Source organism: Chelonoidis abingdonii, chromosome 6 (assembly GCF_003597395.2).
Source record: "Chelonoidis abingdonii isolate Lonesome George chromosome 6, CheloAbing_2.0, whole genome shotgun sequence".
Taxonomy (NCBI): Eukaryota; Metazoa; Chordata; order Testudines; family Testudinidae; genus Chelonoidis; species Chelonoidis abingdonii.
This window is the reverse complement of record NC_133774.1, coordinates 78,859,555-78,931,271: the sequence shown is the minus strand read 5'-3', so window position 1 is coordinate 78,931,271 and position 71,717 is coordinate 78,859,555. Positions and strand designations below refer to the sequence as shown.

The window sequence follows — 71,717 nt, the reverse complement described above, 5'->3', positions numbered from 1 at the left end:
ACGTCTGTTAGTCTATAAGGTGCCACAGGATTCTCTGCTGCTTTTACAGATCCAGACTAACACAGCTACCCCTCTGATACTTAAAATATTCAGTAAAGCTGCCTAGAAAGCTTTTAGCCGCATCCTACACTTTACACTCCATTAGGGTCAGATTCAAAAAGAGATCCATGAAGGACAGGGTAAAAGCTATTAAGACAGATTAAGGGTCCTCCATAGGACAGTTCACAACCAAGGGATAACCCACCACAGTTAGGCAGACACATACCAAACAGCCACTGAAAGGAGGAGGAAGGATACAGAATATGAAATGGGGAAATACATATGGCCACATATTTGGCTTGGAGGCTCAGATCAGAATTAGACAATATGGAGTCTGCACTACTATTTGAGCACTACCTATTGGGAATAATGGGTAAGAAAATTTCTAGGGTAGATGCAACCACAGAGTGCTTTTGGACAGGGATTCTGAGGCTGGCCACACTACCTAGTTCCACTGCATAATATTTCTCCCAACATGCAACTGGGATAATTAGGAATGTGCTATATTTCAAAATATATAGTTCCTTACCACTAAACATTTGAATTCTGATGACATTTAACTAAAAAATGCTGATTTTGCCAATGAAAAAAGTGAGACTTTCCTCTACTGCTCTGTCGGTTAACTTTAGCATTTTAATATCAACCAAAAAAATTTGACAATTGCCATGTGGTGCATTTAATTCCACACAGGAAAGGTGAAGAAAGTTACTCCCGTCCCCCTCCCCATCAGCTGGATGCACTATTCATTAAATGTAGCCCTTTTTTTGGTTTCTGAATTGTCCACAAACAAAACACTATCTCCATGAACACATTCATTGTTCATGTATTGTATGAGCATACATAATGTCAGATGTTACCTAGCCTATAGCTAAACTGTTCTTTGTGAGGACTGCCATGGGTATTTGTTAGTCACTATTTGATATTTGAGCTGTGTTATTTTAGTTTCATGGTATTGTCTCTGCTCCCAGGCTGGATGACTGTCTCTTTTACTCTACCAGGATCCTGACATGGGCAGTAAGGACCAAGCATCAAAGCTGGGTCAAACCAGAGGCTGAGAGCAGCAGAGGAGTTCATAGTCAAGTCCCAGGCCAGGCTTAATACCAAGGATCAGAATCCAAGTCAGGTTTCAGGTCAGGAGGTGAGGTCCAAATCAAGCCAAGGTCAAAACCAGGAGTTCAAGAGGTAGAATGGTTATAGCAACTACAGAAGATCCCTGCAGTGACCTGAACACTTCTTGGAACACTCTTTGGTTTTATGTAGGGCAGAAAGCCAATCAGGCACCATGAGGCTGCTGCCTGACAGATCTCTTGAGGTGAGACTTCCTATGGTCTGTGTCCATAGTGGGTTATGGGAAATGGAAGGTGAGCTACTTACAGCAGCTGCTGGGTAGCACCACAGAAGTGGCTGGTAACAGCTCTGTGGACCTGGGTTTGAAACCTGCTGAGCCTTCCATTCAGGAAGTTGAACCATTTTAGGGAAAGGTAGCAGAAAATAACAGATCAAAGAAATTATAAGACATTTTCTTTTCCTTTACTCTTTTCCACAAGAACATTATATTCTATGTGCATGGATAGCAGATTTTAAAACATCTGTCTACTTCTTAACCAAGGGAGAAAGACAAACCACAAAAAGCAAGATTTTAAAAATGTGTAGCAGATTATTAATTAAAATTTCTTTTGTCACATTCACACAAACTGTTTGCATGTATCCTACTGGGGTGTTGATAAGCACACAGTGCTCTGTGATCATTCTTCCGCTTCTTTTTTATTTATAAATAGGATAAGCTGGAATGGGGCTACCTAGAACTTATGAGGCCTCAGAAACCCATTTTGTGAGCCCTTCCAAAAACTTGAAGTGTGTCACAGAGAAGTGGTTACTTTCCAATGCTATAAAGCAACTCAATAGCAAAATTAAGGATAGAATTCTGGACTCCTGACTCTTAGTTCCTTGTTCTAACAACTTGCATGTACACCTTCTTTTGCCAGTTGCTACTTTCAGCCTACTGAAACATGACTTTTTAACCATACATAATAAGTTACTATAATTAACAAGCCATGCATTTTTAACATAATTTGTAATGATTAATATAATTTAATTTATATATTAAATATAGTATAATTAATACTTACTAGTAACTAAGCTTGGTCTACACTACAGATTTCTGCCAACATAGCTATATTGGTCAAGAGTGTGAGAGATGTGATCCCTGTTGGACAGAGATGTGCCAACAAAAATCCCTAAGGTAGATTCAGTTATACAAGTACAATTGTACTTTATCAGTATAACTTGTTTTGTTTGGAGCAGGGAGTGGAATAAACCATAAAGTACAGCTTTGCTGATATAAGCTGCATCCACACTAGAAGCACTTTTTTGATATAGCGTATCAGTATAACTATACACGCAGAGTGCTGCTAGTGTAGTCAATAAGAAAATCAGCTAAAAATAACCCCTTTTGTTTGGATAGATACCATTTTATAAATCAGCCAACATGTTGAGGAAACTGGTGAGAGACGCCATAATAGCTGAGCCAGCTAGCACTCATCTCTTCCAATATGTGACCCAGAGACTGAGAGTTGTAGTGTCACTCCTGAACCCGAGACTCCAAGATGATGCCACTAGCCACGAGGATGCCTTGTCAGCTGCATTTTCCGCCACAGTAACGTTATTTAATGTACTAATTCTGAAAAATTCCATCTCTGAATATGTCATCAGTGCATCTGTGGCCAAAAGGAGAAGTTTCTCCATGGTCATATTTGATTTTTATATACAACTGCATGTTAACCACATTCGCCCACAATGAAGTTATTTTGGATAGTCGTTGTTCAGTTTGTATCTTAACTTGGTCAGCATCTGCAAGGAAAATAGCAGTTTATAAATGAGCTGCTTCCTAAAATGGATCTCTTTCTTTCTTTCTTTTTCACACAGTTAATTACAAAAAGTCATCTCATTTGAGTAATGGTTAATGTATTATGCAATTATAATCATACAAGTCACTTCTTAACATCTAATTTTCATTAATTTTATGTTAGTTTGTTTTACATTGTATTATCTATAAAAGAAATCCAAGTAGTCTTCAGAATACTGTGTTTAGTATAATAATTTCAAGTTTAATTAACTGGAAAATTCTAATTGAATTGTAAATTCTGTAATCCTACAACAACAAAAATAGTCACGGATTTATTCATGTATAATGAAATTCATCCCTCTGCAGACAGTCAATAAAAACCTCTTTGTACAACCTATGTCCCTTTTAAACCTGACACTGAGGGCTTAAATGGGACTAAAGTCATGCTCAGAACTCATGCTAGCCCTCTACACATAAATAAGAAGTATTTCTGCTCCTTTCACAAGATATGGCTGAGCAAGTCGCTCAAATGTACTGGAAAGACAAAGATCATGGCCTTGATTCTCCACTCTGTCAGAGCTCTGCTCAGATGGCATGGAGGGCGGGGAGGGGGGGTGTCACTGGTTGTGGCTCCTTGATTCACAGGAAAGTGGCAGACACAGGAGGCTGCAGGACCATCTCTGGCAGCTTTCCACCAGGAAAGAGTTTCTCTGTACGAGGAAAATGTCTACTGGCTATCTCTAGCCAGCTCAAGACCACTTTGCACTGCTTTTGCAGAATGAAAGTGGTCTTAGTGGACCAGAGAATCCAGCTGATAGTATTTGCTGGTTGTCTAGCTGGTAAGCAGAGATACTCCTGTCAATCAGAGACTAAGACTAGAAACCATCAAATACAAACTTTGGTTAGGAATAGACTGAGAGAAGGATGCCAGAATTCTAGGGCATTACACAATCTTGCTGGGTATGCTGATATCATTGCTGGGGTTCATCAAAGAGCTATGAAGAATGAGACAACTGTGTCAGATACAGACTGACTTTAGGCATAATGGATCCATGTTAGAAATCCTGGAAAAAGGGCTCTGTTCTGCCTGATATTACCTACCCAGAATCAGACTATAAGAAAGAATGAAATAGTCAGCATTTCAAGAGCTTACAAAATAAATTACTAGTGCCATGCCTAGTAGCACTGCTGTAATTATGGGTCAGTTCCTAATACCATTATAAACCACACATTCCAGGGCTTTACAAGCACTTAAAGACATATTTTAAGCACTTAAAGACATATTTTATTCTTGGTGCATAAAAGGAACAACCAGGGGCAACAACAAAAGAAATGCAGATTATGTCCCTTAGTTCTTAGCGTTGACTGTGGCCTTTCACTACTTTTAAATAAAAACCATACAAACATCAGAATGGCCATACTAGATCAGATCAAAGGTCCATCTAGCCTAGTATCCTGTTTTCCATCAGTGGCCAATGCCAGGTGTCTCAGAGGGAATGAATAGAACAGGTAATCAAGTGATCCATCCTCTGTCGCCCATTCCCAGCTTCTGGCAAACAGAGGCTAGTGACACCATCCCTGCCCATCCTGGCTAATAGCCATTGATGGACCAATCCTCCATGAACCTATCTAGTTCTTTTTTGAAGCCTGTTATAGTCTTGGCTTTCAACATCCTCTGGCAAAGAGTTCACAGGTTGACTATGGACCACAATCTGTTGACCACAGTCTGTATGCACTCACATACCATCATCTTAAGCCATTTCTTGTGATATTTTCGGCAACATTGTGAAAAAATTAAGTGATGTGTTACATTAATGCAGTATCACAACTCTCTACTGACATGGTATCACATCTGGAGGACCTGATAATAAAGTCAGAGGAACTTTCTTGTAAAAGATATGAGTTGTAATGGCTCCACCAGCATACCAGATCCAAAGAAGCTGCAGGCAGGACACTGTGTCAATAGCAGGGTTTTGTTTTCAATGGCTATGTCTCATAATCCTGGATTTTGGAAGTGGTACAATGTCAATAGGAGTTTTTGTTTTATTTTGGATATGATGTTCAAAAAGAAAGAAAAAAACGTATTAAAATAATAGTAAGACTCTGGGCGAAACCTGTAAGTACAAACTTTGACCTTAATTAACCCTGCTATACTTAGATATTTCAGTACATGTACTATATAAAAATCACACACTTCACTGAGATGCCTTAATGCCAAGCACTGTAGTATCTGGACATGGAATTCCTACAATGCATAGGCACAACAGGATGAATTAAAGGAGACTTAAATCTTACTGCCTTGTTATTAATGATTATCACTAACAATATTTATGTATTTATTTATTTGTATTGTGGTAATGCCTACGAGCCCCCGTCATGGACTATGACTCCATTGTGGACAAACACAGAACAAAAAAAGATGGCCCCTGGTCCAAAGAACTTACAATTTAAATATTTAGTAATTTCATTTTTATTTACTAATCTACTGGTAGAACAGACAAATCTGGATCCTCAGCTGCAGTCAAGAATTACACACCACATCTCAGGAGGGGATTGCAGAAGGAGCTTCAGTCCACCTTTACACTCCCCATCTCCAGGCTGGCTGGGTGCCAGGCCAACACTCCATCATTAGTAGTAAGAGCAGCCTGATCCTTTGTACCAGTTGCCAGCATCCCCAAGCTGGAAATATATCAGCCAGGGAATGCCAAGGTCACAGCAGCTCATGCCTCTTAAGCTTGCTGCTGGGGGTGAGGGTGATGTAAAAACTTGTACTCCAGCTCTACACCACCAGAGGATCCGGATACAATGGGATTGCCCTTCTGTGACTGTCTACAACAGCATTAGGGTCATTTTGTACAAGCAGTTTGATGCAAAGTGGCTGCTAGGCAGGGACAAAATCTGGCCTACATATTCTATTGTGTATGTCATAGAGGTAATTTATCTAAATTATTGCCACTGTGGCAAAGCACCTTCTTCTCCTCAGCAGACTCAGTCCTTTTTAGCCTTGGAGACACAGGCTTGGGCAAGGTCAATCCTTACTGGTAGCACAGGGTCCGGCTATTCCTTTCCCCAGTCAGTCCCTTGTGCTTGTTTTCCTTCCTTTCCGGGGAGGGAGTGCAGCCTTCCTTCCTGGAAGGGTTCAGTGTTTTGCTGTACCCAGCCTACTGGCAGCTTTCCTGTCTCTCTCTCCCCTCCCCCTCCCCACTTCCACGCAGGGGAGGGTTTAAAAAGGTCACAAGCAGTTGGAGCCAGCTGAACCTAATTAGTTCCCTAGTAATCCCTTTTCCAGCTGAACCTTATTTCCCCGTGGTTCTCTCTCCTCAGTGGATTGGGAGAGGCCTTTTAACCCCCTGGGACTAATTACTACTTCCCCCCTTTGTAGCTGTTTGTCCTGGGTTTACCACACAACATATTAAATTAAGTTAAAATTATTCTTCCTACCCTACCCAGAAATATGAGATCTACACTGGCAACGCTAAAGCTCAGCGCTTTAACATGGGTTGTGTGGTCAAGGCGCCGCTCTAAAAAACCACCTCCAGGAGGGGTGTAGCCCCCAGCACTGGGAGTGCAGCTCCCAGCCCTTGTGCACTGTTTACACTGGCGCTTTACAGCACTGAAATTTGCTGTGCTCAGGGGAGTGTTTTTTCAAATCCCTGAGCCAGAAAGTTGCAGCGCTGTAAATTGCCAGTGTAGACAAGGATACAGAAGATAATTGCAAAGCATTTTGTCCTTTGGATTATATAAAGAATAGATTTAAAAAATGTATTAAAGGAAATATTTGAAAAGGAATATACACAGGTTGAGAGGGAAGGTACTGTATATCTGGGGTCAGGCTTGGGTTATGGGGGGTCACAGATACCGTTTGCAAGGATGAAAAGATACATACATATCGCATAACTGGCATAGACCCAGATTTGGGTGCAAGGATTTTTTAAAGTGTCAGTGAATAAGTAGGCTCGGGTTCGCCACCCATGGAATGAATAAGGAGTCCAAGTCAGTATCGGTGGAGCGGATAGGTACATGGGTGGGAAGTGTCCCTTGGTCCCACAGGGAAGGAAGTGGGTTATTTCCCTGGTCGACTGTCTCAATTACTCAGTATGGTATCGGCGGTGTCCGGTGATGTGTTCGGTATAAATGTGTCTGGACCACCTGATGGTGTCAGACACCATGAACTGTCTCATGAGCCGGGCGTAGCGTCGACCGACCCCACATGCTCTCAGAACCGGCTCATTGCGGGGGTCCCATGAGCCCAGGTCTCCCACGATCAGGGAGTGAACCTGGACTTCGTAGCCCTGGGCTCTCAAGATCTCAGCCATCGAGGCATACTTCGACTCCTTCCGTGCTCGGGCCTCGTGGAAGGCAGGTGACCGGTTTTCAAAAGACACCGTGACGTCTACCAGAAGGACCTTCTTCTTTTCTGCATCTGTCATGACGATATCGGGTCGCAGTCAGCTGTCTGTCCCAGGGATGGCAGAGTCGACGGTGATCTTCCCCAGGGACAGTGGGATGGCTTTCACTAGTCGGTTCTGGATGGTGTTGTGGCGGTGCCGACAGGCTCCGGAGTGCTGCTTGCATCCACACAGGACATGCGGCAGGATCTTTTTAATACAGTGAGCCTGACTCTGCAGAACACAAAACTGCCATTGGCACTCCAGTGGTAGGTTGGCCTGATTAAGGACAGCAGTCACAGCTCAGATTCCACAGCTGAGTTGCGACAATCATTTAGGTTCTGATCAGGCATGCTTAGCAAAATTGCTTCACACCAGCACACCTTCTTGTCTCCTATTCTGGTCTCATTTTCTGGCTCCCTAAATTTCTTCCAATGGATTCTTTTCCTAACAATTATCTTATCGAAGCTTTGCAAAAATACAGACATCAGTTACAGATCCATAACTATTGTTATTATTTATCCTATATACATTCAGTGTATATAATACAATGGTGCTACAAACAGCTATCGAATTCTGCTCCCCCAAGCTAGTCTCCTTAGAGAAGGACAGAATTTGTGTGTCTACAAGCATAACCCAGTGGGGATGGTGTATTGCAGGTTCCTTCTGTGATGATCCACAAAGAGTATAAGGTGTTACAGACTCACAGAGACAATTAAGCTAAAGGTCCCTGGTTTGTCAACCAAGAGGGTTGTAGTCACTTTGCCTGTGGAATCTCTGGTGCCTTCTACCACAGTCAACATGAAAGCAACACTCCTATCTCCAACAAGGAATCAGAGCTTGAGAAAGCTTACTTTTAATCTAAAATAGCCTGCCATATTAAAACAATCCCTGGATTGGGGTTTACTGTATCGGCTTTATCAAACTATGACTAGTGTTGATAGAGTAAAAATGAACAATAACCATACTTAAGGACAATTGCACTTAGTACAATTTAAACATTTTATTATTTCTTATATTGTTGCACAAGATTGCAGACTTTGCCACTGTCACTGAGAGATTGTAGCAGCAAGCATCAGGTGCCCACTGGAAGTACAGGAAATTTGGTCAGCTTTGATGGCAAACAGTTCTATCCATTTATTAAATGAGGAGGAGGTATTTGTTTAAATGAACCTGGTGTGCGGTTGCACTGGCTTGCATCAAGTTATGGTATGTCACATCTCAGATGTGCCGTCATTTATGTACTGAAAAATGATGAGGTGAATTACAGGTCAGGAGGATACTGTAAATGCTATTCCTGCTGTTCTTTGGAATATTGCATGCATTTATGGGAAAACGTCCAACTTCTTTTTACACAGGTGAATATTTAATATGCCAGATCCTGACTGGTGCCGAGCAAAAACCAAACACCACTCTACTAATTCACTTCTGTTCCATTTTAGCTACGCGTGAGCCTGAACCAAAACCTCAGAACAAAATATCCCAGAATACTAAAAATTCCAATCTGGATTTGAACTTTGTGGCTTAGGTCCATCTCTAATTTTAAACTTGTAATTTCTCTGTCCTCCCACATTGCAAAATAATGCAGAGAGACTGGGAAATTTGCACACCCAGTGAGTCAGATGTTTGATGAGACTAAACACTTGATATGACACTGCACCACCTGCACAGGAAAAGCAGCCTAATGGTTTTATAATTGACCATTGTCCCAAAGGTGACTATGGTCTTCTTTCAATGACAGAACACATACTATAGCCAAATTCTGCTCTCACTTACACAGGTTTAAATCCAGAAGAACTTCATTTAATTGTCTAGTGTAAATGAAACCAGAATTTGGTCTTAAATCTCTTTTTTTCCTGATATATTTTTACTGAATTTCAGATGGACAAGGATCTCCAACTTGTGATAACACATATAAATAATTATTTGGGGGGGGGGGAAGACCCAAACTAAACCCCCCAAGTCTTGACAATTGATTAACATTTAATACAATCTAAATCTTGCATATGATAGATAGATAGATAGATAGATAGATAGATAAAAGAGTGAGAGAAGAAGAAAATGAAAATAGAGAAGAATGGAAAAGCGGAAGAGTGAAATGACAAGCAGATCAAATTGATATATACTGGATCTCAAAATGCTTACCTGCCGGCCCTCATTAGTGGTATGGAAAGGAGCCATCCACTGATCGGTGCTAAGTTATTTCAGTTAGATGCTTAGGTTGGGATCCACAAAGGGACGTTGGGTTTGCAACATTGAGTATCATGGTGCCTAACTTTTAGGCAACTAGAAAAATCACAGGAATGACATTGCAATCCGCAAAGCCAAATCAGGTGCCAAGGTCCTCAACGCAATTAATGGGGAGAGAGAAGTGCTTAAGAATGAGATCAACAAAACCCAGGAGTTGCCTAAGCTAGCCAATGGGAGATGCTGACTAGATGAGTGTATGCTAAACCCAGCCCCTCTCAGAAGATGGGTGCCTAAGTCCAGCTTGCAGAGAGCCACATAGCACAAAGGAGCTAAGGCATCTAAGGTGGTTCTTAGAGGAATGAGTTACACATCTGCCTTGTGCCACGTAATGGCCAAAAGAGAACATGCCCACTTTACAACTTTTAGCCCAATTCCAATTCCCCTCCCCCTCCCCTAGAGGGGAAGAAAGGATTTAAGTAGGGAGTCTTCCCCCTCCGAGGAGAGTTTCTAACCACTGAGCTATGGGATGTTGTGATGCGGGGCTCCTTCAGCCTTTCCTGTTGCAGCTGTTCCACTGTGGCTTAATAGAGTGATTGGAGCCATGGCCCCGACCCAGTGTCTCTCAGCTGCCAGGGTGATGCCCTCAGGACTGTTCCACAGTGGATAAATACTTAAACAGTCACTGGGACAGAGAGGGAGCATAACTCGAAGTTAGGACACCCACCTGGGAGGTGGGAACCCATAGGCCACTCCTCCAGTTCCATCACTCTTTCTTTATTTATCCACAGTGAAACAGCTTCAACAGGAGAGACTGAGGTTGACTGAGAGCTAAGTGGTTACAACACTATCCTTAGAGGTGGCAGACCCCCCTCTTCAAATCCTTTCTTCTCCTCTGGTAGAGAAGCTGGAATTGAACCTGAGTCTCCTGTATCTCAGGCAAGTGCTGTAACTACTTGTCTGACAAGGCTGGAAACAAGTGCCTCCTCCAGCTGGATTTTGAATGAGACTTGAACCTCTGAGCACACCTACCAGACTGAGCCCTGCTTGCAATTTAAGTAGATGAACGCTGGTCTTCCTTCAGTTTGTGAATCGATCTTGAGGTGAAGCAGGAGACAGGCATCTGGATACCTACAGGAAGGCAGCAGTGCACATACTCACAGGCAGAAAGATAGACATTTTGTGAACTTTTACCCTGAAAACTTAGGCACCAAGTGAGTTTAGCACCTACAGGGTTCAGCGGGAGTTTTGTGGATCACAGTGGAGCCAAAACTGGGATGTAGGTGCCTAAACCAAGACTTAGGCTCCTACGTATCTTTGTGGATCTGGATCTTAGATATTACTGTGATGAGTGCAGTCAGGGCTTCCCATTCTTAGAATCAATCAAAGGGTGCAATTTTTTATCATGAGAGCCTAAATCCCTGTTCAAGTGATCACGTAAGAGCACAAATGCCAATTCTATATACTAAAGTATATATTTAGGTCCCAATCTTGCAATGCTTTGCACGGGTAAGACCCTGCATCCACAGAGAACCATAATGGTTTTAGCAGGGCACTTGATGGGTACTTGGGGTCTACCTGCATGCAACTCATTGCAGGATTAGGGCTTTAAGTGTTAAAATGTGGGGTTTTAACTTGCAGTTTGGGTTCTATAGTTTGGAAAATTAAGATTACAGATTCTCCCAGCAGGTTCCCATCCAAACAAGCAACAGAGCTTTGTTTTGTGAGGGAGCAGGGTCCAGTGCTGAGAGGACAGGGTTGGGCATTAGGTGAATTGGGTTGTATTGCTGGCTCTGTTCAAGCAAGTCAAGTAACTTTTCTGGGCCTTAGTTTCCCTAACTTTAGCATAGTGTGAATAAGACTTGCCTGCCAGGGACTATAAGCCTAACAGATGGTCATAAAGCACTTTCAGAGCCTTGAATAGAAGGTACTATAGAAGTATTGTTATTACAGATTTTCAGTTCTCTTAACAGTACTTTCAAGATTCCAGAGGCTCCCCAGCACTCTTGATTCTAATTTCACCCCGGGGGACTCTCCAGTTACTTCAGTATCCAGAAGCCCGGAAGAAACCTTCATGTTCATTAGGCTCACTTTCTCTCTGTATTTCCCTGAGCACAAAAATATATAGAACTTCAACTCACTGCTAAAATTCCCTTCCCTAAATATATCCTGTGTTACATATTTACTCCTTTTCCTTTGGACTCTCCAGCTGAATGGTTAAAAAAAAAAAATCCAACCCCCACCTCAAATATTTCCATCCATATTTTAACAAATGATAATACTAAAAATAATTAGTGATCAGTAGACTAATCATGAGACCTAACCCCAGATTCAAACTTAGCTTTTGAAGAATGGTTGATTAATTAAGAACAGAACAAACGTTTGAAATCTTATCGGGATGAGAATATTTACTTTAGGCAGGTCAAATGTAAAGCTCATTAACAACAGTACTGCAAGACAAAGCTCTGATCAGAGCTAACTCTGCTAGCCTTCAAAAGGCCATTTCATAAAGAAAAACTGTGGGATGTGTTTCCAGCACAGTTGCCAACTTTCATGTGGTAAATAAGCACCCCGAATTTCACAATAAACCAAAAATAAGCGAATCCCATTTCAAAACAAGGCCAAAACAAACCAATCCCTAAGAACCACAACACTCTATGTGACTAGCTCTCCCCAGGGTGCAGTCTGGGACTGTGGTGGGCCCGCTGTGCACCCCTGACTCTCTCCCCTCTTGCCCCTGCTTGCTCATTACCTCTGCTTGCCCCTCCCCCCTCCCCCGCTTGAAGGGAGCTGGTCAAAAAAAAGAAGCTACAAGCTACAACAAGCTACAAGCCAAAAACTAGCCAACAAGCAACTCAGAAGCCAATTAAGCCAAAAACAAGCCCACTTTCAGCGTTGTTTTCACGGGTTTGGCATGTCTGGTTTCCAGACACATTGTGCACTCTGCAAATGAAAGAAACGTTGTTCCAATCCAGGTTAACGAAACAATACATGGTAAATCCCCCAAAATATGCATATTGCAAGAAGGATCCAGTGATGGAAATAATCCCAGGCCCATTGGAATTTGCATTATTTTAGTGAATAAAATCACCTTCAGTGTTCGGACTTTTATTTCCATGTGAGAGGTACAGCCACACATGACTAGAATTATATTTTTCTTAAATCTTAATATAGTTGGACAACATGAGTTCAATGATTTCAAATTACGACAAGTGCCTATATTGCCACCTGCTGGGCTTTGTTGATTCTTCAACAATCAAAACCAACTGCTGCTTTTTCAAATCATGCTGTTTTTTTTTAAAATACCACTTGCACTTGTCAGCATTTGGTTTCAGGTTGGCTAGATCTACATCACTGTCAATTTACCCAGTAGAGTGCTTGCAGTATTTTAAACTTAAATCTCAGATATCATTAAACTCATTTACCTTAAAATGTGCTTTTCATTAAGATTTAAGTGAAATCATTTTTATTCCTCACTTCTGAGGAATATTAGCAGCATACATTGGTAAAAGCTCAAGATGGACACAGCAGAGAGGTCACTGAAAAATGCTGTTTTCCTATTCCCTCGCAATATTCATTACTGTAAGAGATCACATCATGATGAATATTTTGATTTTCTCTGAAGTAACTCAGGCCTTGTCTACGCTGGGATTTCTAGCCACTGGTGCAAAGTCCTAAAATAGATCATGTGCTGCACTGGTGTAAACCATGATTTGTTCCGGTGCAGCTCATCCTGTTTCCAAATGGCTTAATCTGCACTAATGCAAGCCTCAGCTGACACCAGTGCAGTACATCCTTACTAGCCGTTTGCACAAAACACAGCTACATTAGTGTGGATCCTAAAGACAGTGCATTTCAAAGTCTGTTATGTTGTGTGTCTTATTCTTCACAATACTTTAGATTTCATCATTTAGAAGGTTTGGGGAGTAGTAAGAAATGGCTGGATATTTACATGATTTTGACCTTCAAATGTCAAAGGTGTAATAATGGTGAAGTAACTCTTCTAAGGAAATATTTTGTGGAAACAGGAAACAGGTGAAATTAAATTTAAACCAGATTTAGTAAGGCTGGGGAAATTTTTCATTTACCATGCCTTTTGACAAGAAACGGCATTTTTTCAAAAATGAAAATTTGAATGAAAATTTTTTATTTTTTTCAACTTTTTCCAATTTTTAGAGAAAATGAAAAGCAGAGAGGAATTTTGGGGATTTCTGAAACGTACTATCAACAATTTTTTGGGAGGGATTGTTTTTTCCCCTTTCGTCTACCCTCGTTCTATTTTTCTTTTTACCATTTCACAAATGAAGAAGAGAGCAAAAAGAAAAAAGGAAGAGAAAAATGAAGAAAAAACAAACAAAACAACCCCAACCCCTAAAACAACCTCCCCCAAACTAAAATGTTCTCTTTCTTGTGGTGTTTGGATCTGCTCTGTGTGTGTGTGTTTCTTTGTTTGTTTTTGGCTTTGTTTTTTTGAAAAAAAATACAAAGCAGAAAAATTCAAAAACATTGATGAAAATCTTTGAAAAATGTAAAAAAAAATATAAAAAGTGTGAAATATACCTTTGGTTAATGTACTCTATAGTCTGCTTCTGCTTCAATGTCTCTTAAGTATGTGCACTGTAAGGGTTCAGGATTAGGTCAAAAGCTGTAGGAAGTATAATTTCTACATTGTGTCCAGTTTGTTTCTGGGCTATGAGGTATAAATCAAGTTTACATTGAAATCATCTAACATTGTATAATAAACATATGGACTCTTTCCATCACTTACACAAGGATTATCAGAGGGAATAGTTTGTGTATAAAAATAAAAAGACAAAAGAAAGCTACAAACATGTCTATAAAGTTTATTAACAAATAAATGATTTAGCAACTTTTTATATATATAACATAAACAATAATTTTTGCAGCTAAAATGTTTACTAGACAAAGGGTTTAAAATGAAATAATTTTGAAAAACATTTATGTATCTAGCTTTGCGCAGTGGCAGTATCGTAGCCAATGAGGTTAATCCGAGGCGCGATTATTGCTAATTGAAAACTTTTTTCCACTTGCATGAACAAAATCAATTATTGAACTGCCACATTTTCTCCTTCACAGGCTTTTGTTATGAACATTCATTCATTAAGAAAGTTGAGTAGATAGTGAAGGAGTCACACCTTGGATTGTTTTGATCACTTCCAATGTGCTTTGCCACTAACATTTGAGAGGGTTAGAGATCTTTTGCAGCTAAAATTCTCATGGCTATTAATATTATGTGTCACTCTGAAGCTAGATACAACCATTTTACACACATTATTCATTTGCAATTGAATTTTTTTCCTGTTAGGCCAAATCTTGAAGTCCTGACCCAGTTTTTAATAATTCCACAGGAAATGGAGGTTTTGCCTGAGTAAGGACTTTGAGAGTCCTTTCCTGGAGTCAAGAATTTCATTGCCTTCAATGACCATTAGGCTCCAACTCTGGATCTATATCTTTTAAAACAATGACTTTGTTTAAAGGAGGACATTCATTCTCTTAGCATGTTCTGAGCCTTGCATGAGGATCAGTAATATTTTAGCTTGTGTTCTGACTTTTTATAAGCCATGCTTACTTACGTATTTAGTTGCTATCACCACAGTCATAGCCAACTAAAGGGACTTTCTTTGTTTCTTTAAGGTGCAGAAAAACATTTTTCAGATCTTTAGAACAATTATGTGTTGGATCAGCAGAAACACAGGATTGAAGTGGGACCCGCCATAAGACAACTGAATGTGTGATAAGAATGTGTGACAAGTAGCCAAAGAACTGTAAACAATGCTAAAAAGCAAAGAAAGTTAAATTCTTTGCTTTTTTGTTTCCTGTTTCCTCTCCTGAAAGAAGGTTAAAGGAGGAATGTCATATAAATATGTAAAATGCTGGACAGATCACAGCTTAGTGCTGCTGAAAAGGAATTAAATTGTGAAATGAATTGATGGTATTAATGCAGATCCTACTGGGCAAATGTTGACATAAAAGTCACCACTGCACTTGGCACAGGTCTAGTATTCTTGCTGGCAGTCTCAGCAGAGATGCCAGTGTAGAGTGACCAGACTGCAAGTGTGAAAAATCGGGACGGGGGTAGGGGGTAACAGGAGCCTATATAAGAAAAAGACCCAAAAATCAGGACATCTGGTCACCCTAGGCCAGTGACAAAGGCTCGAGATCAAGCTATCTTCTCTGCATCAGTTTTGAGGCAGATTGCTGGGGTTGTGTGAAGAACCTGCCATGCTACTGCCTCTGCTGTACCTCATATATGGATAAACAGAGTGCTGTAGTCTCTAGCACTGCACAAACACAAACAGAGAGACACACTCACAAAACCATCACAAAAATGATCAAAAGATCCATTGTATTCCTCGCTCATGATCCTATCAGATTCTCCCAGTTTCTGGGGAATGGTCCCTTCCCCATCCATGCCTTTTTATTCTGCTTTCCCCCAAGGGGCCTACATCCTTGTGCTGGTTGAAGAGGACTAGTCCTAGAACTAGCTGGTGGTACTTTATATTTCCATCTGCCACAGGGATCGTGTTAGAGAGCTATGTGATATTGAGTGTCTGCTCCCCACCCAGAGCCCAGGTGTGTGATACCTCCACAGTGTTCCTGTCCTGTTAGGTACAAAAGCTTAGACTTTGATCTTGGGTTTCTTAGGTGTGAGAACCATGGTGCTGCCACTGCACTGCCAGGCTACCAGCCCCCTTCACATTTACATTCTCACAAACATAAACATATAAAGCAAGCTCTGCTATATTAACAGAACTTACTTCACTTTGTACTGTGAAGCTCTAATTAAACTCTAGTTTTCCATTTCAATGGCACAACAGCTTTCAAAGTCATGGCCAAAGTTTGGCAGGTCTGGCAGAGTCTTGCCAGAAAGCCCCCAAAAGCCTGCATAGCAGTCACTCTTCAGGCCGCTGTGACAGGAATTTTGAGGTAAGGCTCAGGAGTCCAAAGGCATGATCCACACAAGTATGTGTGAACACCCCATGTGCACAGCCCTTCAAACAGCTCAGCTCTGCTCTTGGGATACACAGTTTGGGGAGATGAGTAGGTGGATGTAGGGAGAGCTTTACATGAAGCTGGTGTCAGTCATTACAGGTAACATTTGCAAAATAGCACATTACTTAGGCTCATGAGCCCCATTTGCAAAAGTAAATTAGGCAATAAGGAGCCTAAATCCCATTGACAGTTGATCTTTGATTCTACCTCATATTTAGTTTTCAGTTCCAGCAAATGAATTGATTACCTTAAGGGTCCTTGGTCCCTTTTAAAACCATTTCTGCTCTTGAAATTGCTCTGGAATGAAGCTTAATGGCTCAGTTCCTCAGCTGCAGCAAAGCATTGCTTTCCACAACTGAGGATGATGTCCACAAAAGTACTTTTAAGCCATCTTTGCCAATTCCTCCAATTCTGATGCCATTTTGCACTGGGCCAGTCCCCAGAATAAAAGAGAGTAGCTTTCAGGCTGCCAACAGCCTCTAGGGGTGGATCTAGTAGCAATAGATGGCTGGTGCATGGGAACAAGCTGTCCACGCCCTCTTTCCCCTTGCTACACCCCCTCCACCAGTCCCAGGAAGAAGAGGTGAAGTAGCTGTAATGCCACCCAAGAATTCCATACAATGCAATGAAGATACTTAAGGGGCTGGATCTGTTGGGTTCATGGAGCTTTGCATTGAAGAGCAGGAACTGGTCCATTGATTTCAGGAAATATGTAACGAGAAAATAAAATTCCTCTCCTGGAGATGAAAGGTTTGCTGAAATGCTTGACTGTTGGGAAATTATTTTCAGCAAAGAATGCTGATATCTGTCCCAATTAACTTTGTGTTGGGTCTCAGGCAGGGGCAGGTGCGGGGGCATTCCCTTAACAGCTGAACAATGATGCTATTTCTTGTTTTGCTTACATGGCAAATTGTGCAGACTGATAGCTTGGGGGGGAAAAAGTAGTTGAAGTCCATATGTCATTTCAGAGTACATAAAGACATCCAGTTCCTTACATCTGATTTTTATAAATGCAACAATAAGTGCAAATACTCTAGGAATAGTCACATTTGTCACAGGATGCATACAACCAGCTTACTGGCATTAAAACTGAAGGTGAAAACTTGTCGGTGATCCAGTTTCTTTCAGCAGTTCAGGAAGTTCATATGATTGCTTAACAACATGTGTTGCATTTTGTCATACATTTCACAGTAACCTCCCTGGCCACTTAGTAAAACACTTTAGAGTAAGGTAAAAAAAAGTGCTCTCTGCTGCAATTCTATTAGCGTATATATTACTTCCTTCACATGTTTAACCCTTTCACTGGTGCTCTTTGACTCTGACTCTGTTCTGGGACACAATAGTGTTCTTTGAAATATTGGAATCAAAAAACATCTCTCGTACTCCCCCTTATAACACATATCCTCATGTCTTGTGCTAGCGCTTTGACCCTGAACCATTGAAGACAGTGGGAGTTTTGCCTTTGACTGCAATGAGCAGGATAAAGACCCTCGTACAGACCTCCTAGTGCTTACCAGTATGGTTTAGGATGGGGCAAAAGACACCCACATACCCACCCCAGGGTAGGCAGTGCTGACCAGCCTCCCCCTTTGCACCTATCAGCACTTTGTCACCTGATTATGGATGCCTCCTCCGTCATTGCAATGGATGGGGAAAGTAGGTGCCTTTGGTTTTAGGGTCTGACCTAAATCCCATTGAAGTCAATGAATGTCTTCCTCATTGACAGTGGAAGTGTACTTTGGGCCAGGTGCTTAAATACTTAGGCCAGCTTAAGTAGGCTAAATAGCTTTGTCTTAACAGCGTGATTTAAAATTATGGTTCTATGGTAGGTAACAAAAAAGTTCTGTGTTCTTTATGTTTTAATGGAGAGGGGGCTTAAGTCAGCACAGTATACCCCTGTCCTTAGGAGCCATGCAAACTGTGCAACTCCAAGGAGCCGGAACTGCTGCAGGCTGATTTATTGAGCAATCTGCCACAAAGGAAACAGGAAAACTCAGAAAGAGGGAGTGACGGAAGTGCTGGCGTGAAGGGAGATTATTGTGCCCTGCTAAACTTTATGTTCAACCTACACTTGGCTCCTCTAGCTGGTTCCTCCCCCCAACCACTAAGACTACTAAGCCATGTGACTCAGCCTGCATCTGACTCCCCTCCACAAGCTACAGGTAGGAAGCTTTATTGTTCCAGTCAGAGCTTAAAAATCGAGGACATTAAACACAAAAAATAATTTACATGGGAGTGGGGCAGGGAGGCACAGCCCAGCTACCGTAACTGAGTACTGCAGAATATTCTCCCCTCGTCATTATTTGAGACAGGGCGTTCGCTGCTATTTATAGATGATGTATTTGGGTGCCTCTCTTCTGATTGCTGGGGTATTTTGCTCTGGGTAATCCCCCCAGAATAGCACAGGCTCAGGAGGGCACAAAGGTGGCTTAAAGGCACCTTACTGGCACCCTTGAACTCTGAGCTCTGTGCTGCACCTCTCAGAGCACAGAAATGATGAGAGATGTCTTCCATTTCTATAATGATATGCTAAAAAATCACTGTATTTGGCCTACATTATAGTGGTTACTGTTGTTTTTACCTAGGAGATGATCTGAACATGTTTCCACATTACTGTGATTTTACAGAGCCCCTGAGCTATGCCTTTTATTTCTAAGCAGGATTTTATTCCTTTAATGCTTTGGCTGGAAGGTGTGTGTTGGGGGATGAGGGGGATGCGGTGTGCTTTACTTTGCTGCTTTCGGTTTACAGGACCGCTGGTGGACAATCAGTCTGTCTGGCAGGAAAGTACGCCCACAAATATCACATGGAACTAACTGGCTCTGGGCACTCTTCCAGGCAGCCTCATTTAGAGCATCGAGATCATAGAAACCTTTGGCTGGAAAATTAAAAAATAAAGTATTAGTTTTCATTCTGGACAACCATATTCAGCTCTGTATGGAAAATATTTTCAGGAAATACCTGTTCACTGAGCCTTTTAGTTTTAACCAAATCATATTGCTTTTGCAAAAAAAAAAAAAGCCCTACTTATAGTCCCAGGGGTTGAATAAAGTTAACTACAAATTCAGTCATTCTGTATTGTATTAAAGCAAGGAGAAAGCATTGTCCTATGTGTTATGGTATGAATTCTTAAGTAATTACTAAGATCTTTGCATACATGTTATTATCAGCAAGTTTCGCTTTCTTGGCCTTATTTCAAGTTCTGCTTAATGAACTTATATTATCTGACCAAGGGGATGAGGGGAAATGTATGTTGGGTATGTCCCATCTGTGCTAGTCTGAGCAAAGGGCCCAATTCTTCTCCAATTTAAATCAATAAGAGTACTGCCATTGACTTGAATAGGAGTGAGATTAGCCCAAAACTTCTTATGGACAAATCCTGCAGTTTTTACTCAGGCAAAACACCCACTGAAGTCATTGAGACTGGCTCTGCAATCCTTTCCTAAACACATCGTATTTTGTTCAACTTTTACTCACAATTATTTCAGTGGTTGTTTACCTGCATTAAGAGTACAGGATCAGGCTCTAAAGAGCTAGCTGGAGTGTATTTCAGCTACATAATTTGTGTCATAAAACCTTGTTTTCTTTCCCTAAAAGCTACAGGTAGGATTGTTTTAATAGTAAATGATTGTTTTAAACACATTTCCAAGCAGAACAACTAGGTTGTTTAACCAATGCTTTAGTCTCAGCAACTGCATCTAGATCCCATTTGAAGGGCATAAGATAAAAAAATAATCTGGCATGATTTGAAATATATGAGTTTCAACCTGACCAGAAGGTATACAGTACTATAGATGGTGGCTATAAGGAATTAAATAAATTTTGTCTTCAAACTGCAAGCACCAGTCTATTTAAAAAAGGTTCCATGCATTTTTAAAATATTCCATGGTTTCTGTCACTGGCACGATATGGATCTCTTCATTAAGGGCCCAGGCAGTTTTAATATGATTCATATCCAACAGTTCACATAACCACAATAAGCCTTAGATCTCTTAATATGCCTGTTCCTAATGTTCTTTTCGTTAGATGAGCAACCGACTGATGTTTCTTTCTTTGGCTGAGGCAAATACCCCTTTCATTTGCAGGAAATGAATGTGTATTTTCTGTACTTTGGAAAGTTTATTGAATAAAAAGAGAGAGAGAGAGAGAAAAGGAAAGGAGGTGACTTTCTCCCTACAGGCATTTGTTGCATTCAGAAAATGAAAAAACTGCAATCAGTCCAGTAGTTCTCTCCAGTCACACGTATTTTTTAAAAAAAAATTATGTAAGCTATACAAAGTTTTATGTAAATAGATCTCATTTCTGTACCTTTCTTGGTTTAGAACACTGCTTGTTCCATTCACCAAAAAGGCTATCCCCCCTCCTCCATTTATAAAACTGTGAGACGTGGTGTGTGTGTGTATAATACTTAGCATTTCCTGGATGATTGGAATCATCTTAGCAAAAAAAAAACAAAACAAAAACAAAAAGAAAAAAGGAAGATTATTTTCTTGGGGACAGGAGAGTGGGGAGCACATAGTTTTTGCTCAAATATGGTGCTATTCAACCTATCAGCAGCAGACACTTAGGACCATATTGTGAAAACTGTCAAGTGCCTCCTTGGGAACTGTGAGCACACAGCATCTCACAGTAGGCACTCAACACCCTGTAGCACTACATAGGAGTGAAGCAATGTGCAGATTCATAGATAGGCGCTTCCTGCTGTGCTGATTTCTTTAAGGGTAGATACCTTCTTTTCCTCCCACTTCCCCAAGATAGCTGGTGGCTCAGACCACTACTGTTCCACAAAACCTTGAAGTAGCCCTTTTTTACCCAGCCATGCCCTCCTCTGTCAGATCTAGTCCTCTATCTTTTTCTCTCATTTTTACTCTCCGTACGTAGTAATAAAAGTTATGATCATAAAAGAGCCAATGAAATGAAAATGCCTTCTCGGAGTATGTCTTCACTGAAGAATTAACTTGGGTAATCAGCATTCAGGTTAGCCTAGCCTGGCTGAGAGCAGCCATACTGCAAAACAATACCCGAGTTACTGTGTCCTCACTGTTGCTTCACTCACCTGTATCCATTGCTGAGACTCCTGGGAGCATAGCCCATGGTTCTTTGTGCAGAGCCACTCTACAGGGGAAAATGTGGGAAGACACTGGAGGGCTATTAGCACCTGAATGAGTTAGCCTACACCCTCACTGCAAACTTGGTGGGTCACCAGCCTGAGTGAAAGCAGAACTCTGGCTGTAACCCAAACCCCAAGCTTGCCAGCAAACCCAGGCTGAAAGCATCCCTAAACATGGGTAAGAGGGTTTTATGTGTGGACAGGAGGGAGGTTTTCAGGCAACACTCAAATATCAGCCAGAGCTAACTCTGCTGTGAAGACATACGCACCGAGTAAATGTAAGGGTCCAATCCTGCAAGGCACTGAGCACTGCCAGTTCTCATTGATCTGGGAAGGGGAAGTGAGGAAACTCAGCACCTTGCAGAATCAGGCCCAAAATTACAATCATTGAATAAGTAAGAGGAAATGAATGTTTATTTTATGTCACATACAGTATTTTCCACTGTAGTTAGGCTTCCATAGGTCACAGTGGGAAGTGTATTTGTATTAAGCTATTAGGGTTTAGAGACAGTAGAAAGACCATAGCAACTGTCTTGTTGCATAAGGTAAAGTAATATTAATGAAGAGCAACTTGCTGTACTGTAGTGTATACAGTAGCTGCTTTTAAAATGTCAACATGTGCTAGTAGTTACTACATAGTTAGCATTGGTATTTCTACTAGGGTAGGTTAAAACTCTGGTATCTCAGATGCCATTTTGTGGTTACCATTGGCAAATCTTAGTTTGTTGTTTTTAAATGGCCAACATTATAGGTGTAAAAGCTGGCTGAGGTATCAGTCCCCAAGTCGCTCTAGCCTGAAGATATTTTGTTCTAATGAATGCATATGTCAGTGTGACACTAAGACCCCATGTATTCACACCTTAGATGCTGTTGTAATATTCTTTGTACAAAATATGCCCTGTGAGGTATCATTTGAAAACTTGTATCTAACTGATCATTAATATTCATGTGTGATGTATGTACCCAGTGGGTATTAAAAGACATGGATATATGCTAGATTTATGACTAAAGAGTATTTAAACCAGGTATGTCAAGAAGAGTTGTTAAACAGGTCTATTTTAACCAAAGGAAGGTGTGTTTACCTCAATTTACATACAAGCAGTAAACAGTAAACATCAAGACAGCAGGGGGAAAAGACGTTAGGAACCAACAATTTGCATTTCAGCAAACACAAGTCAGGGAAGAGAGAGCATGGAGCTCCTTCAGCACCAGACTATGTGTTGCCTTTCTTACAGCTTGAATAAATTTTACTTTGAGGGGTAACCCTCAGAAGAATTCATTAAAAGGTTTATATGTCTATAAAGACAGGGGCTGAACCTAAGTGATAAGCAATTGCATCAACTGATGGTATACAATATTACTGTATTACAAAAGTGTATAGAGTGAGGTCTTTTCTCAAAGCCTAATGACACTCTGGTGATTAATATCATTATGAAATGCCTGTATTAACACTATATAAGGAATTATGGAGACTCATTGATACTATGTTTTAAAGTCTGTGGCCAAACAGGGAGAAACAGATTCCCTCCCAGACAGGAGAGAAGGCAACTATTTACCTGTCACCTATGTAAATTAAGCATGTTGGAATCAAAACAACATAAAACTGTGATGCAGTGTGCTCCCCATGTAACTGAAGGGAGTAACATAGGTCAGATGGGCCAATTTGGCTGCAAACTGGGGGACTTTTTGACTGAGAGGAAAGCCCTAATCAAGGAAAACTCATCTGTTCAGGACAGGTGGGGCTTCTATAAAGATCAGGGAGCTGGTAGCAGAAAGAAGGCTGCAGGGAGGAGGGCTATAGAGACCCAAAATCAACCTTAAGGACATATTAGAGAAGTATTGAAATGGTAAACAGGGCCATTCTTGTAGGCAATTATCAAAGCTATATTAAAGTAGACTAAATTATCTGAAATGTAAACCTGTATTGTTAGAGAATTAGAAGAAGATGCCAATTGTATTTGTCTGTGTTTACTTTTATCTTGTTAGATGTTAACAATGTAACCATATTAGCTTGTGGATGATAAACATCTTTTCCAATCTGTTACTATTTTCTATGGATTCAGAGATCAAAAGATTAAATTTGTGGTGTAATAATATCATTGTCTTTATGTCTCTTTGAAATTTATAGTAAAACTACCTATGAACGGCTTGAATGGTTAATAACCTTATGCTAATAAATGCAGCTATTTACTGGTCTGTGTCTAATAAATAGAGATTTACTTCAAAGCAACAATGTGCATTATCTATTCTTCATTCAAGGAATGCCCACTGTTTATCTGCTGTCAAAAGGCTATCATAGCCTGCTAGAGGACTATAAAAGAACTCTAGGGCTGATCCTTGCCATCTCAGATGTGCTTAAACTTTGTCAGGGGAAGTTCAAGCCACAAGACTGAGGTCTCCTGGAACCCTAAACTGTCCCTGCAGATTCTTATAGAAGAATTTGAACAAAGTCTATACATGGACTGCCTATTATTAAACTGATTCTGGAAGGAGTTTTTGCAAATCAGCAGCTCACCACCTTTGCTATAACCTAAGAACTTTATTCATATCTGTATGTATAATGATCTTTTAACCACGGTAACACTTTCTGTTCTTTTTAAATACATCTTACATTAGTTAATAAAAATTGGCTGTAAGAGTATATTTGGGTAAAATGTGAAATATTCATTGACCTGGTAGGTAATGTGTCCAATCTCTTGGGACTGGTAGAACTTTATATATGATTAATAAGATTTTAAGTAATCCACATCATACTTGACCTGGCTGTCTGAGTGGGAGCCAAAGGCTGGATTGCTTAATGGGAACTGTATTTTAGCTTCTTGTAACCAGTAAGGTATTACAGAAACTGTTTTGTGACTGGCTTGGTGAATCTAATAAGAATAAACCAACAGTTTGTGGGATTTGCCCCATTCTTTGCAGTTCACTCGGATTGAGCATTCTCAGTGTGGCCCCTCCAGCAACCACAGTCACACCCTCACTGCTCTGGATTGCACTCTGAACCTTGTAACAGTCGTACTTGCACATTGGTTTTGGATGAGCTGTCCTGCTTGAAAATGTGCCTTCCTACTGTGCAGAAAGTAGCCAAAAGTAATCCCAGTGAAGGGCTTAGTAATGAAGATTGCAAATGACTGGTTTTAGACTCAAAAGTGATTGACGTATAAGGGCTCATTACTGGAAAGACACAGAGCACCTTTAACTGACACTGATTTGGCAAAAGAAAAAATAGGATGCTTTAAACAAGCTAAACTCTATTGTAAGTAAATAGTTTCATATGAATGAAGACAAAATCACATGTAAAACATTTAGCTCTCTTTAAACCTATTTTTTTCCAACTTACATCCTCCCAGTTCCTTTTGTTTGGTCTGTAGCTTACCTCCTAAGGATCTGACTTCTGGCTTTTTAGGTTCAGGTCTTCGTAAATGTTTGGGTAGCATGTCATTCTCATTATGCCATTTTTTCAGACATTGTGGTTCATGGATGCCAATAGATTTAGTTCCAAACTCACGGCCACATATGTAACAAACAACAGTGGGTGGCCGTCTGATCACTGGTGGCTGCAAACAACAATTGCAGTAAAGAAGCATTATTGTTTTCAGAATTAATTTTAGACAGTAGTGATTTTAATGGAAAATGACCATTTTAAGGAACTGATCTAAAGCTCATGAAAATCAATGAGAGTCTTTCTCTTGACTTCAGTGAGCTTTGGTTCCGGCCCTAAACCCATAAAGATCCCTCCTTTATTAAATGGCCACTTGAGCAGGTGCTCCAGATTCTGGGCTAAACATTCATGGATGTCACTTCATTACTCTTCAGCTGGTTATATTTAAAGCCTTCTACTCTTATCATCACAGTCATGCCCATGGCAGTGGATCGGTATGCTAAATAAAAAAATATTGTTTAAGTATGGGCTCAAGCAGAAAAAGAGTAGTTTGACTCAGGAGAAAATAATTATTTAAAATAGGATACCTCCAGTGATAATGGGGGGGAACACAAAAGTCATCATCAAAGCAAATAGCTTTTTCTTTAAAAATGTTTCCTTAGGGGAGAAGGGTAAACTTTTATCTCAGATCTACCACACTTTCATTCTGAAGTGACTGACTGTCATTACTATTGGATAGACACAAGGAGGTTGAGATAATATCTCTTATTTGAACAGCTTCTGTTGGTGAAAGGCACAAGCTTTCATACCAAACAGAGCTACAATGCTGCAAAAAGTTGCCATTGAATGGCGGCTTAGTGGCTTACATGAGAACGAGTTAGAAGTCTCAGTCCCATGCCAACCACATCACAAAAAGACATCCACATCACAAAATTCACTGTTGCAGTTGGCACTCTTTCTAGCTCTCTCAGCAGAAAGGCTAGAGACTGAATAAGCATATCTAACCACGCCCTGGAAATTGTCCCTCCAGATCATAGCTGAAGGAGTGTAGGGAAGTCTGATAAAAGCTGTATTGTTCTGTAGCCAGAAATCTAGCACTTGGACTTTGTTCAGATGCTAGAAAATCACATTAAAAAAAAAGGTAAGAAAAAAATGACTCCTTATTGTAAATTTCAACAGCATGCAAATATTTTTCTAAAGAAAAGTGAAGATCAGAGGGAAAGATCAGAAATGAATTAGATCACCTTCAGGTTGGAACGATCCCTGTCCTGAACCCATGCTACATGTTAAATTCTCTCCCACCTCCACAGATACACGTGCAGAGCTAAGTAAAACACAAAATGTGAAAGAGAATTCTCCTTGCTATTTGTAATAAGAGATGATTGTTAAACTATGGAATCTCTGGGATGGTGAGTTTCGTTGGGATTTTTAAAACCACTGGTATTTAACATCTATTTCTATTCCTCCTTAAACTGTCCTGCCCAAATGTCACATCTGGAATGATCGTTCTTTGGAAGTAAATTATTTTTGGAAATCATCAGATCTCAGTTCAAGGAATTTTCCAACCCAGACTACTCACAGGACAGTGATTTAATAGTCTGCTACTTACTGTTCACGGTTTTGTTTTTCACTTGTAAAAAGAGAGATCACATTAATGACCAGTGTCATGAGGAAATATGTCCTTATAAAAATAGCTACAAATACCTGACAAAGTCATTAAGACCTTCTTCCTGTGAGTGTCCTTTTTTACAAAGTTATGACCATTTATTATCTTCATTACCATGAATACAAGTATTAAACTCAAAGGCTATATATTTTCAACAGTGAACAAAATATGTAATTTCTTTTTCCAAGCCTGTTTTGTAGAACATGGTACTTACCTTAGAGGTACATTTTTGGTTTGTGATGGTGCATTCAATTTGACTGGGTCGCAAACTTCCCTTAAGAGCATAATAATTTTTTATCTAGGGATTTGGCTACACTGGAGAGTTGCAGCGCTGTAAACCCACCACCAGCGCTGCAACTTACTCACCGTCCACACTTGCAAGGCACATACAGTGCTGCATCTCCCTGGCTGCAGCGCTGGTTGTACTCCTGATCTGCCTCGGGTATAAAGATTGCAGCACTGGTGATGCAGCGCTGCTCCACAAGTGTGGCCACCAAAAGCGCTGTAATTGGCCTCCGAGGTATTCGGAGGTATCCCAGAATGCCTGTTCAGCCATTCTGCTGTTTTGTTGTGAACTCCGGGCTCCCGGAGCTGCTTATCTAAAAAACACAGTTCGTTTGCTCGAGCAGAGGCAGGCAGGGGAATTTCTTTGGAATGTTCACAGCTTGATAGTGTTTGCTTGAGGAGAGAAGCAACACGGCGGAGGGGTGGGGGGAGTCCGTTTTGGAGCAGCTGCTAGTCTGAAGGCTATTTGCGTTTAGTGAATAAGAGAGGGGTGGAGGAAGGGGTCGAAACTTTTTAAATGATTGAAGGTTGGTGCTGTGTATCTTCCAGTCCTTAGAACGTGCAAGGCAGGGAGCTGACACAGTGTCACCTCCAAAAATCCACTCTCTCTGTGGCCATACTGCAGCGCTGGTAGCTGTCACTGTGGCCACACTGCAGTGCTTTCCCTACATAGCTGTACGAAGACAGTTGTACGAAGACACCTGCAAGTGTAGCCAAGCCCCAGTACTGGAAGTTCCCACTCATCAAATTATCTACCTAACTGAATGACGGGGGACCAGAATTCTGGTCAGTGCTGCACACATGTGAACAATGGAGCACCGAAAGAAGTAGAAAAGATTAATAGAACAATCAGGCTCCTAGAAAGTAGACTTTTTTTCACCCATCCCAATCTGTCCGACAGTTAAGGATATTAGCATAAGGGATGGAAGTCTCTAGTATGAATCTTATTAGTAACAGAAAGCTTGTCTCTTTGTCACAGGCTATCATAATGACCCCAGTGGGGGATTGGTCATATTGGCAGGAATGGTGTAGAATGGAAGGCAGAACTGACCCCTATATTTACCTAGTTAAGTGTAGTTACAAAAAGGTAATTCTGTTTGACACTGTAGATAAATGCATATGTAACTGCATGGGAATTATCTGAGTTTTCCATTTTATTTTAAAACTGCTACCTTTTTAAAACTCAGAAGTAAAGTGCAGGTTACTTATATAGAGAGGAGAGAGGGGAACCTCCACACCCACCAGGATATTTCTTAATGAAATTCACTCAAATTTTTTATTGTCCATTTTTATCTATCCTTTTCTATTTCCTCATATTTTTGTGAATTACCTTCTAACAAAGTGTCCAAATCAGCTCCTGCTGAAAATAATGGAGAGTTTGTCATTTACTTCAATGCGAACAGGAGCAGGCCCATGTTGTTTGGCAATACATGCTATTTGAAAAAGTTCTAATTCTATGAACTGATTACACAGTTTTGTGCAAGATCAGGTGAATGGTGCAAAGATTTTGCTGGAGTACCAGACTGATTCTGTATTAAGATGTACAGTAACGCACAAGAGAGAGGTGGTTACCTTTTTTATTTTTGGGGTAAAACATTACAGTAGGGAATAAACAGCAGATGGCAGCACCAGATGCTAGAGATCCAGCTGGTAGGATTTTAGGATTAAAGTTATCACCATCTGTTGCCAAAGAAAACAGGAAAAGAACATTTATAGCACTTAATTAATATCAATCTGCATAGGAAGTAGCAACCATTTTTTTCTATGAAAGAGTAGTGCATTCTCTGTTGTACCGGACTGGATTTAAAGAATATAATTATGTGCCTTACTAACTGTCCCTGCCAGCAGGTATATGGGATCTTGGGGCGCAATTATCACACAGGTGGGGTGCCAATTAATTTCTTTATTAAAGGAAAAAGGAAGTGGTGAGAATTTAACAATAAAATACGATGGGATGGGGTGTATAGGGTGTTTACAATAGACAATGATGGGGGGGTTCTCTTATTGAACAGTGTAGGGAGTTCTAACAGTGGGGTACAGTAAGTGGGTTCAGCACAATGGGATACAGTACAGTCAATAAGCAACTTAACTTTACATAGGAACAATTTAGATACAGTGTGAAATGCAAAATGTACCAAAAGAAATGCAAAATAAAATGGTAGCTTCTATATAAAATGGTTAGCAATCTTAGATGAATGTATTAAGTGGTTGGTGGCCTTATATACAATGTAACACAATGGTATTAATGTAAATACAAAGTATATCAGCAATATGGGTGATAAGTGAAATTATGCAATGTAGAAAATTACTGACTTAATTGTGAGGCTGTGATAGCACGAGTGTACCTAAAAGCTGGGTTAAGGAACAGGGGGGCGGGGAGTGAATGATTAGTGGCAACTGATGAGAGGAGAGTGCGGCTGGAAGCAGCGAGACACTTTGAAGCCCTGCAAGGTAAGGACAACGGGCTAGAGAGAGGTTTAAAGCACACAGGGGGTGAGATATGTAGCGGGGGAAAACAGACAAAGTTATACAGGGGGAGAAAGAGCAAGGGGTTTGGGAAGTTCGGTGGCAGCAAGGAGTTGTAACAGAGAGACACAGAGAAGCACACGGGGGGATTGGAGCGGGGAAAACAGACAAAGTTATTACAGAGGCGAGAGCAGCAAAAACTTATCTATCTTAACCAACAACTAGGCAAAACAACAAATATCACAATTCTAAGCAAAACTATAACAAGCAACTATATGGAGCACAGAACAGCAAACTATAACAAGGCAGGTGAAACTTACAAGCTTTACAATCTATAGGGAGCAACAAAGAACAAGGCAGGTGAAACTTACAAGCTCATAATCTTAACAAACTATAACTTATTAAACTAAAAACAAAAACCTATGGAGCACCCTCATGCTATGGGAAGTTACAGAGGGCAGAGTGGTATGTGCCCAGGGATGGTGGCTGCAGCAGTGGACAAAGCTGCAAGCAGAGAGCCGGAGGCAAAGCCCACAGGAGTAGAGCTTAGCACGGCACAAACTTATTTTTAGCAGCAAAGTGCTGCAGAGTTTAGGAGAGGTTTTAAGACACAGACCAGGTTTAGCTGAGTCTGTGTGCTGGGGAGACAGAGGCAGCAGCTAAAATAATAAATAAAAGTATAGAGAGTTTCACAGAGGGATTCTTACCAGTCCCAAAGGAAGTAGCAGAGGTAAAGCAGCAAGAACATCAGAAGGCTAGGTAAGGTCTCAATAATCAGGAGATCTCCAGGCAGCAATTCGTTCTTTGTGGGGGGGGGTCAAAACGGGGTACGCTCAAAATAAAACGAGAGCGGAGAAAGGACCCCCCAGAACCCTGGCTGATCAGACCAGGCAGCAATGCAGGAACCTTTTGATCTTAGTTTTAAAAATGTCTGCTTTTAAGGCAAACTCAGCGCAGTTTCCGCAGGACTTCTGATAGGCTCTCTGTCAACGGGGGGGGAGGGGGCAGGGACAAACTGTAGGTGAGCACAGAGACTGTCTGGGCAGAGTCCTGTGCAGTAGGTGACTCAAAAGCACATGAGGCCTATGACGCATGCCCAAGATCTTAAAAACACAATAGGTCTTGCAGCTCTGGACATTGCCTATCTACCCCGAGCCCGGTTTAACAAGGTGATAACAGGAACTAACCCTTTGAACAGGGTAGTGGTCCCACTTAGCACAAGTGGCCATCCCTTTGAGAAGGGCAATGGCTCTTGGTAAACAACTTTAAGGGGCCCTCCCTTTGAGAAGGGCAATGGCTCTTGGTAAACAACTTTAAGGGGCCCTCCCTTTGAGAAGGGCAGTGGCCCTGGTAAACAACTTAACAGCCAGGGAAGGGGCGGCCATAGGAGGAGAACAAAATGGAGTATGGGGACAGCTGTAAGAAAACAAAATGGAATAGGGGGATAGCTGTAACAGACACTAACAACATCTAATGTATCACTATATAATCCAAATAGGCTCCAAGTAGAGGGATTTCAGAACTGATTTAATCCCTGAAAGTCAATTAGGCATAGGCTATTGTTTGGTTTATATACAGTGAGACCCAATTAATGTAAATGAGTCCATAGATTTCATTAAAATTCATACTTTGGATTAAAAAACAACTTTGAACTAACAAATCAGTAACACACTAGCTTTCTCTACTGCTGGACAAAAGATTTGGGGGAGGATTAGAAGAAAATCAGAGCTAAGATAAAAAACAGTGGGCCAGATCCTTTGCTTCCCCATGGTTGCTTTATGCTGCTTTGGTCGCGCATAAGAGCCCAAGAGGTGTTTTAATGGTACCAGCTGGTTCAGGATTTCCCTGTATGGCAGAATCCCCAGGTGGTGCAGAGTCTGCACAACTGTCCCTACCTCACCCTCTGATCCACCTCCCTGCACAGGGAACTTGGCAAGGGGAACGTGTGTGGCAGGACATCCCTTCATTTCAGTGATACTCAGCTGTAATGGCTTCTTTAGACCACTGGCGACAGGGACAAATTAGAGCAGCCATGAGGTTCCTCTGCTAGTGCTAGCCCAGAATTGGGGTATGCAAGTTTATGTACTTTGGAATATTGATGGTCTCTGATTATAAATGTTAATGTAAAGGTTGGCAGAGAGGCTCTTTTAATATATACATTTTACTAAATATTCATAAAAGGACCTAATTCAGCAAAACAGTTGATTTTACACATGAGCTTAATTGACTTGCTGCTTCTGGATCAAAGAAGTTTGGATAAACATAACATGGACTGCCCAGGATTATTTTCCCCACCAAGAATCCCTCTATTAATTTCTTCTGATCCTTCTCCTGTCCCTCAAAGGACATGCCCTCAGGTAACATTCCCTCAGGTGAACAGGGCTGGGATGCAGCTCTTTCTACTTTGCATTAACTAAGTATGACTGCATATTGTACTTTCCAAAAGTCTCCTGCCACCAGCCCAGCACTTTCCCTCTATGCAGCAAAGCTGTTTGCTATTACTTAATTAGCCATTATTTATTTTTAACATAACATTAACACATTAGTAAATCATTGTGTAGCTGGCATAGTAAACAATAGTTACAAGTACTTGCTGGAAAAATACAGTGAAAAATGGACAAGACTAAAAATTAAGCTCTACAGATGGTCTATTTTTTGTGTGGTCTTTATGCTATTCAGATGATTGAGATGATGTTCCTATTATAATTCTCTCTCTCTTTTCACTCTCATCTCTGCTTTTAAAGTGTAGGTCCACACAGAAGAGAGGTTCTGTAAATGTAAAAATGCAGTGTATGGTTCCTTGTCTATTACTGCTGAAGAATTCCCATACTAGATATATTCAATTCACCAGTGAAGAGATTTCTTCTCTAGTGGCCAGCACTGCAAACTCAGCCTCAGACCTGAAAATCAAGCTGGGTTCTTTCCTTCTTGTGCATCATCACTACCATTATTACACTGTCAGTCAGATCTGTACAGCCCCCATCAATGTCAGTGGAATGAACGGGTGTAACTGACTGGAACTAGTAAACAAAGAAATGATGCACAAGAAAGATTAAAATCCAGTTCATGTCATCTTGGCTACACAGACTGTGCAGTATTAAGAGGAGTAAAAAGCAGTAATAACTTATTTTTGCCAATCAAGTCAACAGATGTGTCTGAATGTACACACATCTGTTGAGTAAGAGGGTAACATTTGTACAAAGTGACTTTTTCCATAGAATCTTTTCTCTACATCACTATAATTATTGACTTCTTTTAATTTAAAAAAAAATGTCTCAATTAATTTTTCTCTTCAGTAAACATGAAATTGTACACAAAGAGTAACTTTAACTCATATGCATTATAATAGTAGTTCATTGTACACTTACACTATATTACATAACGATACAAGTTTTTGGTTGATAATACAATGTAACAATACAAGGTTAATATATTTTTTTTCTATAACCATAGATACTCATATATATTTTGCATTACTTCATATATCCTATGCCATGTGAACATGTGGTGGAGATTTGGCACATATGCCATGTGAACATGTGGTGAAGAACCCTATTATTTATTCACCACTGTCTATCTATAATAGCTCCTAGTACGGTAGTATCTGAATGACTTACAGTCTTTAATGTATTTGTCCTCACAACACCCCTGTGAGATAGGGAAGTACTATTATAGCCCCCTCCCCACACACATTTTTTTAAATAGATGGGAAACTGGGACACAGAGATACTAAGGCCCAAATTTATGAAGGTATTTAGGCATTGCCCCACTCTGCACTGCAAGGCCTAAGTCCCATTTTCGAAGGTGACTAAAATGGGACTTAGGCACTGCAATGCTGAGCAGAGCAACATCCAAATATTTCTAAAAATCTGAGCCTAAGTGACTTGATCTTGTACGAAATCTGTAACAGAATAAGGATGTGAATATGGGCCTCCTGAATGTTAGACTAATGCAGTAACCAGTGGGCCATGCATATGCCCTTTTTACAGGAGTGAACTCCATTGAAATCAAATGAAGTTGGATGCCCAGCACTTTTGAAAATCAGGCCATTCATTAGGCACCTACTTATGGATCTAGATGCTTAACTGTAGGCATTTTTAAAAAAAAATTCAGCCAAAATAAAGTAACATTCCAAAGTTGGTACAGAAACAAAAAAAATAGGGTCCATTTTGTTAATGTTCATGTAGCTTCTTGCATATAAATTGGAGTTAGAATTGGTCCCATTAATCTTGGCTTCTTCATCAAATTCAGTGGAAAAACTGCAGTCTCTTTACTTATTTGTCATTGTATTCTGAGTTGCTGGGCTTTGAAAATGCAAAACCCAATGATTTAATTTATTGTTAAGTCTAACATTTAAAAAATGTAAATCTCTGGAATGATTAAAGTACAAGGAAACATTAGGGCTCATGTTAATTAAATACAAACATCTGATGTCTGTTAAAACATACTAGAAAATGCAAAGCCTGCTTAAGCAGCTCAACATAATCTCTTAATGACCTATAGTGCATAATGGCCTCTTCTGGGGATATATCTCCCACTGGAACATGGAAAATGAGAATCCAAATATCTCCTTTCAACAAGAAAGATCAAAGAAACAGGGATAAATAGGATTAGAATATTTTATACCTTCCCTTCTGAACACATTATTCCCCCCCTTACTCCACCCTTGCTCAGCTGGGAAGAATTTGCATGGAGCAAAAAGATGCCTTTGAAAGAAGTAGGCCTTGAAATTTAAGATCTGATTAAAGTTCACTCATCTCTAGTCTCTGGGGTATCTACAGCAAAACAATCATGTCTCTTTCATAGGTCGTATGCATAATAATTTACCTTATCTGGTACGGCTGGTGCACCCCCACATGTTTGTTGAACTTTACTAGATTGATCAGTACGTGCTGCAGATACAAGGCCAGAGCTAGGGCCTTTCACAGATTTTGGGGGGTTAGAGCTTGAAGGGCCCAGGCCACCATCCTTTGGTTTACAACTCCTTTGGTGCACAGGGAGACGATCAGGAAGAAAAGTGCGACCACAGTTTTCACAGGGTAAGAGCTGAGCTTGAGCACTCTGATAAGCTGTCTCATTTGCAGCCTTAATGTCGTAGGTGCCATCAGTAAGGGACTGTGGTTTAGCAGGCTCTGCTCTTCTGAGATGCTTTGGTAATTTGTCATTTTCAATATGCCACTTCTCCAAGCATTTTGGTTCATGTATGGCAAGAGATTGTGACCCAAATTCTCTGCCACAGATATAGCACACCCTAAAGCCAGGTCTCTTTGATGGAATGACTGGTCGATTCAACTGACTCTGAGACATGCTTGCAGTGTTTGACCGTTTTGATATTATTACAGTGCCTGGTCTTCTTTTCCCAGGGCTTGCTTTTACTACGGAATCTAAACTCACTATGTCTGGCAAAACTGTGGGAAGATCTGACACACTGGATGTTGCAATCTGTTTTGAAGGCAGAATGGCAGAGATATTAGCAGGGGCCTTTCCAGCACTTGGCAGAGTTTTATTATGCTGGCTCAAACTCTTTTTCTTTACAGTTGTTTCCATGAAGAATACAATGTTCCAGGAATGTTCTCTCAACTTTACTTGAGATTGCCTTTTTTCAATGTGATGCTCATTTTTGTTGACTTTGCTTCGCAGGTTAGAAGTTACCAGAGTGTAGGGGAGCTGCATCAAGTTGAGGCATATTAGCACCAATCAGATTGTGATGTTTCAGTGGCAGGGGTTTGTGGGGGGTTTTTGTTGCAGTTTTTTTTCTTTTGCCTTTTTGCTTTGTTTTATCCTGAAACAAATTATATAAGAAGAAATTAATAAACACTATTTCTTGTTAAAGGTTGGCAACCAGGGGTAAAGTAGACTCTATTTACCTTACCATGATGCTATACTTTCAAGTGCCATAAAAATAAGCAAGGCCATCTAAGATGGTCGATCCACAATGTCATCTGCTAAATTATTTTATTATATAAATCTGAAACTCAAAACTGTAAACTTGCAGGGTGCACAGCCATGAGAAGCAAAATATGGATACAAGATTTGTATGAACCCAGGTGAATCAAAACTGCTGAGCCTCATACAATTGTAAACATAACCCACAATTTGTTACTTTCATACCTGACCAAAATGATACTTCATGAAATTTCCCAGTGCTAGTGCATGACCTTCATCAGCAGTGTCCACCCTTCATCAAACCATGACCCTGCTGATAGCATTCTGTAGGTCCACGGATGAGTGTGAGATGGGTTGGCAGTCCAGGGAGACATATATCATGTCCTCTCTCTTCCGTCCTGTGTGATTTTGAAAAGCTCTAACTCATTGCTAAATTGCTTTTCTTTTCCTTGAAGCATGGCTCTGCTGGAACCTGGTGCCAGATAATGGAAAGGGACCATTGGGCCCCCCGAATCAAAGTAGAGGCACAAAAACTCTTTGCAGAAGGCCTTTGCTTCCTAAGGAAATCTGCCTTCCCTCCCACAAAGAAACAACATGGGAGTAACTGCACAGGATTCCCCTTATAGAATTTTCCTTCCTTGGAGTTCCTTGTGGAAGGAGCAATCTGCCCCTCACCTGTTTTCCTCAGAGGGACAAGTTTTTGCCTCCCCTGTTTTCATCTTTATGCCCCTCTTAAAATAATAATACTTTGCATAGCTACAGCACCTATAATTATAGAATCACAAAGTGCTTTACACATATTAGTTAATACTCACAACATTCTCGTGCTCCAGAGAAGTATTATTTTGTAGAGGAAGAATTGAGGCATAGAGAACTAAATTCAGAAGTGGTGTAAGTGGGTGTACTTCACTGACCTAACTGTTTACAGCGGGTTTGAGTTTAACCCTTGTCTAGGCCACACAGCAAGAGACAGTAGATGAGGTGAGAACAGAACAGAAATCTCCTGTTTCACAACCCACTTACCTGTTGGGCAGTTTGGTCATGAAAGATTACCATGCTTTCCCAATTTTACTAAAGGAACAACAATACTATCAATGACATTTAAGTTTGATAAACAAAACCTTTACACAACCCGTGTCTGAAACTATATATAAGAGTGCAAGGTCAAAGTCTCCTCTCACTTATACTAGTCTAAACCTGAAGTAATTCTGTGGTAGGCAATAGAGTTATATTGACGTAAAATCAGTAAGTAAGAAGAGAATCAGGCCCCTACCACCCAAAAGGAACGTTAAAAATACTGAAAAAATTGACCTGTCATAAATCCAGTTTTGCAGTAAAAAATCTACTCCATCTTTGAAGTCAACCATGGTAAAAATATTATGTGCCTCATCTCAAGAAAAATACAGGAAATATTGACCATTCCATCTGATCTAAGATTTGTATTTTGATCATTTTTGCATATGTAACATATAAACTAATGTCTTGCTGTAACTTACTTTTTATCTCCATGACATCATCCTTCCAAGCATTTCTGATTTAGTGTTGACTGAAAAACAAATTCATGGCCGCGGATGTAACAAATTCGAAAATCCAGACAGCATTCTGGCTGACGAAGGTGATTCTGCATGAAAGAAAAGAATACAAGACATGTAACTGACAGACTAGATAAAAACCATTAATATGAAGTTTTGAACTACATGTATTTCTTGAATTGAATTTTAAATTTACCATGCAACTGGGAAATTAAATTAGCAATGAAGTTTGGATTATAACACTTCCTTGGAGAAAGCAACAAAACAAACTGTACATCCTTTGATACAAGATAAAAGGACGTAATTTTAGCAAGGGTTTCTGGGAACAACTAAATAAAAAATAATCACACAACCATATATTTTGTTAATTTTGGATGAATTTTATACAAAGGTTGGCTACTAATAAAAAATACAGATTCCTGCTGGAACTATAGTTTTTCGGTTTATGACACGCCTTGAGCTCAATTTTCAAACTTAGTTTCCTGAAAGTGAAATTTTCAGTGAAACTTTGTGGAAATGGAACCTTAATGACAAAAATAAATCTTCATTAATGTCTGCAGCTGTTAGCACAGCACAGTTGTGGGAGTGGGAGCCGGATTCTCCTCTGAGTTCCATATCATCAGCGGAATTGCAAACCCAGTTGTCGGGGTTCCTTCCCCACTCTGAACTCTAGGGTACAGATGTGGGGACCCGCATGAAAGCCCCCTAAGCTTATTTCTATCAGTGTAGGTTAAAACCTGGTATGCTGCCACCACCAACTGATTTAACAAGAACCAGGGAAAGGACCACTTGGAGTTCCTCTTCCTCCAAAATATCCCTCCAAGCCCTTACCCCCACTTTCCTGGGGAGGCTTGAGAATAATATCCTAATCAAATGGTTACAAAGTGATAAAAGACACAAAGTCCTGGGTCTTGGGACAATGGAAAAATCAGTCAGGTTCTTAAAAGAAGGGTTTTATTAAAAAGAAAAGGTAAAAATCATCTCTGTAAAATCAGGATGGAAAATAACTTTACAGGGTAAGCAGATTCAAAGAGCTCACAGGAACCCCTTCTAGCCTTAGTTTCAAAGTTATAACAAAACAGGTATAAACATCCCTCTAGCAAAGGGAACATTCACAAATTGAGGAAACAAAGATAAACTAACACGCCTTGCCTGGCTGTTACTTACAAGTTTGAAATATGAAAGACTTGTTCAGAAAGATTTGGAGAACATGGATTGATGTCCAGTCCCTCTTAGTCCCAAGGGTGAACACCACCAAAACAAAGAGCACAAACAAAATCCTTCTCTCCTCTCCCCAAGATTTGAAAGTATCTTGTCCCCTTAGTGGTCCTTTGGGTCAGGTGTCAGTCAGGTTAGCTGGGCTTCTTAACCCTTTACAGGTAAAAGGATTTTGGTGAACTCTGGCCAGGAGGGATTTTATAGTATTGTATACAGGAGAGTTGTTACCCATCCCTTTATAGTTATGACACCCATTCTAACAGCAGGGCCAAATTCTGCTCTCAGATATGCTTCAGCAATTTGATTGAAGATGAACTTTATTAATGGAGGTGATGCATATACAGGAAGAAGAACCCAACTTGACTTTTAGAACCCAAGAGGGACTTGCAAGTTTTACTTATAAACATAGAAAATGGAATATGCATGAAATGGAGGCATTAAAAACAAAGAAGCACAATAAACAGAGATACATGGTGCTTTTTTTATAGAGTCACTTTTCAGAGTAAAACTGCACTGTATAAGCTGCGCTACCAAGCACCGTCAATATGCCTTACTTCACTAGGAGTTCAGAGGGTTCAGCACTGCACATGAAATGCTAAATGACTCACATGATCAGAATCATTACTAGAACATTTAGATCCCACAGCTGGATACTCAGATAGACATTTAAATGCGTAAAACAGGCATTTTCTAAGAAGATATTTAGATTTTGAAGAAATTGCCCATTTTCCATGCTTAAGTGTTGATTTAAGTATTCAAATATAGGTGTGGGGTGTTCCTGTTTATTAATGTAATCACTTATATTGCAACCATCATGAAATATATTGCTAGCACTTGGCCATAAGAGACCATTCACTGCCATGACCAATACCAAGCACAATGAACATCCCAGCAGCTTTTAATGAGATTGCTACTTAGCATTTATATCAAATTTCAATTTGCTCCACAATTTCAAAACACTAAATCATTGATTAATTAAACTTCACTGGTTGAAAGCTAAGCTTTATTGTCCCAATTTTACAGCTAGGGAAACTGATAAAGAGATGTTAAGTGACTTGCCCAAAGCTTCAGAGTGTCAGTGGAATAGACAAAAAATGAACTGTGTACTTCCTAACAACCAGTCGTATGCTCTGAACACCAAATCTGTTAAAATCAGTGAAATACCATCTCAGATAAATGCATTTTCTGCTGCATCTACATATTTAACAACCCTAATCCTATGTACCTTTGTAGTACTTGACATCAGAAGATCTCAAAGCCTTTTACAAACATGAATGAACTAAGCTTCACAACAAGCATGTAGGATAAGCACTGTTATCCCTACTTAACAGATGAAGAAACTGAGGCACAGAGCAGTTACGTGACTGACACAAGCTCACATAGCAAATCTGTGGCAGTGCCAGGAATAAAATCTAGATCTTCCAACTATTTGACCATTCTCCTTCCTAATGGCCCCAGAGTCAGGCTCTGGCCACTCACAAGAAGGAGCAAATTCTGAAGCAAAGGACGTGGCTATTCATCTTCAAGAATTCAGCTCCCAACATGTTTCAGCATTGGGATTTTTGCCTTTCTTATAGTTTCTGTAAATTGTCCCCTTGATATATGTATATACTTTACATGTAAGTCCTACTAAATGCAAGGTGAGCTATGTGAATACCATTCTCAACACACTATTTGACAAATTTAGCTCCCTTTTCTGTTTGCAAGTTATCCACAGAGAGTTAGACTTTTATCAATTTGTTAGTTATTCAAAATTATTTGATAATTTTTACTTAGTGGTATTGAGTACTTAAAGACACAACATAAGAAGAACTCAAATGCAGGGGCCTAGTCATCCTTGCCATTAACTAGTAACAGAAACACAAAAATAACAAAAGCCAAAGTAGGATCGCTTTTCTGGACCTAACCCCACCCTTAATATTTTAACGGGACATATTCCAGGCCAGAGGTTTCTCACAGACTATTTGCTGGGACTATTGCTTCATGCATTTGGGTTTTGCAATTTGCTATTCATACTGGGAGTGATATTCACTCCTCAATGGAAGATGAAGACAATGCTTTTGCATCACTTTAGTCTTCCAGTGTGGCTAAAGCAGAGCATAGGCCTTGCACTGGCCCACTGCACATGGGTAAATTTAGCACAGATTGTATGCACTTTAGTGCAGGAACTGTCAGGGACCGACCACTAACTAAGGCCTCGTGGGGCTAGTGTAAAACAGATAAAAAGTAATAAAAATATGAGTGGTCACCAGAGTTGCATGTTATTCTTTCTGTTGCCAGTCTCACAAATAGCTGTCAAGTTAGTTGCACTAACACTACTGGTATGGATTGTGGCTGTGTATTCCCAGGATATCATGACACTCTCTCACTCTGACAAAGTCAAATTGGCTCATGCAAAAGTTTGGGGAGAGTGAGTACAAGGGGTTGTGAATGCCATCAAAGCAAATCTGTAATTTTTGTAAGAACAAGTGACTGTGAACAACTATTTTGAAATATGCAGGTAGCTCTCCTGCAAACACATTAGGGAAAATATATATTCCGAGTTTAACATCATCTTCTCTAAAATTCCGAGGTATCATTACAGCTTATATAATGACATTGTAAAGTACAAGGGTGTAAAAGCCTGTAATTTTTGAGGCTATGTTTGTACGGTATGTCCTTATGCACATTAAAATACGTCACTGTGATATTTTTGTCTGCAGTATCAAAAGGGTTGCTAGCCAGCGTACACCAATTCATCACAAGAGTGTGAAACTGAAATGTCCAGTGAAGAAAAATTACTACCAACTAACGGCCATACAAAGGTTATAAACAAGTTAGTTCCAGATACTATAGTAATCAACAATAAACAAGAAGCTTAGCGGGTTTGCAGAAAGCCTGGTCTTTTTTAGAGCAAGAACTTTTGCCTCATCACTTTAATGCGGAAAACATCCACTTCTCCACTCCCTGCCAACTATCTAGCTTAGGAAAAAAAGTTGTATATATAATGAGTCTGCAAGCCCCTTACCTTTCATAGGGGTCTGAATTTTCTGGCTTTTACTTCCCTGGGGTTCAGTTCTTCACCCCACAAATGACTCTAATCACTGAATGTGTGGTGGGGTGTGCTCCACAACAGGAGCACATGGTTCCAGAACTCATTTGAATTCATTGGCCAACAAAGCCTAGTAATAAGGCAGCTGTAACTACATGGCCCTTTCAAATAATGGAAAAGGGATTCCTAGGAGGACTGCTTATTGAACACAAGTTGGAAGGTAGCCAAGGCCTTTTAATGGGATGAAGGAAATGGAGACACCAATGGGTCACAATGGGAGGAAATAAGGGTTGTTGGAGAGTCATGGGAAGTGAATGTCAGAAAGTTCAGCTAAATTTCAAAGAGTCTCTGAACCTAGTGAGGTTGTACTCATCATCTTCTCTTCTATTTACTGATTTAGGTCAGATTGATTATTATGTTGCCTGAAAGGATTTGAAAGTAACATCAAGCAATACACTGACTCCCACATGAAGAGTGTTGTCTGACTCAAGCTATTTTATTATTAACAATGAATAAAACAATAAAAGAAGCTATAAACAACCTATTAACAATAGGATTTCCAAGCTTGCTGTTGAAATACTTACACAATTATTCTTCCTTATGGGGATTACACCATTTGGTCTACATTTCTTCCTGCCAAATTGACATTTGTTTGTTAGAAAGTAAATATAAATTCAGTGTGAACTGAAAATGTACTTGAAGACTTCAAAACCCCCTTTGTCTAGCTTAAATCATAAAATACATTGTATTCATTCAGGTTGTGGAATTAATGTTTCTGTGTAAAAGGTAAAATAAAATTTTTTTCTTTTCTAAATGATACAACATTGGAAACCAGTTATGGTTTGCTATCTTAGGCCTGGTCTACACTGGGGGGCGGGTGTTGATGTAAGATACGCAACTTCAGCTACGGGAATAGCGTAGCTGAAGTCGACGTATCTTATTTCGACTTACTTCCCATCCTCACGGCCCGGGATTGATGGCCACGGCTCCCCCATCGACTCCGCTTCCGCCGCTCACCCTGGTGGAATTCCGGAGTCGATGGGAGCATGTTCAGGGATCAATATATCACGTCTAGATGAGTTGCGATATCGATTCCCAATAGATCGATCGCTACCCGCCGATCCAGCGGGTAGTCTGGAGGTACCCTTATATAGCTCTTTTAGCCCATACCTGAGACCCTCTGCAGTTCCCACGGAGAGCAGCAATTCTAAAAATAATCGACTTGTCTGATTCAATTAAAAACAAGTGGAATAAAATGGCTAGTTCAGCTTCAGGCTGAGAGTGACAGTTTATATATAACAGCCCAGAATCAAAAGTGTGTAATCAATATATGTTCAACCACCCACCTTCCTGTTCTGTATGGGGAATAGGACCTGTAGCATATCAAATTTTTTAACTAATCCTAATCAAAAGTTGTAACAATGGCATCTTAACCAATACATATTATTTTCTCTTAGCTGTTCTGTGTGGGTCAAGCATTCAGTTTGAAACGGTTCCACCAATAGGTTCAGGAGGAGCATAACTCACTGACATGGCTATTATTCTGATGGTTGTGGAGTTCTTTCATGGCTCTGTTGGACTTGGAATCTCTCTAGATTCGCTTATGTAAACAACCCCTCAAACCCCATTAGCAGGCCATTTTCTGAGTTTGGATTCCTTAACTGAATTCTAGCCAACAAAACACATCTATGCTGTCCAAGGGATTAAATTGGCCAATGCTAGTAATCCTCAACACTTCACCTTTTCACTTAGCAGGAATGCCACATGGACAATTCACAACCACAAAACAATGTGTAGCTTTTGGAAGATCACATGACATAAAGTCTCCTGGTGCCAGGATAGACTACTGCTTATTCAACCATAAAACGAAAAATAAGTAAAATTAATCATACCTTCCAAAAAACATTCTGTTTTATAAATACTAACTTGAAGTTCTGCACACTTAAGTCCTTAATCAGTCAAAACTCACACAGAATTTAATGGGAGTTTCACCTAATAAGGCCTGTAGAATTTGGCCTGTTGCCTTTTCCCTTCATCATCATGTAAGAGTTCATCTGCTCCTGCTGCTTATCCTTTACTTGATGTCTGAGGGCGTCATTTCCCACTTGTGACTGCATATTTATTTTCTCATTAACCCATGAAAATGAAAGGGGTCTCAGACAGGCTAAAATAAAATTTATAATCTCATTTGTGACATCACATTTGGGTTTTATAGAAATTATAAAATTGCAGTCATGTTTCCAACATCACATGAGGCATGAACATTATTATTATAATTCATTATTCATATCACAGTAGCAATTAGAGGCCCAGGACAAGCTCAGGGCCCGTCTGCAGGGGAATATACAAATACATAATAAGAGACAGTCTGTGCCTTGAAGAGATTATAATCTAAACAGACAAAATAGACAAAGGGTGGGAGCGGAAACAGCAGCACAGAGATGTGAAGTGATTTGCCCAAGGTCATACAGGAGGTCAGTTGCAGAGTCAGGAATTGGTATATCTAATGATAGACTAACTACCCGTTTAGGACGAATCTGCCCTATTTCTCAGCAGTTTGTCCTGAATCTGGTATTCTCAGTTTTGAGACATAGAGACACCCAGAACACCCCCACAGGGCTGAAGCTGGGAGCCTAGAGCCCCAGTGCACCCCAGGGGGACGAAGCTGGGGGCCCAATGTGCCCCCTGCAGCTGAATCCCAGAACCCCTCCTCCTTCTGGGCCCTGGAATTTTTACAGTATGTTGTGGGGAGACTCAGAAAGAAAAAAGTTGAAAACGCCTGGACTAGATGGTCTGATCCAATATGCCAATGCCTATGTTCCTAAACGGGATATCCCTGTTCTTAAAATCAAAGATAACAGTATACAGAAACATCAAACAACAATTTAGGGAAGAAAATGAAGATGAACAACATATTGAATTGAAGTTTTAGGGGAAACTCAGGGAGACAGATGTAATTACCTGAAGTGTAATACCGCTTGGATGACAAGTTTAAAACCCTATGTTTTATTAAAAATTTTGTGTGATCCTTAATCAATACAGATGGCTAAAAGCACAGTTTCACATCTCATCTGAACCAGCAACACAGTACTCCCTAATATCCTGCTGGGACATTGATATTGTAGAAGGAAGAGTCCTCCTGCTGTATGTAAACAGTGCTTAGGAGGCCAGCGCCCAAATACTAAGCCAGCCAGGCACCACATGAGCTCTGGCAGGATTACAGTACAAGATCATTGCATAGGTGGCAGATCAGTCATTTACTAGATGTCCTACCTCATAAGTTAGTGATGTGTCTTTAACATAGCCTAAAAGTTTGTTTTTTTATTGTTTTAAAAAAACTGGGCTACTGCACCAAGCACAGTGCAGTCTCTTTGCTATGAAGTCGACATTTTTAATGACTGTGGCAGTGACCAATGTGGGATGCCACAGATTAGATTTACGGGATCGAGTCCTTGATTGCTCCCATGCTGCTTTGGAGATTTCACAATTTGCTACTTTTGACTTTGCTTTCTCCTCATTTTCTTTCTTTCCCTGTGTTTGAAGTTGTTTTTCATTTATTTGTTTACACTATCTAGTATCCTATCTTATAATTCTTCAGATACAAGGGCTTTATTACATTTCATGAGCCTATGGAAAAAAAGATATAGGGCAGCAGCATGAAATACCCCCAGATATTATGGGTTAAATGAAGAAACATCCAAGCTCTGTGCTATAAAACAATAGTTTCATCTGGTCTGAAGTAAAATCCTTCCTCTTTCCAGTGAAGTCCCAGGTCACTGGATTAATGAAAATTCCAATTGGAATAAAAAATTGGTAATTTTGCATTAAAACTAATTATGTTAAATAATAATTTGGGCAATCAGTCCATCAGGTATAATCTTAGATGGGATTCTTTTTACATACATCTGCATAAACTTAGTGTACTTCAGAAAAAATTAAACAAAGAGCATATGTATTTTTGTTACTATATTTTGCCATCATTTTTGCATTTTATAGGAAACATTGGTTTCTGGTAACCACTTATCAGCACCTTACCTATACAGCTAATCATTAGAACTACTGGATGATCCTCAATGTGATCTGGTGCAATCAATAATTTACGTGCCAGCAGTGGCTATTGTACACATCAGGTAATATTTCTGTTTCTAAATTTCAGTGTTCACTTGCATACACTATTTAAAGCTTTGTCAAGGAGACTTGTACAGGGGAGCTCCACAAAATAAATATAGTGCTTTCCCAGTAAGTAAGCCACATGCCTAATTATCACCAATTCATCAATTTGGGGCAAGGGGTCCCACCCAAATCCTTCCCCCATCTCCACTCACCAAACTGGGAGATCTGCAGGAATCTTTCCCACTGGGCTTTTTGGACTTGATGTCCTGGCATGAGGGCTTAACGAATTAATTTTTATAACATCTTTGTGAGTTAGGGAAGTACTATCAACTGAGTCTGAACTTGAGATACAGAGGCACAGACTGATTAAGTGATTCACCCAAAGCCACAAAACAAGACGGTAATAGAGATGGGATTATAACTCAGATATTCTTAACTCTTGGCCCTGCATTTAATTCGCTACACAACACAGTTCCCCTGAACATAAGAATATAAGAACAGCTGTACCGTGTCAGACCAAAGGTTCATCTAGCCCAGTATCCTGCCTACTGACAGTGACCAATGCCAGGTGCCCCAGAGGGAGTGAACCTAACAGGTAATGATATATGGGACCCGTTCCAAACACCTAATCATTCCAAACCCCTAATCATTTTAGTTGCCCTTCTCTGAACCTTTTCTAGTGCCAGAATATCTTTTTTTGAGATGAGGAGACCACATCTGTACGCAGCATTCAAGATGTGGGCATACCATCGATTTATATAAAGACAATAATATATTCTCCTTCTTATTCTCGATCCCCTTTTTAATGATTCCTAACATCCTGTTTGCTTTTTTGACCACCTCTGCACACTACGTGGACATTTTCAGAGGACTATCCACGATGGCTCCAAGATCTTTTTCCTGATTCATTGTAGCTAAATTAGCCCCCATCATATTGTATGTATATTTGGGGTTATTTTTTCCAATGTGCATTACTTTACATTTATCCATATTAAATTTCATTTTCCATTTTGTTGCCCAATCACTTAGTTTTGAGAGATCTTTTTGAAGTTCTTCACAGTCTGCTTTAGTCTTAACTATCTTGAACAGTTTAGTATCATCTGCAAACTTTGCCAACTTCCTGTTTACCCCTTTCTCCAGATCATTTATGAATAAGTTGAATAGGATTGGTGAAGGCTAACAAGATAAAGGATCACAATGTACATAAAAGGATGTTACAAGGAGGAGAGAGAAAAATTATTCTCCTTAAACTCTGAGGATAGGACAAGCAGCAATGGGTTTAAATTGCAGTAAGGATGTTTAGGTGGGACATTAGGAAAAAACTTCCTAACTGTCAGGGTGATTAAACACTGGAATAAATTGCCCTGGGAGGCTGTGGAATCTCTATCACCGTGGATTTTTAAGAGCAGGTTGGACAAACATCTTAGTCCTGCCATGAGTGTGGGGGAGTGTGGACTAGCTGACCTCTCAAGGTCCCTTCCAGTCCTATGATTCTATGATTCTAATGTCACTTTACTGCAAATGTCATAAGCAGGAATTTCATGTTTGCTTTGTTCAGTGGGTAAAATGGAAACTTCACTGTTTTTCCTCTCTTGGTGCCTTAAAGAAATTAACAGAATTATCTGAACCAAAGGCCAGAAGGAGCTGGATGAAGTGTAAACCTTGTAATGAAACAAACCTATCAATGACTATTTATTTTAAATATTTATTTTGGTTTAAAGGGCCATGCTGCAGTTTGGATCCACATCCCAACTTTCCTAAGACCAGGAGTGTTCTGATCCAGAGTTATGGTTCAAGTTCATCTTTGTAAAAGAGAGAAAAGTGCACATCTTAAACAGCAGATTTAGAAGAACACAAAACAAAGCACATTTTTCCTGCTCTGCACGTGTAACTTTTTCTGACTTACCTTGTGATTTCAGCACCTAATCCCCCACATACTGATCCCTGCTGTGAGCATCCAGGAGTGGGCAGGGAACTGGCAGCAGCACAGTCCCTTCTCTCTTTCAGGGCTTGGAAGGTTAGCATTTTCTGTTGCTATGGTAATAGGAATCTCCCTTTTGTCTCCCACGTGTTGCCCAGCAACGTGTCAACAAATGTAAATTCACAGAGCCTTTCAGAAGCTGATTGGCCAGCTTCATTGTTTGGTTAGAAAAAGGAACCAGGAGGTGTGTTCAGGAAAAAACAATGGGAGGGAGTCTTTGCAATTCCCATAAGCATCTTCAGTGGAGTGGGATGCGAGGGTGCAGCAGCTGGAAGTTGCTCCAGATTTCCCTCTTGGTGCTTTATCATTGACCTACACCAGGTAAAGAGGAAGGAACAGAACTCTCCCCACTCTGCAAATACTCCATAATCAGTAATCACAGACCTACATGAGGTGAGGTCGGATGTGTAGGATGCAGGAGGACCTGCAGCTGGAATACCTGCCCCCTACCAGTTGTTGTACAGTTATAACATGTATGATGTCAGTGTGTGGTAGGACATGTAGATGGATACCCTTAAATTACATAATCAGTCAGCAGTGCATGTGTCATGACTTGAACCTCCTGGGCACACGTCTTCGTCAACACTGGTTTCTCTGGGCTGCAAGTACAGCTTTTTATCCCTCTAATCTTCTTCACAGGACAGTTGCCTGTAAATATTTGGTGATCTTGGATGCTTTTCTTAACTCTATCTTGAGGGCCCTGCAGATCTCTTCAAAACCCACTGACTGACTATGCCTCTGTGACTGAAGTCCTAGTGGGGAGCCAGCTATGGTAACTCAATTAGGGTGAATTGCAAAGAAGGGGGCAGCCAATCTCCATAAAGCTGCTGGATAGTCCAATACTTAGATTTACCAAGCCAACATAAAACAGCTTCTTTATTACCTTACTGGTTACTCAGAAGTCCAAACAGCACAGTTCCCTTAAAGTGATCCAGCCTCAGGCTTCCATCCAGGTACCCACGTCAAATATGATGAAAACTTCTGTAAATCTTATTTCATCATATAAAAGAAAAGGTTCTACTAATCCCAAAGGATTAGACACATTACCTCCCAGGTTAATGAATGTTTCAGATCTTACCCAAATACACACTACAGCCAATTCTTATTAACTAAACTAAAATTTATTAAAAAACATAAGAGAGAATGGTTAAACTGTCAATATACATATAGACCTGAGTTTGATTAATTGAGGTGCAAAGTCATAGCAGAGATGGTGTAGTTGTATAGAGTTCTTTCAGAAATAGTTCATAGGTTATAGTCCAATGTCCAAATCTCATATTTAGGGTGTACCAGCATAACTAGGACCTTAGTCTTGTGACTCAAACTTCCCCTGATGAAGCCTAAGCAGATCTGAGATGACAGAATCAGGACCCAAGGATCTTTTATACAATTGTATGTCTTTTGACAAGCTGGAGTTCCTCAAGGAACAAAAGGTAATTAGGATGACTTTGAAGGAGGTCCATCACCATTATGTAGCTATATGAATTAACACAGGGCCATTTGCTTGTTCCTCCACTATTCACAGTACATTTCAAAGAGAGATGAATACCGAGATATCCCATGTTTACTTTTCATTTAAATGCTAGGATGTTCTTTTGACCTCTGAATTATCAGAATACAGCATAGACAGGGACTGTTGATTACATTGTGGACCCTACTCATACATAAGTAAATACACAAAACCACAAACACTATCTCCCCACATGTCTTTTGAGGGTTATTTATTTTGCAGAATGTTTAACCCTTTCTAGCCATGCGTCACACAAACCACATCTTGGTTTGACAAAACACTAAACTTGTATTTAATCTGAGTAAACATAACAACAAACATAACCACAGGCATTCAATATTTTGCCAAAAAGTTGAAACTTTTCTTGGAAAATAAACCTATTTCTGTAGGAACAATCCCTATCACAGCACATGCACATTATAGTAGTGCTGAGAGCTTATACATGAGCGCTGAGTGCTACAGTAATTTCATAACTTTCTTAATAAAAAAACCAACCCTCAGTTTTTGAAAATTTGCAAATAATGCCTAATAGACACCATTTATTTAAGTTATTGGCAAGAACAATGTTTTGTGTTCTGCTAAGCAACAAGATCTGTTGCAAACAAACCCAAGCACCAGAGCTGTGTTGAAATTATCAGCTGCTAACAATGAAGTAAAGAAGATAATGAAGTAGGTTTTTACAATATTGCCCTCTCTTACTGCACACACTGCGTATGTGTGAGATCACCAAACCAATCAGAATAGCAATTACAAATGACTAGTTAGAATACCAATTGCCAAACTGATTACCAAGTAAAACATTACTTATCAACTACACTACCAATTTACTAGTCAGAATACCAATTTTAAAACCAATTACCAATTTATAATATAAAATAAAAATGAAATATAAGTCAAAGATTTCAACTGATATGTCATAATATTTGTCTAATCCTTTTGGAATTTTATATTATGTTATAAATTATAATCTAATATAACATAAAGCTGAGTTGATAAAGTTGAAACAGTGTTTTTTATTTTATCACAACTAAACATTTTGAAAAGGTTGAAATGAAATGCCATTTTCCAAAACAAAACTTTTGAATTTGTACCATGGGAAATTTTGATTTTTTCTGTTCTCATTTTGGAATGAAAAAATCAAAATGCCTGAATTTCCCATGAAACCAGAATTCTAGGTTACAACCAGCTCTAGCAGCAAGCCCCAGATACCCAGTTTTCTTACTCTCCCTTATAGCTCAAGATTTTATTACCTCTTCTGGGATATGCTCTGTGACTTTCCTATTAAAACAGTTTAAAAGCCAAATTTCCTATATTGTAAACATATTTTTCTGTGGTAATGTTAGAAGGAACAGAGTTTACATTTTTTGTCTTTTAATTGAAAACTGTGTAGAACAGTGAGAATGCCAATGAAAGCTGAGGGCACCCAGCACTTTGCAGAATCAGGTCCTTGGAGAGTTAAAATCCAAAGCTGGACTTCTATATTTTTGTTTAGGTCCCAGGGCAGCCACTGCAATTAGCCTTTTTCTGATGGTAAACGGGCATCAAGACATTAATCCACTCTTTTATTCATGTCATAGACTTCTTCCTCCAGTAATGCATAATACAGTGTTAGCTACTGATTAGGCAATGCCAGTAATTTTAATTGTAGAGTCAATTATGTAAGAGCTATTTATTATAATTGGATAAAAGTAGTTGGGATAGATCATTGATACTGCAAACCCATTGATAAAGAAACGCCATATGTACAGCATCTGTAATGTCCAGCCACCACAACTCAGAACTTTGGAATTCAGGAGCTCAAAACAACTTTCATGAAGTCACCATTCTTAGTTTTACATATGACAGGTATCACTGTTCTTAGCATCTATTTTATACATTTTTTTCTGGGATCAAAAAACTAACTGTGAATACTATAAAAAGACCATTCTATGTTTCAAATGCTTATATATTTCTTATCACATATTATGGACCAAGCTATCAGGGAATGTACCATATTCTCAAATTGCTTTCCCACTCAACTTTACACTTATTATATAAGAAACACTGATAACTCCTAATAAATTGGTATGAGATTGACATTTTCTTTTTATCCAAGTAGATCAACAAATCATTCTAATATTAAAATCTCAGTCAACTAATGGAGCAGAATTAGTAATTTACATGAACTAATGTCTGTAATGTAAATGTCTAGACATGAGTCCTAGGAATATAACTGGAGCCCAGCCCATCAAGATCATTAGTGTCTTATTACACACATTCTGAAGGGTCATAATCCCCATTTGTTCCCATGCTTGGTATAGAGGCACCCTGAAGAGCCTTCAGCAATCATGGGCTCTGGATTAAAGTCCAATGTGGTTATTTACAGATTTTGTTTAAGAATTAGGTCCGGATGGTAAACATATTAGAAGTGACACAATCTTATAATTTCCTTAAGTTTAGCTTTTATCAACATGTTGAAGACACTTTCAGGATCATAACATTTAAGAACCTCCTGATCCAAATGAAAGAGGAAATTCCTGTTCTCTGTAACCAAAAGACTAGAAATTGCATTTGTGAAACTCACTTGTAGAATTTTTCAGAGTACAATGCAAGGCTACCTTTGTCTGATGGCATGATAAGTGCATTGGTGTTTTATAGCTGTTGAAAAGCTACTGCAAGATTAACCTGTTTAATTAGTTACTTTTTCAAATCAAAATTACATTACAACAAATTTTATGGTAAACATTCTTATTAGAGTATTTTTTTAAAAAGTTTGGAGTTAACATCATATGTCATTTACTATGTTTATTATTTCTGATGATCAAAGAGTGATTGTTATATTTTCTAACATGGAGAATCTTGAAGTTTTTTCCGTGTTCACCAATGTATTGTTATCACTCTCCTTAGTGCCTCCAGATATCTGTGCTATGTTTGCTACTGCTGGAGTAGAGACAACATCCATGTTTTGCACTCAGATAACTACAGTGAGGGTCAACAGTATAAAGCCCTAATATAGAATGCATGTTTTCAACTGCAGCTATGAAGTGCAAATGAAATTAAACACATGCTTAAGTGTTTGCAGGACTGAGATCTTATTTATTTCTGGTTGGCAAGGGGGCAGTGGAGGGGTTTTTTTCCTTCGTTTTAAGGATCTGAGACATTCATCAATAAATTAATTATTTGTATGTATGCAGGACAATACTGGTCACAATAAATTAACTTGATAAATATGTTTATAGTCATCATTCCTGATAACGATTATATCTCAGTTCCCATGTTTTGTGTCTTGCAGAATTTGGAGTGGGAGCTGGTTTGGAGGATGACTTGAAAGAAAAGAAAAGGAACAAAAAGGTTACGATCATGGAACAATCTTAAAAAAGAGCAAGGACAGGGAAAGGAGAGAGGTCTTCAATTACTAGAACTTCTGTGTTTTTACTACTTATTATTATTTGCTCCTGGAGGAAGGCATATTGTCAATACACAAAGAAAGATATTTTGTGATGTATTCTTTGTGGTGGTTTCTTGTTTGCTTTACTTCTGATTTAAAAACATTCAGAATTTGCTCCCCCCTTTAGCAACGTATCTATTATGTACTGAACAGCATTACTAGGCTCAATTGTGTTTAATACAATGATGTTTGGATGGCTGAAGACTTAGGAGTTTGACTTTTCTTGCCATAAAATACAAACCTATACTATAAGCTTGTAGCCTCAAAAGCAATAGCTGTAAGAATTTTCTTTTCCTTCTGCTGCCTTATATATATAACCCTTCCGCCAGGTGGAGCCAGCAGCAACAAGGGCTGGGTACAGTATCTAGATGTTCCTTTTCAATAATACAGCAAAAGATTGTCTCAAGCCCCCACCCAGTGACCTGGGACAATTACACACTACCCCCTGTGTGCCTGTAAGAGGCAATACTTCCCCTCTCACAAGTGCAGAGTCTGAATGTAGCAAAAACTTGTCATAAAAGGAGGAAATTAACTCAGCATTAATTTGGGAAAACACTGCAACTAGGGTTCATAAACACAAAGCATGAACAAAAGACCCACCCCCAAGTAAGTTGGGCAGTGTCCTTTTCCCCTCAAGGTCTTAAGTCCAGCAGCCCAAAAGTCCCTTTAACATGTTCCCCCCTTCTCTGTACCCCACTCACAGTTGCTGTCCTTGGCCAGTGCAGCCCCAGAGTTTATCCACAGAGTTCTCCTCCTACCCTGTGTGGAATGCAGGGGCAGTCGCTCATTGCCTCAATGGCCGATTGCCACCCCTCTGCGGGGCTCTGATCCAGCCTCTCCACCAGCTTCTTTGCTGGCCACTTGCCATGCCTCTCTGCCAGTCACACCTCTCTGCCAGCCGCTCTGCCATGTCTCTGCCAGCCTCTCTGCTAGTCACTTACTGTCTCTCTCCAGCAGCCACCCTGCTGGCCACACCTCTCCACCAGATGCCCACTCAACAAGATGTCTTCACCCCCCTCTCCACATTTAACATAGCTCTCAATGATTTCAGCTATTAGTGGGGCAGCCTCACTGCAATAGAGACACTATCCCAAAGTGGGTCTAATACTTAGACCTAGGTACCAGTGATTTCAACTCTGCAGCATGTAACAAGACACTCAGTTGAGTCTAAATTAGCTCTTTTATTATATCATGGAGAGAGGAAGGATCAAATGGTGTCTACGACCCTTAAACACATACCTGTCCCCACCCTTTCTCAAATCCTTGGTCTTTGGAACCCATGTCCCCTGCTAGCAAGTGCCATTTAGGTGAGTGTGAGTCCCTCCATCGGGGTATGCCAGATACAGTTCTGCTGCCCTCATTTCACACAACAAGGATAACAACTCCTTTTTACTCCTGCCCCAATTACAAGGACACTGGGGATCCAACACCAGCCACAAGTGATCATTTGGGCAAGCAATCCCCTCATGCTGAGCACATAGGCAGGGTGGGTGTGTCCATGCAAATAGGATCAGCTTCTGAAGTCTTTTTCCACAGCTCACCACTAGATGTCAGGGGAGAGCTCATTCAGACTCTGCTTACATATATATATATACACCCCAGTGCTTTATCATGCAGAATGGTACATAGATACTACTGCAAAAGGTGCATTTGACGTATCTAAATATATGTTAAGAACTTAATTATTCTCCGCTGGAGTTAATGTTGAAGGATTATCTGTCATTTCTTGAGAAAGGGAACACATGTCACTGAGATTGAATGTACCTTGAGTAGGAGTTTAATTACCATTTCTCATGAGGAGTCCGCAGATACAAAAGATCACATTGCTACTAAAAACATAGTTCAAATGCGCACCACCCACATTCTCCTTTGAAACTGGCAGTCTTCCTAGGGAGATGAATATGGCTGCAGCTGAAGCAACAATAACTTTTCAAACAGTGAAATACTGTCAAGCATTCCAAATCTTGGACTTCACCAACCAAATTACACAACAATGTGAATGTAATTCCAATGTTGTCACCACCTGAAAATACCTAGTGCTCATTTTAATCTTTATTTATAATGGTACAATTACACTTATATAGAACCTTCTATCCAAACTGTGAGGTAGGGGTAATAGTTCAGAACACTAATGGGTTCTGGCCTCAGTAACACAAACACATAACAGCTGGTGGAAAAGAGAATATGTCAAATCATTAGAATTGGTATATTCAAGAATAGGAAGATAAGTTTTGAGCGGGAATTAAAATGAAGAGAATCAGAAAAAAAAGGGAGAAAAAGAATCCCAGGGAGCTGGGCTAGAAAAGAAGAGGCCTGAAGAAATAGATCTTTCAACAATTTTTTTTAATTAAACCAGAACTTCTCGGACTTGGCAAACAAGGCTAAAGCATTATTTACAAGAGACATCCATAAACAAATATTTCTCATCCGCTGCCCTGGACATTACTCATAGCATCAGAACTGATCATTCCACCACAGTTTAGCCTGTTCTCACCCATGCACTACTTTGAGTTCAGACTCCCTTCCATGGAATGCTACAGCATTGCAGTCTAACGTCAGTTTACTTGGCCTCCATCTGAAGCTGCTTAGGCTTATGGCTTTCCAGAGCAGAGAGCTTTAGCCTGGGGGAATTTCCTCTCACGGACTTCCAGGAACATTCAATATATTGGATTTCCAGAAATTAGAAGCTACTGGCCTTATTTTTATGGCAGCCTGAGGATCCTGTGTGCTCAATCTACATTTCTTGCAGATCCCTCAGAGTGGGTATATCAGTGCTACCTAACTTAGCCTGCCATTTTACTCCATCTCTCATTAGCTTTCCTTAGCAATGCAGCTGTCCATACCTGCAGCCCTCATTGCCAGAAGACCACCCAAAGTGATGAATCAGCAAGAGAAGATAACCCTGAATTCCCCTTCTCCCAGGTTACTCTATGCTGTCACCAGAGCAACCTAGCCTGCTAACTTCTTGGACCTGCTGGCAAGTGTCACAAGAGCACTGAAGCGGAGTGGTCTAGTAGCCCATATCAATGTCCACAAACAAATAACTGAATTCCAACAATGCAATATCAGAACTTGAGGGGGGAGTGCCAGTGGTGGCATGAATGTAACGCCAGTGCAGTAGGACCTGTGTGAACACAGTGCATTTTAAAATGAGCAATGCTTCCTAAGCACTAGTGCTCCTGTCTGTTCCTTCTACTTTCCCAGGATTTCAAACTCTGCTTTGTCAGGGGCTATTCTTTGGTTCCTAATATTCTTCACATCTGGCAGACACCCTTCATTTCATAAGTACCTTCACATGGAGAAAATACTGAGTACTAGCAGACATTATAATCTAGCATGGAACAGGCATAACAAGAAACAATGGCTGGAAGTTAAAGCCAGACAAATTCAGATTAGAAATAAGACCCATTTTTAACAGTGAAGAACAGCTTAGAAGGGGAATTGGTGGATTCTCCATCTCTTGAAGTCTTCACATCAAGACTGGATGCCTTTCTGGAAGATACGCTTTACTCAATCAAGTGTTTGGGCTCAAAGGAGTAACTGTATGAAATTGTTTGGCCTGTGACACACAGGAGGTCAGACTAGATGATCTAATGTTTTAAAATCTACGAGTCCTGTAATTCCTCATGATTGGCCCCCATAGGGATTAAACCTCAATTACTTAAAGCCTCCTCTCTCTGTCCTTGGAGTTATTAATCAAAGACTTTTTGTATCATCTTTCTTTTACACTTTCTTATCTCCTGTTTCATAGCTGCTCCACAAGACAGATTCCCAGTAGAAGAGTGGCAGTTCAATCTGATTCTGCAGGCTCAGATAAAATCTCCATTTTAGTCCTATAGACGGAGACATCCTGTATTTGTTTGTTTTCCTCCTTACCATAATCAGTTAGGATGGTAAATGAGCTGGGGGTGTCTCAAAGAACTCATTTCTAGTTCTTCATTAAAAAATGGTGCAGACTTTCTACACAGCCAAAAATAACAGAGCTCCACTTTAACCAGTGTCTCACCTATATTCCTAAATTCTAATATCATTAAGAAAAATGTTGCATGCATTGGATGTGAAATGGGATTTAAAGTCTATCTGTACTGGACGAAAGGGTCGAGAAAGTGAGAGACCTCTTATTCTTCTTTCATGGGATCTCTAAAATGGTTGAAGGCCTCCAATATGTACTCTCAGATGACCAAAATAAACATAAGCCAAACACGCAAAGCATACTGTAAGACCTCTCCGGTGGACATGATATATCTTGACTTTTGCAAAGCTTTTGATACCATCTCCCACAGTATTCTTGCCAGCAAGTTAAAAAAGTATGGATTGGATGAATGGACTATAAGGTGTATAGAAAGCTGGCTAGATTGTCGGGCTCAATGGGTAGTGATCAACATCTCGATGTCTAGTTGGCAGCCATGATCAAGCGGAATGCCTCAGGGGTTGGTCCTGGAGCCAGTTTTGTTCATCTTTATTAATGATCTGGATGAAGGGATAGATTGCACCCTCAGCAAGTTCGGAGATGACACTAAGCTGGGGGGAGCGGTAGATACACTGGAGGGTATGGATAGGGTCCAGAGTGACTGAGACAAATTGGAGGATTGGGCCAAAAAGAATCTGATGAGGTTCAACAAGGACAAGTCCAGAGTCCTGCACTTAGGACAGAAAAATCCCATGCACTGCTACAGGCTGGGGACCACTGACTAAGTAGCAGTTCTGCAGAAAAGGACCTGGGGATTACAGTGGATAAGAAGCTGGATATGAATCAGCAGTGTGCCCTTGTTACCAAGAAGGCTAATGACATATTGTGCAGCATTAGTCCAGCAGATTGAGAGAAGTGATTATTCCCCTCTATTCGCCACTGGTGAGGCCACATCTGAAGTATTACATCCAGTTTTAGGCCGCCCACTACAGAAAAGATGTGGACAAATTGGAGAGCGCCCAGCAGAGAGCAACGAAAATTATCAGGGGGCTGGGGCACATGAGTTACAAGGAGAGGCTGAGGGAACTGGGTTTGTTTAGTCTGCAGAAGAGAAGAGTGAGGGGGGATTTGATAGCAGCCTTCAGCTATCTGAAGGGGGGTTCCAAAGAGGATGGAGCTCAGCTGTTCTCAGTGGTGTCGGATGACAGAACAAGGAGCAATGGTCTCAAGTTGCAGTGAGGGAGGTCTAGCTTGGATATTAGGAAACACTATTTCACTAGGAGGGTGGTGAAGCACTGGAATGAGTTACCTAGGGAGGTGGTGGAATCTCCATCCTTAAAGGTTTTTAAGGTCTGGCTTGATAAAGCCCTGGCTGGGATGATTTAGTTAGTCTTGGTCCTGATTTTAGCAGAGAGTTGGACTAAATGACCTCCTAAGGTCTCTTCCAACCCTAATCTTCTATGATTCTATGACATCAAAGTGCATTCTGCAGAGAGCTCATCAAAGTCTTAGGATGAGAAGCATAGAGTTTTGCAATGCAGCCATTTAAGGTTGGGAATCTCTTAATGATAACAATAAAAGTTTAATTCATTGTCTCCTTTCCTCTTGCTCTTCTTTCTCTTTCCTTTTTCTGTTGAATCCTTTTTTCTCTAAGGAGAACTACTCCTTCCCTTCAATAACAAATTCCTTAATTCTCATCCCCTTCTTCTCACTACTACTTCTTTCCCATCCCAACTTGTTCAGCTTCACTCTTTGCTAATGAAACAATTACCACCCAATCTTCTCCTTCTTTCTCCACTGCCTGCCACAACCACAACTCACAGTGCCACCAGCACCCATGAACTCATTCACCTGTCTTTCCATCCACACTCATTGCCCCCCTCCACAGAGAACCACACACACATCTATTGTCCCACACAGGCCCACGCACCACCACTCATGGGACCTTCTTTTCTGGATTCCACACCTACCCCATACCTTTTCAGGGACGGTAAGGACTCCCCAAACACCCACGGGTCACCCCAGGCCCATCCCCCTTTTGAACTCTCATTAGCTCTCCCATAGCCCCCTTCTTGTTCTCTGAGACCCTACCTCTTAGGTCTTTTTGTGCATCTCCTATTCCATTTTCTGGCATTTCTGTATAACATACACACATACAGCCCCCTGCCCCATGGCCCTCAGAGTCTCTCAGCCTCATCACCCTCCCCACAAGGCTTCCAAATGGACCTGTTTAGACCTCCTGTCAGGCCCGCTTTTCCCATATACCCTTCATGGGTCTCTTGGGGCAAGCCACATCCTCTCCGGGCTTTTCTGCCTTTCCACCCAGGCCTGCACTCACTCTCTACTTCTTTCATTGCACTGGCCATAGGCAAGAGTAGAATACCTACTATAGGAGGCATCTCTGATCTTCTTCAGCTGCCCACAATGCTTCCCTGCAAGGCAGGATTTGAGAGTGCAGGAGCAGCACCCTTCCTTTGTTACAGCCTGTGATTGCTCTGGACGAGGAAGGAGAAATTTGGCTGCTGGCTATGTAAAGGAGGCTGGACAGTCCAGAAGCTGGGAAATGGAAAGGCCCAGGAGAAGGCATGGGAGGACCTGCAGATTGTGCAGTGGAACAGCTGCTCCAAAAGGCCAAACTCTAGCAGTTCAAAAGACTAGAGCACTTCAGAAGGCTCAGCCCTTTTCTTACATTAGCTGCAGGAGGAGGCAGGCTTTGCAAGCTATGGCACTAACTAAATCCACCCAGGACAAGCAGGCTAAAATCGCCATAATTCAGCACAGTGATGAGGAGATTTATCTTTTACCCAACTTCTCCTCTGAAGGCCTTTTCCTGTCCCCCAGTGTTATTCCATCTCCAATCCCTACCTATCAGTTTTCCCCTTTTCTGTCTTTTCTAGGACTCTTTGCTCCATAAGCCAGGCTGCTTGCTCTGTTTCTTTAATCCCAGAGGATTTCTACAGTTCTCCCATGTCCTGCAGAATGCAAGTAGACTGGACGAACACCCTGGCACAGACATTTGCTCATCTGGACTACGCTTTTACCATTGTGTGGCTCTGAAGGATTATGGAAGTAAGAGGCCAGACAAATTCATTCCAGAAGCAGAATCTGGAAAAATGGGCAGAAATCACAGGGCCACACGAACAGTCAATATCGAAGATTACACTTAAATAAATATGGACAAGAAAGAAGTCTGCTCTCTTTCCTCCACTTGCTCCCTTTCCCCTAGCTCCTTCACTATTACGACCATCATCGGCCACTCCAGAGTCCATCAGCATCAATACTAACTTTGGATGTGGCATAATGTGAAGCACTCATTTAAAAAACAAGCACAATACAAATCAACATTGCAAAAAAGCATTTCAGTCTGTACTGCAGTGCTGGTTCTCTCTCTAGTGAGGGATTAAAAGAAGGTGGGGAGTGGTTGGGCAGAACTGATGGTCTTTCCAAATATTTTCTTCCAAGGCATTGCCAGGGGCTGCAGGAGGGAGGCATAAATGTAGTAATGATACAAAAACAAAGGATTGAAAACAATATTTTATTCCACTTTGCTGGGGGTTGTTTTCTAGGTCTTGGCTTCGGACTGCATATCCCTGTGGACCCATCAACATCTGGTACCTGTAGCACTGTCTGTACATTCTTGGCAGGATTTTATAGGTTTCATTTCATGAATCATTCACAAGCTGCATGGATGCCAAAGTTATTTATCTCTTTATCCTTTCCTAGTATTTTTCTCCTTCAGCCTATGGCAGAAATGCTGAGCAATGCTAATAAGACATGATCTAATACATGATCTAATTCCCTTCTGCATTTAAGTAGTTCCTTCAGGTGCCAATACAGCCATGCTACCATATACATGAATTTGTGAGAGTGATTAGGGAAAGAGTGGCAACAAGATATCCGGTAGAAACACAAACACACATGGAATTTTTGGCACCTAGGATAACAGTAGACATCCCTTACTTTCCCTGACTTCTAGGTAAGCAAAACTTTAGACTAACGTCTATTAAGTCTCCTGACAGCAATGTGCACCAATGCTTTCTTCTGCTACTTAATCAACTCCTTATTTTTTCCCATTGTCTCAACAATCTCTGCCGAAAAAAAGTCGTGTTTGAATTCTAGTTCATCTGTGAGCAGGACTTTGTCACCATCATATTCCTGAAAATAGTAAAAAGTCCAAGGTGACTGTCAGAAGATTTCGTATAGTTCTGTAAGCAGTGAATAAAAAAATTCCAAACCCAACTGGATTAAAAACTATATTACTAAATACAAATAACCCCTCAAAGAGAGGACAATATACATTTGGCACGACCTGTCCTATGTAATTAGGAATAAAATTAATTTATTTAATCTGAATATCTGCCTCTTCCTATCTTGATTTACACGTAGGTTGCTACTTTAAAGTAACTTAAAGAACAACCAGATTAGTTCATCATGACAAGTACTATTTGCTACTATTTTAAAACTGGCTCCATTTGCATGAGGATGGCACAATTTACTGTGGGTTATTACACCTTTGGAAATACATAGCACAACATGTTTCTTATCACTTATCACTAACTCTCATATGCTGGCCATTTTATTTCCCTGCAGAGATATGACATTTATATTGGACATTTTTTTATTGAGATGAGTGATGCTGTAGTAAGGACTAAAATGAGGCTTGTAAATTATTTTATTTTTAAAGAGAATTGTATGTTAAAGTACTTTAAAAAGGGTTTACCTCTATTGTTTGGAAAACCCTCTTAGGAGCTTGAAAATGAACTCTTTCCTTATAATTTCTTTTTCTTCTGGCAAATATTGGTTTTGTTTGCGTCTTTTGGTTTGCTATGTTACTAAAGAAACTTGAAATCTAGAACCGAGTCTCTTCACTACCAATGTGTAAGAATTTTAAAGGGGGTTATATTTTAAGAACAAACAGACTGACAATGACCCTCTAAAGGTTAGTGTAGGCAGACATAATCAATTATGTTAACAGGTGTCAAACCAAGAGAGGAAAATATACAGCATGATTTTGCTGGTGGCATGTACCTTTCGGTTGCTTGGATTTCTAGTGTCCAGAATGGTAGCTACAGGGCCCTCTTTGACTCTCAATGCCCAGGCTGTCACATTCTCTTCTTCAGCTTGAGGACAGGGTTCCAGTTCCTTCACCAGAGGAAAAAAGTCAGTCAAAACAGTTTATGAGTAATCAAACCATTATTTACTGGCATTTTATGAAACAGAAGGAAAAGGTTAAATATTAAATGTATGAGTATGGATATTAGGAGACGCCCCCTCAAGGACCCTCACCATGTTTAAGCTGTCCCTTTCATACTCAGCTTCTGTGCCTGACAGCTACTTCTTAGAGACATAATAACAGCCATACATGTGCCCAGTGGTCTATCTAGCCCAGTATCCTGTCTTCTGACAGTGGCCAGTGCCAAGTGCTTCAGAAGGAATGAACAGAACAGGCAATTACTGAGTGATCAGTCCCCAGTCATCCAGACACAGCTTCTGGCAGTCAGAGGTTTAAGGACACCCAGAGCATGGGGTTCAGTCCCTGATCCTCTTGGCTAATAGCCATTGATGGACCTCTGCTCCATGAACTTATCTAATTCTTTTTTTAACCCAGTTATACTTTTGGCCATGGCCATGAGTTCCACAGGTAGACTGTACATTGTGTGAAGAAGTACTTCCTTTTGCTTGTTTTTAACCTGATTCCCTAATTTCATTGGGTGAACCCAGGTTCTTGTGTTATGTGAAAGGGCAAACACCACTTTTCTAATCACTTTCTCCATACCATTCAGGAGTTTATACACCTCTGTCAGATCCCCCATTAGGCATCTCTTTTCTAAATGAACAGTTGTAGTCTTTTTAAACTCTTCACATGGAAGCTGTTCTAGCCCACAAATCATTTTGTTGTCTTTTCCAGTTCTAATATATCTTTTTGGGGGATGGGGTGAGAAGAACTGCACACAGCATTCAGGGTGTGGGCATACTGCAGATTTATATAGTGGCGTTAGACTATTTTTTGTCTTATCTATACCTTTCCTAATGGCTCCAAACATTCTGTTATCTTTTTGACTGCCGCTGCACACTGAGTGGATGTTTTCAGAGAACTATCTACAATAACTCCAATACTCTTTTTCTTGAGTTGTAACAGCTAATTTAGACCCTATCATTTTGTATGTATAATTGGGATAATTTTTTCATTGTGCATTACTTTGCACTTACCAATCCTGAATTTCATCTGCCATTTTGTTTCCCAGTCATCCAGTTTAGTGAGATCCCTTTGTAACTCTTTGTAGTCAGCTTTGGACTTCACTATCTTGAGTAATTTTGTATTGTCTGCAAATGTTGCCACCTTGCTGTTCACCCCTTTGTCCAGATCATTTATGTATATGTTGAACAGCACAGATCCCAGAACAGATCCTTGAGGGAGGTCCCACTATTTACTTCTCTCCATTGTGAAAACTGACCTTTTACTCATAGCCTTTGCTTCCTATCTTTTAACTAGTTACTGATCCACAAGAGGACCTTCCCACTTATCTCATGCCTGCTTTTGAAAATCCAAATACACCATATTGATCACCCTTGTCCACATGTTTGTTGACACCTTTAAAGAATTCTAGTAGATTGATGAGGCATGATATCCCTTTATAAAAGCCATGTTGATTCTTCCCCAACATATCATATTCATCTATGTGTCTGATCATTCTGTTCTTTACTATAGGTTCAACCAATTTGCTTGATACTGAAGTTAGGCCTCGTGGCCTATTGTTGCCAGGATTGCCTCTGGAGGCTTTTGAAAAAATTCATTGTTAAATTAGTTGCCTCCCCTGTCAACTGTTACAGAGGCTGATTTGAATGGAAAGTTACAGACCACAGTTGATAGTTTTGCAATTTCGTGTTGAGTTCTTCAGAACTCTTTGGTCAATATCAGCTGGTCCTGGTGACTTATTATTGTTTAATTTATCAGTTTGTTCCAAAACCTCCTCTTCTTACACTTCAATCTGGGACAGTTCCTCACAGTTGTCACCTAATAAGAATGGTTCAGGAGCAGGGCCATTCTTAGGATTTATGGAGCCCTACGAAGTATTATTAAACTAGTGCCCCTATGCCCGACTTGGGGCACAGCCACCACCCCTGCCCACAGACCCCCAGAAGAACCCCTTCCCCTCCTTGCTGACACACACTGAGCTTTGTACGCAGCATACGCTATGGCAGCTTGTGCTCACAGCCTACGGGGGATGAGAGGGGAGACAAGGCAGCAAAGGATACTGAACCGCCCAGTTCACCTCATGGTGGCAGTGAGTCACAGTTCCCTGCAGAGACCCCCGTACACTCTCCCTCACGTTGAATGTGCTATGAATGCGCATTCAGCTCTATGAATACAGCCCCTGCTTAAGGACACTGCGGCGTGCGCTGGGTGTGCAGGAGCCGACCCATTCTTACCTGCTGTTCCGGTGGTGCCCCAAATTTTTGGGTGCCCTGTGCAGCCACATATGCTATGTATGCCTAAGGATGGCCCTGTTCAGGTGTGGGGATCACCCCCACATCTGTTACAGTGAAAAGCAGTGCAAAGAAATCATTTAGCTTCTCTGCAAGTCTTGTCTTCCGTGAGTACTCCATTAGTACCTCCATCATGCCATGGCCCCAGTGACTGTTTGGCAGGCTTCCTGCTTCTGATGTACTTAAAAAAAAATTGCTGTTACATTTTGTGTCTTTTGGTAGTTGCTCTTCAAATTCTTTCTTGGCCTGCCTTATTATACTTTTACACACGACCTACCAGAGTGTATGTTCCTTTCTATTTCCCTCTCTAGAATTTGATCTCCAGTTTTTAAAGGATGCCTTTTTGCCTCCAACTGCCTTTTTTACCTCTGCCTCTGTTGTTTAGCCATGGTAGCATTATTTGGTCCTCCTACTTTTTTTTAAATTTGGGGTATACATGTAGTTTGAGCCTCTATTATGGTATTTTTATATAGTCTCCATGCAGTTTGCAGGCATGGTCACCTTTGTGACTTGTTCCTTTTAATTTCCATTTAACTAGCTTCCTCATTTTTGTGTAGTTCCCTTTTGTGAAGTTAAATGCAACTATGGTGGGTTTCTTTGGCATTTCCCACCTTACAAGTATGTTAAATTTAATTACATTGTAATTGCTATTACTAAACAATTCAGCCATATTCACCTTATAGACCAGATCCGGTTCTTCATGTAGGATTAAATCAAAATTGCCTCTCCCCTTGTAGGTTCCATGACAAGATGTTTCAAAAAGCAATCATTTATTGTGTCTTGAAATTTTATCTCTGTATCCTTTCCTGAGGTGACCTATACCCAGTTAATATGAGGATAGTTAAAATCCCACATTTTTATTGCATTTTCTGCATTTGAAGCCTCTCTAATCTCTCTGAGCATTTCACAGTCACCATCACCATCTTGGTCAGGTGGTCGGTATTATAGTCCTACTGCTACAGTCTTATTATTCCAGAATGGAATTTCTATCCATAAAGATTCTATGGTACAGTTTGATTCACTAGATTTTTACTTTATTTGTCTCTATGCTTTCTTTCACACAAAGTGTCACTCCCCCACCAGCACCACCGACTCTGTCATTCCTGTACATTTTATACCCTGGTATTACACTGTCCCAGTGATTATCCTCATTCCACCAAGTTTTCGTGATGCCTATTATATCAATATCCTCATTTAATTCTAGGAAGTCTAGTTCACCTAATCTTAGTATTTAGACTACTAGCATTTGTATATAAGCCCTTGTACATTTTGTCTATATCGACTTTCTTGCCTTCATGTATTATATTAAATGAGACTCTTTTATGTTTGACTGTTCCTCGCTAGCACCTACCTGTTCTTTACCAACTTCTTTCTTATCCTCTTTACTTGGATAGGGAATTCCTCTAATAAATTCACCCTAAGGGCTTTCCCACAGACGTAGTTTAAAAAAATCCTCTGTTTCTAATTTTACATGCCAGCAATCTGGTTATGTTTTGGTTTAGGTGGAACCCATCCTTCCTGTATAGGCTATTCCTTTCCCAAAAGTTTCCCTAGTTCCTAATAAACCTAAAATCCTGCTCCCCTACACCATCATCTCATCCATGCATTGAGACCCTGCAGTACTGCTTCTCTTTCTGACATGTCTCTACAGAGAAATGTGCCATGTACTTAATAATCAACATAGTATAAGTCAATTAGTTTTAATGTGTAGAGATCACAATTTTCAATATATGTTCTATGTAGATAGGACTTTTTTTTTCTTTTGAAAAAAGGGGTTGTTATACAGTGAAACCTGCACAAAACACAATCTTTTTGGGCAACCTTCTGCTACAGGCTGCCTCTGAGTATTTCTAAACATAGTCAGTCTCGTTCTACTCTAGATTTATTGGAAGACCGCCTCCACTAAATAACCAGTTTTTGTTGGTCCATTGAATGATTGCTTAAGAGAGATTTTACTGTATGTTCTTCTATCCTGGTATTGATTTATGATAAAAGAAAAAGTTTCTCACTGATTAATTCATTTTTCAAAATTAGATCCATCTTTGCCAATGTCAAATAAGTTATTTTAATGTCCTTGTCCAGCTGGGTGAAAAAAATCTCATTGCATACATTTCATTTAACTGTTTTGTTTTTGTTTTTGTTTTTTTGTATTATTAACAACCAAGGCAACGCCTCTTTTCAAATTCCATTAGCATTAACATGAATGATCAACATGCTGATATATAAGAGGTCAACACACCTTCTAGAGAATAAAGAAACAATCCCTGCCCCAAGGAGCTAGCAATCTAGTTCAACAAAGGTAGGATGTTTGTATGCAACATATTTTAATTGAGTTACATAGCTGTAGGAATCAAATATAGATATGAAAAAATGATAAATTGAACAGGCTGATCACATATATTACAGTGAAAAAGAGCAAAGGTTCAATCCATCTTAGTTTGCTTCCTTAGTTGGGGATTCTAAATTCATAAACGTTAATTACTGAAACAGGGGACACTCAAACTGCATGACTGCTCACAAAAGACAATAGTACAGGCATCAAACCAAACACAACCCAACACAAAACACATATCTAGACCTTTGAGTCCTCAACCAGTGTAGAACAATTTTTAAAATGTTTTAAACAGAAGCTTTAAGAAGCTATATTCACCATCTCCTTTTCCTCCCTTAAAACATTGCAAAATCACCAGGAGCTATTCTTCCCCAGTGACATTAATTAGATTATGAAAGAGGAAGATGATTGTGTGGTTAAACCACAGGACTGGGGATGAAGAGTTCTGAATTCTATTCCTGGCTATCCTTCCTATGTGATCTTGAACAAATCACTTAACCAAGTAGCCGCCAACCTCATTTGAGACCTCTGTAATGCTACAGTAATGCAGAATATAAATAATAGTTGTACCTCCAATTCACCCATCTGTACAAAGAGGATAATGACACTTTGTTACTCTACAGGGTGCTGTGAGATTGATTAATTAACCTTTGCAAAGTGCCAGAGATCCTTGATTGAAAAGTACTATAGAAGTAATTTTATTATGCTCACCGTGTGAAGAGATTTAAGGTTAAGTCTTTTGAAAAATGCTCTTTCTCAACATTTCCCTCTCTCTCTCTCGCCTCTTCCAGAAGGACATTATGTGAACCCATAGGTCTGGAATGGTGTGAAGACTGAGCAGAAAGGAAATTCCCAGAGGAGAAAATAAATGTCTCATTTACTGCAATCTTGTGGTCTAAACAGAGGAAACCACAGCCAGATGTCAGTGTTTTTGTGCCGGGAAGGGGTATAACGTGAGGACTTTTGCATTCCTGAGATTACAGAGCATTGCAGACAGCCAAAGTGTGTACAATTCTTATCTATGGCAAAAGGGAGGCTTTCAGAAGTACGGAAACTAAGTTCACACAGTGGGTACCGGTCTGTTACTCATCCTTTCAAATTATATTTAAAGCACCCATCCATTGCTCTGTTTACGTGCCAAACCTGGAAGAAACTTAAACGTAAAATAAATGGATAATTTAACAGTTGTACTGTTTCAGCTGGGGATTGCAGTGCACGGTGTCAGATCTTGGACCAAAAACAAGCAATCTGCTGTGGATGGTGGTGTTTAAAGCATATCTTATTCAATACAGTACAGTACATCATAGAAAAATCTCCATCTGTTTAACATTAAATTTATAATAAACATTCTAAAGAAAGGAATATTGAAGGCAAATATATACTTGAAAGCAAATTCTGAGCTCTTGGGACTAGTAATCCTTCCAGTAATAGCTCCCTAATGCTTAATGGCCTGGTCTTTACAGAAGATGCAAGCAATAAAATGCACAGTATCATGATTATGAGGAAGCATCAGATTCTGCTGTTGGGAAACTGATGAAAGCTAAAAATTATATATTTAACACACAAACGTTATGTGGTTATATGGATACCAACATTCATATGGTGCAATCAACTCAGAAATAAGAATATCACATTTAACTTCACTTTTTGAAGTATATTGTTACTTTTATAAAATATGGTTAACAGTCCCAATATGTTTGGATATATCAGATATCTGCCTATCAGCAGATTTATTTCATAATGCCCATTTTTCTTGCCATTTTCAATACTCAGTTAATTCTCTGAACCACTGCAAAGGGGATTGGTAAAGGGATATGGATTCTTTAACCCCCAGCCACAAGTTCAAATCTAGTGCAAGCCAGCAGTGTCAGAAGGTGGTTGCTATCTGACAGCTGCTTACTGGTCTGTATGAACTGTGTAATGCTACTGGACATGTGAATAACATAAGCCCAGTCTCACATTTGGCACTATTTGGCATGCACATAGGCCGTTGCAGAAAGACTAAAGTGAGGTCATCATGAATGAAGTATCCATTCACCCTAGAGATGGTACCCAAAGGTCAGGGCTCAGGCAAATTGGCTGGGTAGTGAAGGGAAACCTGCCTTGCCATGTGATGTATCAATTATGTGGATGAAGAGAGAACCTCAATTTCCAAGGCTCTCACTCTCAACTTTTGTCAGTGTTACCTGTACTTCCCTCCTGCCACAAAGAGCCTCAACACTCAAACAAAAAGTTACTTACAACTGCTTAAAATTAACTTACATGTATTAAAATAACTAATTTGTAGTAATATTTAGAAATTCATACTAGTTGCTAGATATTAAATATTAACTAAATTACATAGTATTGCTTTTATTTAGCAATTGAATTGCTGCCTAGTTAGTAAGAAGTTATTAGTCATGAATTATGAAATATTCCTTGCAGAACAGTGGTTTCTCTTTGAGGGATAGGGCATGTCATCTTCTCCAGGCTTCCCTCCCCCGCGCCCACCACCACATTTTTACCAGCAATCCTGCATCATATGAGGATTGGACCACAGACGGATTAACTCTCCTGCGGGCCTGGGGCTATTAGATTTTGTGGGGCTCCTATATACAAGTCTTTTTCCTAACATAAAACAAAATTATCACAATTATAGCATCGAGACTATTAACACTATACAAAACTTGCCATTTAATTAACATGGGGCCGCAGAGACGCTTCAGCAGCCGGCTGCTTCCGGGAGTGGTGTGGGGCCATAGCATGCAGGCAGGCAGCCTGCCTGAGCCCTGCTGCGCCAGGGACCCCCTTAGCCTGGGGCCTTGGGCTGCAGCCCCTAAAGCCCCTGCATTAATCCACCCCTGGATAGGACACTGAGACTGCTTCTGTTTCCCTTTCTTCATGTCTGTGTTCCTCGTGTGCAAGGAGATGGAATATGGCCTGCCTGGATAACCACTGCATTACTGGCTGGCCTGGAACGTAAGGCTGTATCCTGATTGGCTGGTGGTTGTCTCGGTAGTAACTGCCTGCCTGGCATTTCCAACTTTAAAGGTAGCTGGTTGGAAGGTTTCCCTCCCCATTTTTGTGGTTCTGATATGAAGGAGCAGTAAGGTGTAAGGTGGGCAGGCCAGTAGGATGTACTCAAAGTAAAGAGCGATATCTATTGGAATTACTACCACCACCTACTATAGCATTCTGCAGAAATATTCACTTTCAAATTCCCCATCCACCCATGAACCAGTGTGGCCCAAACTGAACCTAGTTTGTGAGCACCAACATAATCACAGCACAAAGTAGCATTGCTACAGACTCACAAACCTGTTTTCTTCAGAGTACACATTATTTTGCTTCTTATTCCATTTTTTTAACCTTACTGATTAATTTTCGGAGTGAAGCATTGTAGATGATTTTTAATCTTACTTTGCTACAGCTATTAATTTTCATTCTACTGTTAAGTTAACAGTATTTCAACAAATCTCAGAAAATTGGTTAAGTATGACCTAACTGCATGTGGACTATCCTTAAACTGTTGTTTTCCAGTTGTCCTCCCACCAAATTACTCTAGATATTTTCCAATACATGCTCTACAACAGCTGTATACCTAATGGTCTATAATTTCCTGTTTAGCTCAACTTTAAAAAAAATGTTTGCCCCTTTCCAATCCTCAGTAACCTCCTCTGAATATAATTAAGCATGTGCTGGTCTCTAGGATTTCTTTGTCACCAACAAATGAGCTGGTTACTTAAAATACCAAACAAGAAATAATGTTTAGAAGCTGCAAGCTTATAAGCACTTATCTTTACTGAATTTCATCTTGTTGATTTCAGACCAATTCTCCAATTTGTCAAGGTAATTTTGAATTCAAATTCCATCCTCCAAAGTGCTTGCAACCCCTCCCAGCTTGTTATCCTATGCAAATTTCCACTCCATTATCCATTAATGAAAACACTGAATAGTACTAGACCAGGGACAGACTCTCTGTAGGACCTCACTAGATATGTCCTCCATGTATGACAGCAAACCATTGATAACTACTCTTTGAATACAGTTCTTCATTCATTTGTGCATCCATCTTATAGTAATTTCGTTTGAACCACATTTCCCTAGTTTGCTTATAAGAATGTCACATGGGACTATATCATACCTATAGATTCCCTCCATCCACTAGGTCAGTAATCCTGTCAAAGAAGGAAATTAGATTGGTTTGGCATGATTTTGTTCTTGACAAACCTATGTTGGCAATTATTTATTACCCTGCTATCCTCTAGGTGCCTACAAACTCATAGTTTAATCATTTGTTCCGGGATCTTTTCAGGTATTGAAGTTAGGCTGACTGGCCTATAATTCCCCAGGTCCCCTTTGTTCCCGTTTTTAAGGATAGGTATTATGTTTGCCCTTCTTCAGTCCTCTGGGACCTCACCCATTCTCCATGAGTTCTCAGATATAATACTAATAATTTCAAGATTGTTTCAACTAGTTCCTTAAGTACCCGAGGGTGAATTTCATCAGGCCCTGCTGACTTGAATACATCTAACTTATCTAAATTTTCTTTAACTTGTTCTTTCTCTATTTTGGCTTGTGTTCCTTTCTCCTTGTTGTTGAGATTAATTGTGTTAAGCATCTGGTCACCATTAACCTTTTTAGTGAAGATTGAAGCAAGATAGGTATTAAAGACCTCAGCCTTCTTGGTGTCATTTGCTATTGTCTGTCCTTCCCTGCTAAGTAGTTGATCTACACCTTCCTTCTCCTTTCTCTTGATCCCAATGTGTTTATAAAACCTCTTTTTATTGCCTTTTATGTTCCTTGCAAGATATTATTAATTTTGTGCCTGAGCCTTTCTGAATCCCTATTTTCAGGACCATTTTGAAATGTTATAAGCAGAAATGCCTTGCACATTCCTCGTACCATGTGAATATGTGAGAACCAGATCCTTTTTTAAACATCTGTGGATTCTAATACATCTCTTAGGGCCAGGTCAAGTAACTCAGGTTTGGGTGCATAAGAAGTGTTAGGTACAAGATTTTGAATTAGGGAATAGAGGGGCCTGGATTTACTAGCGGGAAAAAACGTGATGAGATTCTGTGCTGTGCTTTAAAAGATACAGCACGGAACTTGCTGCCCAGCAGGAAAAAGGCTAAGGAGACTTTAAGCCACCTTGTTGCCCTCTTGATCCTGAGCTATTTCATAGCCCTTGCATAATTTAGAGAGCTCTGGTAGAGTCTGCTTGGCAACAAAAACAAAAACCAACAGAGAGTGAGATACCCTTCCCAGGGAGCTCAGGAGAGGGGAGAAGACATTTTGAGGCAGTATGGAGTCAGCCACGGAAAGAGCAGGTCTGGCTGTGTAGGGAGTTGATGAGTCCCAGGCTGCATGCAGGGTTCCCCCTGAGAACTGGCCTGTGGGGACCTGGAGCAAGATCCCTCTGCTTGGCTCTTTCCCTCTCCAAGATGACTCCCAGTTTCTGGAGTTTTGCTGGGAAAACTTCCCCCAGGTAGCCGAAGTTAGCCTTCCAGCTCCCTAGGTGAGATCAGTTACCACATGACAAGCTCTGCTCTGGCTGCCAGTCCAGGGCTGCCACCTGCTGTGTGTCTGAGTGCTGGTGTGGAAGACTAAAGTTTGGACTTTAGTATAGTTTTGTAATCTGCATCTTGAGAACTGCACTCCTTCGTGATGAGGGGAAATCCTGGACCCAGAAGCAGCAGGACTTCTGCATGACAAGGATGCCTGCCAACAGTGATCATCAGTAAAGTTAAGATTTTGCCACAGTTATTTTTAGTAAAGTCACAGACAGGTCACAAGCAATAACCTTTTACTAAAAATAACTGGGACAAAATGGGGAGGAAGGGGAGTCCAGGACCCACCGCTGCTAGGGCTCCGGCCTACGGTGGCTGAGAATACTGGGGGTCCCCTTCCACACCCCACAGTCAGGAC

At 40.3% G+C, this 71,717-nt stretch overlaps 1 protein-coding gene and 1 pseudogene across 2 annotated transcripts; one reads left to right on the top strand and one right to left on the bottom strand.

Moving 5' to 3' along the window:
* Positions 1-14,428: 14,428 nt before the first annotated feature.
* On the top strand, positions 14,429-14,558 carry LOC116831045 (U4 spliceosomal RNA; annotated as a pseudogene).
* A 1,041-nt stretch (positions 14,559-15,599) lies between these two features.
* On the bottom strand, positions 15,600-47,161 carry ZNF475 (zinc finger protein 475). Of its 2 annotated transcripts, XR_012656127.1 has the most exons (6): positions 47,066-47,161; positions 36,762-36,886; positions 34,207-35,161; positions 24,957-25,137; positions 19,055-19,351; positions 15,600-16,082 (listed from the first exon to the last, which is right to left on the bottom strand). XR_012656127.1 is itself a non-coding variant. In XM_032790780.2 (5 exons), the coding sequence occupies exons 3-5, from the start codon at positions 35,050-35,052 to the stop codon at positions 19,200-19,202; spliced, it is 1,179 nt and encodes a 392-aa protein (XP_032646671.1). In that variant the 5' UTR covers positions 35,053-35,161; positions 36,762-36,886; positions 47,066-47,161; the 3' UTR covers positions 18,442-19,199. The 2 variants fall into 2 exon arrangements, 1 of the variants encoding a protein (XP_032646671.1); XM_032790780.2 differs by lacking the exon at positions 15,600-16,082 and having other exon boundaries at positions 18,442-19,351.
* Between the last annotated feature and the right edge of the window lie 24,556 nt (positions 47,162-71,717).

Coding starts and splice junctions, on each gene's coding strand:
- ZNF475 (XM_032790780.2), bottom strand. CDS start 35,052: ATGCAGCTCCCCTACACTCTGGTAACTTCTAACCTGCGAAGCAAAGTC. Junction 25,138..34,206: donor CACCAGCCGTACCAGATAAG/GTAAATTATTAT, acceptor TGTTGTTTGCAG/CCACCAGTGATCAGACGGCC. Junction 19,352..24,956: donor AGAAGTCAGATCCTTAGGAG/GTAAGCTACAGA, acceptor TTAATTTTCCAG/CCAAAGGTTTCTATGATCTC.